Raw genomic sequence first — 72,089 nt, forward strand, 5'->3', positions numbered from 1 at the left:
ATATCTACCTTATATCACTGCAGATATAAACCTATCAGTCACCCCTATGGCAGGCCTTATCAATCCTGAAGGCAGGGTGCTGGGTTTTGTGTGAGAAGTTGCCCATGCATGAGCAGGGCCCCTCTGAAGCCTTCGGAATCTATTATCCGGGGTTGTGTTGTGATGCAGCCAGACATATACTCTTAAGTGGATCATAACCTTGCGGTAAATGCTAACTTCAGAATGGAAGCAAACACCTTGGGATCATACCTCCCCACCAGTCCTGGTGGGAGAGGTATGATTCCACCCTCCTAGAGAGAGAAACATGACTACACCGGTACCCCCGGTACCAGCTTCACAAAACCCTGGCATCACAAAATGGATGCGGCAGCCACAGACATGAGTCTGACCTCCTGCTGTTGGACGAAACTCCGGCAGGGGAGGTCTGGAAAATAGGTTTCCTGTCACAAGGAGGTGTAACCACCTCCCAGACAGGCTTTAGTGTATTGGGGCTGGGTAGGTGCACTCCAAGAGTGCTTTGCTGTCTACACTGGGGGCATCTTTTGTGTCCCTGTGCATAGCCCAGCTCAAACCAGTTGCAGGGGCTACCAGCACCTGCTCTGGCGCAAAACTGGACAAAGGAAATGGATGTAGCCACCCCTCTTTCCTGACCCTCCCATAGGTGGGTCCCCAGAGTTTGTCCCACCCCTCCCTTGGGTATAAAGTAGGAACCCCCGACTACAGGACTTTAGATTTACCTGGACGAAACTCTGATACATAATCCTGGAACTTTGACGATCTAAAAGGCGCTAGATAACTGAAGAATCTCTTTTGGGGTAAAGGAGTTACTCCCTGCTTGGCAGCCACCTAAGACAAATCTGACCGGTTTGCATCTCCGAAGCTCCCACCAGACTCTGAAGAATTTGTAACACAGGAGGTGGGTTCCCAGAGGCCGACCCATGCTCCGAGCAAAGCTGAGACCCGTTGCCCTCGTGAGGACCGTGGAACCGGAACCCCTGGACACCGTGCACATTTGCAAGTGCATATGCTTCTTGGCGATCCTTGAGGCTGTGCTTTAGGCCATTTGTAGTCCAAGCCCGGAGCAGCGTGTTCACTGATGATTACCGGCCTACACTCACCGAGTGTCCCGTGGGTTGGTATTGTGTGATTCCTCTTGTGGTCCCTTTGCAATCCCTGGTCCCCCAACAGGTAGGTCCATGTGAAGGCAACTTTAAGTTTAATTGGGCTTTTCTGGTTGTTCAAGATGTGCCCTGACTCTCCACCACTTGGGGAGTCCCCCAGACCTTGCTGGTCCGCACTGAAGCATCTTTTCTTTTCCTGTGTGGGTTGCTGTTGCCAATGACTGTTGTGTTCAATTCGAGCACCGACATGGCAGCACTGGACATCCTTTATGGGGCAGCTCGAATCCAGCTCCTGACCTGACCTGACCCAAACTCTGTCCACTCTGCTTTCAAGTTCTTCACATCTTCACATCTTCAATCCAGGCTTGGATCCCTCTGGACACTTTCCTTCTTCACAGCAGCAGCACTTTGCAGCAGGTCGCCATTGCAAACGATGACTCCATTTGACACCTATGCAGCTGGCTTCCCTGGGTGAGGTAACTCGAGTGCTCCAGTGCTTCCATGGGTGTTGGCCCTAGAACCCCCTAACTCTAAAGGGGTTTGCTCAAAATCCTCTCCTAAGTGTCCTTTAACTTTAAAACTCCAACCGCGAATCTAAAGGAACTCGTGGCTGTGTTCTCACACTGCACACGTCCCCTGTGTCACTACCTTGGGTGGTTCCTTGAGTCCCAGCGATTCTACAGGCTCTAGGCACTGTGTCTAGTAAAGTTGTGGTTCTTATACCACTTTCTTAATATATGGTTTGGTCTCCCCCTGAGGCCCATTGCATATTGTGCTATTTACTAAAGTTCTATTGTGTTGATATTGTGTATCTTGTTCTCTAATCTCATAAAGAGGTTAGAAGAGAGTATTTAGAAAAAAATACATATGTTTTATATAAACCTTGTGTGGTTCTCTTTTCATTTGGTCATTCAAGAGGTTATAGACTGGTAAACCGAGCTGCTTTACACTTCTTCAAGACTTAGCCTGAAGGCTGCTCCCCATAGCTACCACTAGGATAGCTTTCAATAAAGGTTGTCTTAAACCTATCATCAATAAGGGTTGTTTGGACTTGTGCAAGGTACCCACTAGAACTAGTGGACAGCATATGCCAGGTCAACTTCTCACAAAAAGTACATTATATTGCGCTGTGGATCGTTCGTTTGTACTGGGTTAATAACTCCCTTTAGCACTCTTTTTCTTTTGGGTCATAATTAAGTCTCCAGTTGTTATGACTGGTTTGCATTTACAAATGATGTGAGGGCAGGGTGGAGCTTTCAAATAATATGTCTATGAAATTCTCCCAAGATGTTGTGTCCCTTTGAACGCCAACACTACACAGCCTGTAGGAGGAGGGTTCTTGTCTAGAGGTTTAGGGAAATAAACTAAAACCCATACCAGAAGATTTGGGGCGTACGGTAAGGACTTGCTTCTTGGGGTTTGGGAGGTGATTAGGGGGCTCCAGTAAATTTCCACACTTGTAAAGGACAGAGTCACGTTTCCAGAGAGGGAGCCTAAAGCTAATCATTCTCTCCACAGAGATATACCCATCATTAGCAAAGGCCAAAAATCACCGGAAGTGTGGGAGGTTTTCCCAGAGGTAGTAACACCCCAAGGGGTTCCCGCCAAGAGGGTGGGGTGGCAACCAGAGAAAGTTTCTCATGGTGGGTAGGGGGATGGAGGGTGCTTCAATAAAGTTGTGGTTCCCATGGTCCCCATACATTATCTGATGGGGAGCCTGTGTTATGCAGGGTTGGCCCTTTGGGGTGGTGTAACGTCTATAGAGACTATTATAGCTGATTTCCACCCCAGTGATAATATGGACTGCCGAAGAGTATTCCCACCTTGCCCCACTGAATCTCAAACTCCAATAATGATGTTAGAGTGCAGAGACCCCCTGGGGAAATGGTACGAGATAAAGAAGACAGCAGACAGTAATGCTACATTACTTACCGGTAATCCTCATTACTCCTGGTCCCGTTGTCCTCGGCCCATTCATTACTAATGGAGATTACTATCTCCTGACAGAAAATAAAAACAAGAGGAATGCTGGGATATACCTACTGCCCCTCCCCCCGGGAGTATAAAGGTAGTACCTACCCAGCAGCCCTCCTGTACTAACAAGCCCAGACAGGAAGGCCGGCCGCCCGGGAGGGAGGGAGGGGCATATGAATGGGCCGAGGACAACGGGACCAGGAGTAATGAGGATTACCGGTAAGTAATGTAGCATTACCCCCAGGTCCCTTATGTCCTCGGCCCATTCATTACTAATGGAGAAATACCAAAGCAGTAAAAAGCCGGCCTTCCCAACCCAACAGAAGCCAACCCAGGAAACCACACCAAGGCAGCAACCGCATAAGGAAAAAGGAAGAACCGGGAAAACCCCAGGCAGAGCCCCCGACAAGAGGGACCCCTACCAGACCAGCAGACACCCAACAAGAGCAAGGGCGCACAGCCAGACGACCAGACCGGCCACCACAGAGGCCAACCAGCCCACCGCAGGAACACCCGACAGCCAACCAGCGACAGGGTGAACACAGACACCCAAGACACCACAGGCAAGGGGACAACAGCAGAAGAGAGGCCAAACGAAGAGAAAGGCCAAGAACCACCAGGCCAAAAAGCCAGAAACGGGCAGGAGAAGACAACCCACGCCAGAACCGGCAGGAGACAAGCGGACCAGAGGAACCAAAGGCCCAACCAAGAATAACAGCGGAAGCCCACCAGAACCCGACCAAAAAGGCAAGACCGAGCCCAAGGCCAGGGAAAGAGAGAAACCCCAGACACCAGGGAACGAAGAGCAAACCCGAGGAAGCCAAGCCACCAGGTCCCGCAAGACGAGGACACAAGGCAAAGGGAACCCGCACCTCCAGGAAACCCGAGCAGGAACAACCAACAAGGGCAACCAACCGGGACAAGAAACCCGGAAAAAGAGGAAAGGGAACCGAAGGAACCCCAGGAACCCCAAAACAGAACTCCAGCCAAAGCGGAGGAAATGGGAGCAGGAAACAACAGCCCGAAGAAGGCAAACCTGAACACCAAAGCAGGAGAGCAACCGGACGGGCCAAGGACCCGGAGGACCCAAGACAACAGCAAGGGAACCACGAAGGACACAACAACCACAGCCAAGCCAAGCCAAACCAAAAAAAAGGCCAGGCACAAAGACCCCAAACAGCCCAAGCAAAGGGCCGGGGCAGAAACCCAGAGGCCAGAGAGACAGAGGCAAAACCACCCCAGAGGACCTCACAGAAGCAACCGCAGCCAGGGAGGAAAGCACAAGCAAACCACAACCCACAGCCCGGCAAGACCCAAGGCAGGGCCAGCACAGGGGACCAACCCCGCACGGCGAAAGCCGCAACCAGGGATACAGGCAGGAAGCCCAAGCCGAAGCCAAAGCAACCCGCAGAACCAACCCAAAACAAGGGAAGGACAAAGAGGGCAAGACCCCAACAGAGCACAGGCCCGAGAGCCAACAGCCCCGCCGAAGCCCCAACGAACCCCAGAAGAGGCAAGAAGGGTAAACAAGAAGGCAACAGCGTGACGGCCAGAAACAAGAACCAGACCGGAACACACCACAACCATAAGCAACCGGAACCCCACGACGCAGGGACCAGACACCCCACAGGCATACAGGGCACCCGCAAAGAAGCGCCAAGCCACCCATGAAACTCCCAGAAGACACTCCACCAGGCAGTCCAGGACCGCAGAAAGAGCACAACCAGGCAACCCAGAGCAGGACGCACAAACAGAAGGCAGCCCAGCCCAGAACAGGAGCCAACAGGGAGGAAGCCCAAGGCAACAGGCCACCACAGAAAGCCACAGCCGAAAGCCAAGCAGAAGCAAACGCTGGCCACAGCAACCAGCGCAGCGCGCCTCCCACACGGCCAAGCAACGGAGAGACGCGCAGAGCGACCCCGAAGAAACGGGGAGTCGGTGCCCCCGCCCCAAAGGGCCGAGAACCCGGAACACCAGCCAGGAGGAAGCCATGCCACCCAGCAAGCCCGGCAGGCCGGGAGGCAGACCCAGCAGACATCCAGTGAGATAAGAATCCATAGGCCCAGGAGAGGCAACAACAACGGCCACCCCGCACCACCACCAAAACCAGAAGAGGCAGTGGAGAAACCCACAGGAAGAAGCCAATCGCACCCCACCGCTCCAGGCGGCCAGGCAGAAAACCACCAGGCCAGGCCAAGCGACCGAGCAGACAGCGGAGCGTGGGGACCACACACCAACCCCGAGACAAGGAGGTATGACAGGACCCCGCAGCCGCCAGGAGACCCCAGGCAGCCAACACAGCCGATACAGGAGGGGATGCCAGGAAACAGCCAGCAAAGGGAAGGGCACAGCACCAGAAGGACCAAGCAGGCCCCCACAACGCACCACGCCCGACAACAGGAGCAGGCCGGGAGGAGCAGAACCGCCGCACCCAAGGCTGCCAAAAAGCCACCCAAGCAGAGGCAGAGGGGAGAGAGCACCCCAAAGAACCAACGGCACCCACGAGAGGAACCAGGCGCAGCCAAGGCAAAGGAGGGACAGGACCAGGAACCCGGAAGGGAAGAACCAGGATCCCCAAGCAGGGCAGAGGCCACAACAGCCAGCCTGCAGAGGAGGCAAGACCACCGAGGAAGAACAGGACGGCAGGCCAACCTGAACGAGGGGAGCCCACAGGACCCACCGTGCAGCGGCCCAAGAAGCAGGAACAACGACCCAGCACCAGACGGGGCAGAGAGCCGGATCAGAAGGCAACCCAAACAGGCCGCCGAAAAAAAGAGACACCGGCACCAGAGCACCAGAGGGCAAGGCGCAAACCAGCAGGCAGGGAAACCCCAACCACACAGGGAACCCACGAGCAAGCAAAGGCAGGAGCAGCAAAAAGAACCAGCCACCACAGAGGCGACCGGAACCCAAGCCAGAAACAGAAAGGGCAAACACCCCCAGAGCGCCAAGAGCAGGGGAACCCTCGAAGAAGAGAACCAAGGGAACAGACCCACGGAACGTCCACCACTGGAGAACCGGGGTCAGCCGAAGGGAGCGCGGACCCCCGAAACAGCAGAAGCAGGAAATCCCAAAAGGGAAGGTAGCACAGAGCCCACAATCAAGCCCCGATACCAAACAGAGGCGCAAACCGCCAGAGCGGAGGCCAACCAAACGCCGCACAGGGGACCGGAGGACCTACAGAGGGCAAAGCGCCAACCAACACAGCGAAAGGAAGCGCCAGCCAAGGCAACCCAGGAGGCGGACGAGCAGCAACACGGCAGTGAGGAGCCCACGACAAGGAGAAAGGCACCCACACCCAGCCGCAGCGGAACAGGCAGCAGGGATAACAAGGAAAGCACCCCGCACAGCCACTCACACAGACCCCCGCACAACAAGTGCACAGGAAGGTCAAGGAAACCCCACACCCAGAAGGGAAGAGGATCACAGAGCCACCAGACCCATAACAAAACAGGGGCCAAAGAACAGGCCACGGCAGGCAGCAGCGCACACACCCCAGAAACCGAGACCCAAAGCCCAGCGCCCCACCAAGAAGCGCGGCGAGTCGAAGGTCAGAGCGGCAGGGACAGAGCAGCCCCACCACAGAGGTAGCCCCCCCCCCCCCAAGATGAGAGTAAGGGACAGCATCGGCCCAGCAGCCACGCAACTGACGCAGCAAACGCGCTCCCAACAGTGCATAACCACAAAAGGGAGGCAGCACAAAGCAAACAACTGTACAGTGTGCACCCTGGACAGAGAGCCACAGGCCAACATCACACCGACGTCGGGAGCAGAGAGTGGCAACACACAGGAAACCCCGCCAACACGACAAACTCAAGAGGATGGGCAAATCCAGCACAAGGACAACAGCAAAGTACATGATGTGGGTCCAGGGTTCGATTCCCCGCCTCGGCAGGTCTTGGGCTCGAATTCCCACGGACCTGACAACCTCCTATGGCAGGGCACTGCAGCCGGAGACCGAGCACCACGCACCCCGGCAGGCCACAGCGGCAGCCTCGCTCCTTCACACCAAATACACAATGGTCCTGGAAGCAAACGTGGAAAAGCCGGCAGCATGTGCAGGAACGTTACAGGCACAGGCACCACAAGCAAACAGCCGAGAAAAACGCCGCATCACCAGGCAGGAGACAGCATTGGCAGGCAGGAGACATCCGAGGCAAGTTGCACAGGCACCCCAAGAAAAACGCCCGAGAAACGCCGTCTCCCCAGGCAGGACTCCGCAGTGGTAGCCACGAAACATCCGAGGCAGGAGAGCAAAACCTGCACGGAGACAGAAAGCCAGCAGCGCAGCACAGCAGAGACAGAGCAACCGGCAAGACACGCTGCAGCCGTCCGACAAAACTCGGCTGCAGCGGCCAACAGCAAAACCGGCACAATGTATGGACAGGGGGAGCAAAATAAAACACCGCAAAGCGGGACTCACCCGGAGCGGGGGCCCGAGCAGCTCCAGAAAGGCCCCCACACCCACAGCCGAATCCGGGAACGAGACATCAGCGCAGCGCGTCTCCCACCCGGCCAGGCTCGGGGAGACGCGCTCAGCGACCCGGAAGGAACCGGGAGGCGGCGCACCAGCCGCAAAGGGCCGGAAACCCGGGAAAAGGCTGCAAAGAAGTCAATCCCCCCCCAGCAAGCCCGGCAGGCCGGGGGGAGACACAACAGGAACCACACCCCTGCCCGAGAAGCCAGGCAGCCGGACAGGAGGAGCCATAGGAGGACCGAACACCACTCAAGCCCAGCAGGAGCAGGTGCAGTCACCCACACCAACAGCATCCATCAGCCATTCTGTCGAAGACAGAAAAAAAGAACAGGAGGGCTGCTGGGTAGGTACTACCTTTATACTCCCGGGGGGAGGGGCAGTAGGTATATCCCAGCATTCCTCTTGTTTTTATTTTCTGTCAGGAGATAGTAATCTCCATTAGTAATGAATGGGCCGAGGACATAAGGGACCTGGGGGTAATGGATCCAATGGTCAATACCTAAAGAAGAAGATAAACACTCATTACTACTTCTGTCTTACTTTAGTGGTCCATCATCATGAAAATCTTTATTCGGTTGTTAAAACAGAGCAACCATAAAAGTACAATAAAATCACATTTTACAAAATCTCATCATAAAATACAGATACTTCATCACCTATCAGGACTTAATAGACTTTCTTGATCTAAAAACACTTTTAAAAAATGTCGAAATAGATACAATTGTTAAAATATTGTCCAGACTTTCAACAGCCAAAAAGGCAGGACGACATCGATTAAGTTCCATAGTCTTTATCAAAGGGATAATCCATCTTCGTCTCTGGATCGTATAAAATTTGCAGAAGAAAAGGATATGAATATCTGATTGGTCAGAAATTTCATCACATGGGCATTTCGGTAAAATGTTTGTCCAATCATTCATATTGGGGAAGCTAAGTGACCTGAATATTAAATTTAATCTAAAACGCGATAGAAAGAATCTCTCTTGATCGCTCATATGCAGTTGTAAATATGGTTGTATTTTTATTGTAATTATTGTCAACTGATGAGCGACCACCGTTTGTTTCACCACTTTAGTGGTCATATACACCTATAATACCCACCCCTATTAGCTAACACACTATTTTTTGACTGTCTGCCTCTCTGTAAAGATTTGCACATGCAGGTTCATATCTAGAAGACATAATGTATTAGGAATCATGAACTTAGAATATTAGAATGACAATAATATATCCATCCAAAGCATGTGTGCAAGAATTCTTAAGTATGGTTACCTGTTGACTAGAATATAATGATGTATGTTCAGGATATTTCGTTTATGTCCACCATAATTGAAGAACTGTTACTTCACACTCTGCTATAGGTTTTTTCACTCAAATGAAATAGGACCAAATGCTGGTCTTCTAGTTAACCAAATTAATTCTTAGAACAGTTATACTTTTGGTCACTAGATGGCAATGTCCTTTCTGCGCACAAATAGAATCAACTTAAGTCGATAACACTTTCTAAATTCTAGTCTCTTTAAGTCATGAAAAACAAACAAAAAGAATATGGCTTCAGCAAATTGCATCAAATTCTATAAGTACTTAGCAACATTTCCTGAGTTCCAGTCTCTTTAAATCACACAAGATAAACACAAAGGGGCAGATTTATGAAGGACTTGCGCCGCCGGTGCGGCACTTTTTCCCATGTTAAAAATGCCCCAAAGGGTATGAGAGAGGTGGAGCAATCCTCACATAATTAGCAGAAAAATAAAACCTGTTTTCTTCCAAACAAGCAGTCAAGAATCCTTGTATCCTTGTAGCAGAATACCAGGAAAGGCAGAGTACACGGCATCCTTCAGCAGCTGGCACAGCAACAGCAGTTGGGAAGCCCAGAACTCTGTTCTAACTCTGTTTAAATAGTTACTGCTGACTGAACCACTAGACCACAGAGTTCAAGGCACACACACAAATGGGTCACGTATGTGTAGAAGTTCAATTATACTGAATCCTTTCTTGTTTCCTGAATGTATACAGCAGTAATTGGAGAAATCGAATGCTGAGAAACATATGTTATTCAGACGTCTCAGATTGTAAGTAAGGGTGTGTTTCACGTAAAGCCATTTATATTACTTCTGACTCCTGACATGTGGGCGGTCCAAGAGGAGGATGATTCGTGAGATAGGAGGTGTAGTGTTAGTCTCGACGTTCCCTAGGCGGGATAAGTGACTGACCTTGAGGAGATCTGAGTGGGGGTGGTGGACTCCCTAGATTCCAGGAAGGTGTTAGTAGTGGCCCCAGAGGTGTCAGGGTATGGTGGGTGACTCCCAAGTAAGAGAAAGGATGTCATCCTTGAGTGTTGTTGTTTTTGATCCTGCGGCGATGGCTGGGGCGTTGACTAACAAAGTGACCAATCATGTAGGTTCTTTGGGGTCAGACTCCAGGCAAAAGGGCGTAGGAAGTCAAATCTGTCAGGGCTAGCTCTCTGAGCTGTCAAAGAGGGACAGGTTGCAGAGGCTCTGCTTTAGCGGACTCCTACTTGGTGCACCGTAGAGTGCATCCCTGGGGCCACTTGAAGTGGTTGAGCTTGTGGGTGTGTCCTTCAGCATGGTGCAGAAGTCAAGTCCGCATACAGTGGCACAACCAAAAAGCCAGGTGGGGCCTATATTAAGTGAAGGGACCCTATGCTTGAGTCTGGGTGGCGTAGTTACTTTTGTCCAGGACAGCCACTCCGAGATGCCAGTAGGGCAAGCCGTGGAGTACTTTGCCTGGCAGACTTCTGAAGTGTACACGGTAGATGTGCCAAGTATAAGGCAGATGTTCTAAGAGGTAAGATGATAGCGTGTGCCTACAGGGTCACATGATAAGTTCCAAGGAAGGGATGTTTAGGGTCCCAAGGGGGTTTCCAGCTGAGCTATTGGGAGGCTGAGGAGTTGCCTCGAGACAGTGGGCATATGTGACATGACCCAAGGCCCATTTTGCTTTCTTAAGTATTCCTAAGGGATGGAGCTAATTCCTGGGGAAGGTAGGGCTTGAGACACCCAGACGAGTGGTGTTATAAGTTCCTGAAGTAGGGTAAAGAGGCCCTGTTCTCGGAGTGAAGAACAAAGTCAGAGTTCTAGGTTCCCAAGGTGGTTTCCGAGTAAAACTACTGACACTGTGTTCTGCAGGGTTGCCTGATGAGGTGGCCTCAGCCCTCCAGACACTGATGGTGTGGTGGTAAGTCATAGGCTGGATTTTGGTGTCCTAGCCGGGTCCCAGTCCAAGGGCCCACGGGTGCTTCTCCATTAAGGGTTGTGATTGGCCTGTTCTTTCTTTAGGGAAGACAGTGATTTAGAAAGGGAGGTGGCAGCTATAGGCCACGGCATTAGTGATGCGGGTCATTTCCAGGATATAGATCCCGAGGAGAGAGGGTCCTGAGTCGAGTAATCTTCAGAGTGAGACCAGACAGTGGCCTACAAGGCAGGGCTTAGACATGCCTAGTTTGTAGGCAATCGTGCCTCAGCACGGGCCCCTTGCCAAAAAGAGTGTAACGGGCATAGGGTTGCATGTCTCAGGGCAAGGATAGGCCTAGTTGTGGTCAATCTGTGTAGGCTTAGTATCCCCGATGCATCCGACCTAGGACCAGGTTGTTTTATAGTGCAGTATGGGTTCCCTATAGGGCAACCAGTGACTTATCGAAATGGGGTGGAGTCTGTATGCCAAACCCAAACATAACAGTTCCAAGATGATGTCTGTACAGTTTATGGATAATCCAGGATTGTTATAATTCTCTTGCTCAGCTCAAGATCACAGCCCAGACCTCTTCTCACCCTGCTGTGCCAAGTTAATTACATTTCTCTCCAGCAGTAGGAAGAAAGGCCTCCCCAAACAAAGGGACAAATTAACAGTGCTTCACTAACTTTTTTGCTAGACAGTGGGACTGGAGGCGGCAGGACAGCTGGAAGGAGGAACCCCTTGAAATCCATTTGGACTAAGAACTCTAACTACAGTTGCCCCCAGGACGAGTGGGGCTCTCCCCAGGACTAGGGAAGATGTCCCCTTACACCCCCTGAGGATTAGTTGGGGGAGAGAACTGGACTTCTAAACCAAGGAAGAGAGAAGACCAGAGAAATTAAAAGGAGAAAGGCTGGTGCAAGGACCCAGTGAAAGCAGATCCCTGCAAAGTTGCCACATTGGAGGCCAGGAGGCCTGAGAAAAGTGTTCCAGGTGACAAGGGCTTGCCACCCATCCCACTCGCCGTGCCCATGTCCGGGGGTGAGGGCGTCCACCACAGGAGGCTTCACCAGAAGAGACTGTCAGCTTATGAGGCCGGACACAGGTATGTGGCCTGCCAATGAGCCAGCTGGGGCACCACGGTGTAGGCTCCCAGGGCTTCCCACAACACAGTGCAGCATTTGAGGAGACCCGTGGCCCAAATACAAAGAGAAGGCTGTGCTGCAATAAAAGGAGAGGCAGTGCCTCTTACCAGTGCAGTGGGAGAGCCGCTCATTAGTTATTCACGCTCCCGGAGGAGCGCCCCATAAGGCCCAACAAGACCTGCAAACAGCAAACACCTTTCTGTGGCTTGTGATGGCCCCAGATGGCAAGGCCACCACCAATAAGGAAAAGAGAGTGTTGGGGAGCTGAAGGATTGGCACAACTTCCCCCAAAGAGACCCCAATGTATTTAAAAAAGGTACTGACCGTAAGTCTTCAGGGTCCAGAAAAAGAGGACCATGGACCAAGGCAAGGCTGCCTCCTTGATCCTTTTGGACTTGTTGGCAGCATTTAATATTGTATCCCATGAACTTCTATTAAACATTCTACATGAAAAGGGGCTTCATTCGAACACCCTCCAGTGGCTTAGCTACTTTTTACTTAATAGAACACAGAGAGTCCAAATGGGCCCATTTCCGCTAATTCAGAAAGCACTAGGGCATCCCGCAGCTTCTCTGAGCCCCCCCTCTCTTTAATGCCTACGTCTCTTCTCTGACGTAGATAGGTAGGAAATTGGGCTTTAACATTTGCTCCTATGCTGATGATACTCAGCTTTTAATCGCTTTCAAAGGAAGGAACGAGAACACTAGGAACAATCTAATTAACTCTCCGTCAGAAACAGAAGCTTGGATGACAGACCACCGCCTGAAACTGAATGCTGAGATATCTGAAATCCTGCTCTTTAGAGGAGCTCACTTAATCTGGGACAATACCTGTTGGCCTCGGACACTTGGAGATGCCCTGGAACCAGAACAGGTCACAAAAAAACCTGGGCATCCTAATAGACAACGGACTTACCATGCAGGACAACGTTAAATCACTGTGCGGTAAAAGCACTGTCATGTTAAAGCTTTCACGAAGACTTTTTCTATGGATCCCTTTGAACTGTTGTTAGACCATCTATAATGTAGTAGGTAAAACCAATAAAACGAGTAGATAGGTAGTCGAGTTGAACAGAGTGGGTTTATTACAACCTCAGCCAAGCACAGCCACAAGTAACTGCCTAATACAGAATCCTACAGGCAAGTACATTCTCAGAACTAAGAACGATGGGGAGAATGACATAGTTTAAAGGGGAAGGAAGAGACAACAGGAGAGAACATCACACATCTCCCTTCCTTTACAAAAAATGAAAAAGAACATCACACATCTCCCTTCTATTATAAAACAAGTAAAGAGAAATAAACAAAAGAAAAACAAGCTAAACATAATCTTTCAAGTAGTAGGGAGCACTACGAATCCTTTGACTTCTAGTAGAAGGAGATGACAACCTGTCATATGAAGAGTTGGATGGAAAGAACAAATTATTGTACAAACCAATAACATCATGAGTTGTGTCAACATACAAATTAGGATTAACAACCACAACACGACTCTTGTTCCAGATTCTCTCATCTTCAGTCTTAACAGCATTTTTGAACACCTTAATAACAGATCTAACATCGGTATATTTGGACCATGGTTTGCGTCCAACCGGAGTCTTTATTTTCACCAAATCACCGACTTTGACATCTTGAAAATTTACGCTTTTTCTTTTGTCAAAGTAAGTTTTGCGTGCGTTCTGCTTGTATAACTCTCTTTCCCTCCAATCACCTATGTCATTATTCACCAGACCTTTGTTTAAGCACATCCACCCAGGACACAACAAAGTATTAGGAATCCTCCCTTTGAACAGCTCAAATGGAGACCTCCCAGTAGTGGAATGAGGGGCAAAACGATATGTATTTATCCTGTCCTGGAGAGTGGTTTTCCAATTTAAACCTGAAGCACGAGCAAGTTGGATTGACTCCTTCAGCGTTTTATTGACCCTCTCTACTGCACCATTAGTCTCTGGGTGATAGAGTGAACACTTCTTATGAGTAACACCACACCTTTTTAGAAAATCAACAAAAATAGAGGAACAGAACTGAGGACCATTGTCAGACAGAATACTATTCGGGAAACCTTCATTATATAACAGAGGTTCCAAGAACTTAATGATGGAATCAGAAGTGATTTCCCTGACAGCAGAAACCTCAATCCACCTAGAGTAGAGACCAATAAGTACGATGAGGTAAGGAGTATCGGAAACGCCAGATAAAGGACCCAGGATGTCAATGGCAACCTCATCCCAAGGATGACCAGGCAAGGCCCTCTTTACCATGGGCATTTGTTTGGTTTTAAGAATCTTATCGCTAGAACAACACTCAGAACATTCTCTAACCATTCTTTCAATTTCAAGATCCATACCTGGCCACCAAAATTGCATACGTAGAAACTCTTTGGTTTTCACAATCCCCAAGTGACCACAATGAGCAAGAGACAACAACTTTCCTCTAAGAGAAGATGGAGGAACAAGTTTAGTGCCTCGAGTCAACAGACCATTGTTTACGGAAAGCTCATCTGAAACCAAAGACCAAGGTTTAGATAGACGAGATTTACTCATCAAAGAAAGAATTACATGAGAAATCTCATCATCTTTTCCCAACTCCAACCTCCATTCAGTTTCATCAATTGCACCATCAGTAATTTCACAGACATTGGTACACTCATCCGGTTCAAAAAAATCATCCTGGTCAGCATTCTCACAGTCAACCAATCTAGACAAACAATCAGCCGACCTGTTGGCAATACCAGGAATATATTCAACTTCAAACTCAAATTCCTGTAGAGAAACAATCCATTTCCTGATTCTTGAGGAAATGGCATCAAGACCTTTCTTTGAAAAAACTTCTTTTAAAGGCTTGTGATCAGATAGTACACACACTTTTGTTCCCCAAACAAGATTCTTGAACTTTCTCAAGGCCCAGAAAATAGCAAGAGATTCCTTCTCTATTACGGAGTAATTAGACTCTGACCCTCTAAGGCAACGGGAAGAACAACAAATGAGATAATCCTTACCATCTCTCTTCTGGACCAGAACAGCACCTAGGCCTTTATCACTAGCATCAGTGAACATCACAGTGGGTAGTCCCGGAACAAACGCATGAAGAGAAGGAGCCTTGCTCAACTCTTTCTTGATACACTCAAATTCAGTCTTACATTCAGGAGACCAGTCAAATACAACATTCCTTGCAGTTAACTTCCTCAAATTATGTGTTTTGTCAGCAAAATTGGGAATGAACTTTCCATAAAATTCCACCATGCCTAAGAATGAGAGAAGTTCTTCCTTACAAGTTGGATCTTTAACTTTGTCTATAGATTCAACAAGTTCTTTCTTTGGAAAGACACCAACACCAGTGATACAATGACCTAAGTAGTTAACTTCTTGAACCCTAAATTTGCATTTAGTTCTTTTTAAAGTCATACCAGCACCATCCAATCGTTTCAAAACATCAGACACACGACCATCATGTTCAAGAACACTACTTCCATAGATTAACAAATCATCTTGATAGCACTTAACACTTGACAACCCTCTTAAGATCTTGGCCATGATTCGTTGGAAGACAGAGGCAGCTGAGACGAGGCCAAAGGGCATTCCCTTAAATTTAAACGTGCCCATTGGTGTAATAAAGGCAGTCAGGTCTTGTGAACAAGTATCTAGCTCAACCTGATGGTATGCGGAAGCTAAATCGAGAGTGGTGAAATACTTTGCACCTTCTAAAGTGCTGACTATCTCATCTATGTTAGGAAGGGGAAACCTATCAACGACTACTTCCCTATTTAGAGCCCTTAGATCAATGCAAAGACGAATTTCACCAGTAGGTTTCTTTGCAATAACTACAGGAGCAAGCCACTCAGTTGCCTCCACGGGTTCAATAATATCATTTTTCACAAGTTTGTCAAGTTCCTCTTGTACTTTTGCTTGTTCTACCAGGGGAATCCTCCTTACTTTAGCCACCATAGGAAGAGCATTGGCTTTTAATTTAATATGGTGTTTGTAACCACGCAGACACCCTAACTCTTCTTTAAAAACGCCTGGAAATTGTTTTGCCAAAGACAAAGACAACTCTTCATCACTCTTGTTGTCTCGTACAGGGTTAGATATTTCTTGAATTCTGACTTGGGGAGAGGCATTTGGATGATCAAGCGTCACACCTAAATAGCGTTGATGCAACCAACCTAAAAGTGAATCACCTTTCTTTGACACGTAGACTTTACCAACAGTGATTCTTGAACCAAGTTCTATCTCTGCCATGAAATAACCCACCATCCCAATGGGTTTCTCGCTATACCCCAACGGTAAAATATCACATTTAAACAGTTTTACTTTGTCTTTAAATAGCTCATTATACAACTTTTCATCAATTATAGTTATTTTTGAGCAGGAATCAAATTTTAAATTTATCATTGAGCCTTCTACACTAACTAAATGAGAGGGATGATCAGATTTGTCATCCTTAACTTCAAAACAAATTGACCTTACTTGAGGTTGAGGCCACCTTCTTCTTGAGTTGTCACCATTATACGTTTTGCTCCTGCACAATTTTGCAAAATGACCCTTCTTATTACATACATTACATGTTGCTTTCAATACAGGACACATAGGTGAATCAGCCAAATGATTAATTTGACCACATCTAAAACATGAAAATTTGTTTCCGGAGGAAGAGGAAGAAGGATTAGTTGGCCTAATATGTTTTCCATCATTAATGACATTTTCTACTTTCTTTAATTGATAAACAGTCTCATCAACTTTTACTTCATCCTTAGATTCAACAGTGGATGGCTTTTCTTTCTCTTTCTTTAGTTCACCGACACATCTCGTCATGTGTTCTACTTGTTTTGCAATAGTTAAAACTTCATCTAAAGGAGGTTCATCCTTCAGCCAGAGTTCCTTTCTTATATCATCATGCGCGCATCTTAAAACGAACTGATCACGTATACGTTCATCCAGTGTCTGTCCAAAGTTGCATGACGAAGCAAGTTTTCTCAAAGAAGATACGTATTCTTCTACTGTTTCATCCTTTTTTTGTTCACGCAAGCCAAAATGGTACCTTTCCATGATGGTGCTAAGTCTAGGTAAATAATGTCTGTCAAGTTGAAGAATGGCTATTTCGTATTCGTTAAGATTTCTTTGCTCAGCAGCTGACAGATCTGGCAAATGTTCGAGAACATCTTGTCCTTCACCACCAAGACAATGCAGTAGAAGTGAGTGTTTTCTTTCAGCACTTAAGTTGGTTCCACAAACTCTGGCATAATTTGCGAATATTTTTTTCCATTTCTTCCATTTTACATTAGGCTCACCTGGACTCGTCAGAAAAAATGCAGGTTGTGTTACATTTTGCATTTTGAATTAAGGTAGGTAAAATATATATTTTTTTTAATATATATATGTAAATATATTTATTTCAAATAAATATGTGTCCTTCTCTCCTTTTTTTTATATATATATCCTTAAGATTTATTCCTTCATATCTGTGGACTGTTTATTCTTGTTCATTATCTTCCATTAATTATACTTTGCAGTGTTTGAGTAGTACAAATGAATGAAGAAAAAAAAAAAAACAATGAAAAGGTTCTATTACTTCTTCTTCTTTTTTTTACAGTCTCTGTACAGAACAATTGAACAAGGGCGATTATATCAGGTAAATAAGGAAAGATCCATTCAGAGAACGATGTAAGAAAGAATCGTTCTATTAGCTTATTGTGCAGGTTTAATTGACGTTCTGTTGACACAGAATGCTGAACTCCTGAAGCGCAGAGTTACTGGACGTTCTGTTGACACGCAGCGCAGAACTCCTGAAACGCAGCGTTGTTAAAACAATGCGTCAATGCTCGTTTCCGCTAGCGCGTTCCTTCCGTTGTGTGAAACGCACACGTATGAAGCGCAGATTGACGTCACTAATCCTAAATGCGGAGCGCGAGCACAAACAGAGCGCGAGCTTAAAACGGATTTTCCTTTTCCTGCGCAAAGCCTTATTTTATATTTATCCCTTGTCAAACACCTCCCGCTCTCCTCACCAACATGTTAGTTTGCAAGCCGCCGCTGGGAAGTCTTCGCTTCACTTCGATTAAATTTGAACAGCCGCTGGAGGAGAAGGTAGGACGGGAAATCTTCTGTGTTGTCCTGTTGAGGTCGTTTCGTTTCTTTTCCAATCGTCGCCAGTATAATGTAGTAGGTAAAACCAATAAAACGAGTAGATAGGTAGTCGAGTTGAACAGAGTGGGTTTATTACAACCTCAGCCAAGCACAGCCACAAGTAACTGCCTAATACAGAATCCTACAGGCAAGTACATTCTCAGAACTAAGAACGATGGGGAGAATGACATAGTTTAAAGGGGAAGGAAGAGACAACAGGAGAGAACATCACACCATCACTAAGGCACTAGTCTCCAGTAGGTTGGATTACGGGAACGCGCTCTATGTGGACATGTCATACTACCTGTTCTCCCGACTACAGGTGATTCAGACGCCGACGCCAAACTTGTCTGTAATAAAAGCAAGTATGGTTCGGCATCTGAGTGCCCGAAGGAGCTTAATTGGCTGCCTGTGTGCCAGAGAGCCGAGTTTAAATTCATTTGCTATGCACATAGAGCATTACACAAGCTTGGCCCTCGAATTTTACAGGACGAAATTGAATTTGAAACTCCCACACGACAACTGAGGTCTTGGAACTCCGCTTTGACCAAAACTAATCGCATTAAGAAAACCAGAGTTGGAGGTCAATCCTTCTGTAAAATTTGGTGGCCATTCACTGGAACGAACTCCCCCTAGACCTTAGCCACATGGATGATTATATGTCATTCAGAAAGAAGCTGAAAACAATACTGTTCTCGAGGTTTTGAACAATGATACCAGCAGCTTGCTCATTGGGTTCCTATTCTCGTCTGCCGGGCCATTTGTTCACTATTATATCAGGACAATGCTTTCCAGTGCCGTGATCTCCCTCGGGATGATTGATGCGCTTAATAAAACAAATACAAGATCCCAGGCTTGATTGTGGATTGTAAGCACTCCTTAGGTGGGGCATGTGCTCTACAGCTGGGAGTGCAGTGTCCTCAAGGGACAAGTTTATGGTTTCAGTTATTGGGCCTGAAGGTGTCTAAAAGAAAGTACATGCGGTACAGCACGCTCTAGGGGCTCGGTGTATGATTACATATTGTGTGATAAAAATGGGATGCCCTCTACAGTCTCGTTTAATATTTGCATTTTTAATGGTTGAAACTACATTAAAATCACACAGACAAGTGAAATTTATTTGTAAGTGCTTTACAACGATTACTGATCAATGTGCATATGTTTTAGTAACATTATTGTGTGCATTCACACATTATTAGTTTTGATTATCACAAGGTACATGTGGTACAACACCCATCGGCTAAGTCTATGGTTACATATTGTGTGAACAACATGTGATGCCCTCTAGGGGCTTTTTTATAGTTGTGTTTTTAATGATTGAAAGTATATAAAAACACCCAGACACATGTGAAGTTCTTTTGTAAGTGCTTTACAATGATTACTGATCAAGGTGCATAGGCTTTAGTAACATTAATAAGTGCATTCACAGATGGTTTTTATTGATTATTGCATTTACTCAATCAATTCAATTCAAAATCTTTATTTGAATTTCAGAAATTCATAAAAGCAATCTCATTTACAAAAAATATCATAAAAACTCCTTTTTAAAACTTTACAGATTGGCATTTCCAAATCAAGCAGCAGTTGATAATAACAGTTAATATAGAACAGTTAATATAAAGCGGTAGGTCAAGGATTATCCATAATTTTACGAACCCGAATTAAAAGTCTCAAGAAAGTGCTGGTGTGAAAAACTATTTCTTCAATATCCAGGGAGAGCAGCATCTGATAGAAGTCCCCCAAGGAAAGGGGTCTATGCTTTCTAAAAAATGGAGCTAAAAATCATTTCACATATTTTAAATAATAATTACAAAGAAAGAAGAAGTGCAAATAATTTTGTACACTCACTCCGTCACAAGGGCATGGTTTGTAGCCTGAGTTTGAACAATGGCCGAGAGGAAAACTTAGTAGAGATCTTACAGTTCCTGCCCTAAGACAAAACAAAAGGGTTCTTTCCCAATTGGTCATTGGCAGAATGAGGTATAATGGTAAAGGATATCTATGCAACGTTTTACCCATGTATGCCGCAACTGACGGTTTATTGAATTCCTTTTTTGTCCTGTCTAGGTTATAAAGTGCGTATAGAGCGTTTTTTAATTCATTCTTGTCTCGTGGCTCAACTCTAGTTGGTTCTAAAAAGAGGTGGCCTTTGTCCACACTACATAAGCTCTTATAAACCCTGGAGAGCCAGGGAATATCCATTCCTTTTTCACATTTGAGGCAATCACTTATGATTTCTTGCGTCAAGATGGCTGAATTGTTCCTCCAAACGGAGAGCCAAAATAACGCTGGTCTTGTACCAATGTAATCACAGATGAAGTGCAAATTTAATTCCCTGTTACAAATATACTAAGTAGAAATTGGTACACCCAAAAGTTTCCTACAGAAGCGGTTTTCCTCTTGTTGGATGCAGCGATTTCTTGTCAAATCCCATACCTCAGCCCCATATGTGGCTACTGGGACACATTGCAATTTAATTTTTTTTTTAAATGGCTTTAATAGCACCTATCTTCCTCGGGCGTGGGAGACCTAAAAATTGAGTTGAAGGCCTTTGAGAACTTGCTCCTGGAGTGGGCCAAATGCCCAGTCCACGAGCCGTTCGCAGCAAAGACCATCCCTAAATGTGGAAAGGAACAAGTAGAGTGTAATCTATCAGTCCCCACTTGGATAGAATTGAGCTGGCGTTTCCCTGGCCCGCATGACATGATAAATGATTTTTTAAAGTTCAGGCGTAGATCCAGGCCATCCATATACTGTACAAAGGTTTTGATCAAAATACGCAAAGAGTTCGGATTGCGGCCCATAAGGACCGCATCGTCTGCGTAAAGAAGTGCTGGTAGTAATTTCCCATTGATTTTCAGGACATCTGAGGTCGACTGCTTTAGGGAATTGCTCAGCCCATTAACATAGATAATTAAAAGCAGGGGCGCTAAAACGCACCCCTGTCTAACCCCTCTTCTCACCCTAATGGCACCAGAAATCTCCCCACCCATATCAATCCTAACTCGTGCTTTAAGATCGGTATGTAAAAATGCCAGAAAGTGTACCAGAGGCTTGTCTAATCCATAATCCAGCAGAATGGACCGGAGATTGGACCTGTTGACTGAATCAAACGTGGACGATAAGTCCATGAATGCTAAGTAAACAGGGGATGATCGAGCAATGTTATATTTACCAATAACCAAATTAAGGTTCAGACATTGTTCAACAGTGCCAAAATTGCTTCTAAAGCCCAGCTGGCAGGGGTCCAACATTCCACTTTCCTCCGTCCATTGCAAAACCCTGTTATAAAGTACTCGGCCCAGAATCTTTAATGTATTATCGAGCAATGAGATTGGTCTGTAATTGATTGGGTCTGATCTATCCCCCTTCTTGTATATTGGGACAATAATACTCGTTGTCCAAATATCTGGCATGGGGGCTTGAGGCAAACTGTTGAAGACATTCAACAGAATTGGAGCGCTGAATTCCGGTTTCCACTTTATGATGTCTATGGGGAACCCATCAGGGCCCGGTGCCTTGTTGCCAAGGCTCTGTTTAATTGCCACTTCCACCTCCTGCAGCATAATCTGTAAACAACAAAGATATCCCTGCACGTAACAAACTTTGCCTTGTATTGGTGCTGCATATATTTTAGAGAAATGGGTCACCCATAAATCGCTCGAGATAGTGCAGCTAACTGGTGTCAATTGTTGGCCCATATTGCGCAGGTTCCTAACTGCAGGCCAGAATGAATTTCCATTCTTTCCAGCTGCTGAGTCAACTAATGCCTCCCAGTGCTCCCCCAATAAAGTGGCCTTTTGTTCTCTGATTGTGATTTTATACATCCTCCTTGCTGTCCTTACAACCATATGGCACCTGGGCTTGGAGGTCAGAGCCTTGCGTAGATTCTTGTTTGCTTCTGAACATTTGTGGTCAAACCATCTAGGTTCTTTATCTACCTTGTGCAGTGGTACTGACAGGAGGGATCTTATTACAGAGCATAATTTGATAAAGTTTTCAATTATCCACAAATGATTTCCTTCTGTTGACATACATGAGGTGATTAAATGCTGATGCTCTTCTATGACAATCGCAACTATTTGACCGCTATCTACTCCCCTCCATTTCAGTCTTAAATTATCTGTGGAGGGGGTGATGTCTCTCGCCCCATGGGAGGGAGTGTACACAGGGCGGGAACCTAGTCTTAATACTGCTGTCAGCGGGTAATGATCTCCAAAGGTCGTTGCATAAAACTTGGCCGTTAGAAGGCGGTCTGCTAGGCATGGAGACATAAAAATGAAGTCAATAGTTGAGGAACAATCCCTACCTCTAAAGTTTGGTGCCTGTTGATTTCTAGGGGTATTAACCAAGTCCATCACATTTCTAAGGATGTGTTTGCTAACAAGAATATCTAATTCTAAACCCCTTCGCACTGCTGGATCTGCTTTGGATTTGTCCGTATCCTGATGTGCCTTTGGGATTTTAGCATTGAAACCCCCCTAAGAGGATCCCAATGCCATCATCTGCGCCTTGTTGTTGATCTACATCTGATATAACTTTAAAAAGCTCTATAAAATTCCTATTTGGAACCGAATAAAAATCATTATTATAAAAATTAATCAAATAGAAGCGGACCCGTCTTTTGTACTCCAATATCTGTATATTTAGACTATTAGTTGGTATCACCCTAGTACTTCCTCCAGCAGCTATCCTAATCCCAATGAATAAACCACCAGATGCACGTCCAGGTTTGGGGGCTGTCAGGCTAAAACAATGGTACCCCTCTATATGTAATTCATGTGTGGCCCAAATTTCCTGAAACATTATGATGTCATTCCCAGACAGTATATGCATCCAGTCTGTATCCGCTAATCTTGATTCGAGGCCTGCAACATTCCAGCTCAAAATGTGGAGATCAAAATTATTTATTATCCTTTTTGGATTGCAGGGGCTCATCGATTTTCTATCATTGGTAAATAGTGCTGGGCATAAATCAGCCGCTGCCTGAGGGTGATTGGTTGGTGGGTTTGCCGGGAGTATGGGTGTGGGTTCCTGTGCTTTTTTTCCCCTTTGTTTGATTTATTGGGCAATGGGCTAAGCTTTCTCCAGTCAAACTTCCCTCTTTGCCGTTAGCACTAACTAACTCAACTGAATGTCAATCTTGTTCGTTTAAATTGGAAAAAGCCTGTTCAAAACGATTGTAGGTCGGGACGTTATATTCATACCTCTCCTGGTTTTGGGGGAAGGTTGGGTGGTTGCATCTATGTGTGGGTAACATATGGGGGTTGCGATAGAAATAGCCCAGGGGTAAAATGTGAATCCCCTCCCTGCCTATTTGTGTTGTCCCCGCTCTCTCTAGGATTGTTCTAACTAACTCAGGGGATCCAAAATTCAAAACTATGCACTCGCCCCTTTCGCTTTTGTTTGAGCTCCCTATCCAGGGGACCCTGCATGCCATTTTAAATTCATCAAACAGATGCCTGTCCAACCCAGTCCTGATATTTAATAGATGTAATGCCTTATGTTTAAGGGTGGTTCAATGTTCCTCAGGATTAGGTTGGATTGTTGGTACATTCGAAAGCACAACTGTATAGGGTGTGGACTCAGGGGGTAAACTAAAATATCCCTTGCTATATGCAGTATCCAGACCTCCTCTGTGTTGGTCCTTCAAACCCTTGCTTCCCCCGGGTTATATTCCTGCCCGAACAAAGCTAGTTTCAGCTAGTTGGGTATTGGTACTATTTAGTGTAGGAGCCTGTGCGCCCTCTTTGGTTTAGCTCTTGGGCGCTAAAATCTTCTTTAGATCAATGGTCGAGTGTGTTGCTTGTACAAAAGGAAAGGGAGGTAGAGGGAGGAAAGGGCATAGGCTCACCCTCCAAATACTGTAGTCAACAGAAGATTTCTGAAAACAGAAATCAAAAAGCCTAGCCGATCACTATAATTCCATTCACAACACTCTTTGGGGTTGGACTGGTAGGTATAGTAGATGGAAAAAGAGAATTGCTCTTTTTCTTGATGTCCCCTCACTCACCAGGGTTGCCCCATGGTGACATACTTCATCATAGGGGCCATCCCAGTCCTCTACGGACTGGGGCGTGCTGCGACTGTCGAAATACGTAGGAGCACTTATAATTTGACTATGTGTGGTGCGGGTGTGATAGTGGAGTGGTCTAAGTGATTGGTTTAAAAATACCTGCCTAGTAAGCTTTCAATAAACTTTATTCCTGCTTCCAGGTGGTAACATTAAAATATGGGGTGGAAATACTAGGATACCTAAACGCAATGTGTCAAGGTGCACCTATCAACTCCTGTCAACATGTTTCGTGCATACCCCAAGCACTTCTTCCGGATTACACAGGGACCAGCCCTGTGTTCGCCACTCCTTAAATGCTGCAATGAGCTTTTTAATAAAATGCTGCAATCGACATTAGTGCTTGCATATAGTACCTACATATTCAATTGAATCACGAGGTTCATGTAGTGGGACCTAACTGCGCCCCATGGACTCGAAGGGGTTCAGTATCCCAGCAATTTGCTAACAGGATTCCTCCCTCTTATTAGCACCTACTCGCGGCTCTTCGGTCCAAACGAAGAAGTGCTTGGGGTATGCACAAAACATGTTGACAGGAGTTGATAGGTACACCTTGACACATTGCGTTTAGGTATCCTAGTATTTCCACCCCATATTTTAATGTTACCACCTGGAAGCAGGAATAAAGTTTATTGAAAGCTTACTAGGCAGGTATTTTTAAACCAATCACTTAGACCTCTCCACTATCACACCCGCACCACACATAGTCAAATTATAAGTGCTCCTACGTAATTCGCCAGTCGCAGCATGCCCCAGTCCGTAGAGGACTGGGATGGCCCTTATGATGAAGCATGTCACCATGGGGCAACCCTGGTGAGTGAGGGGACACCAAGAAAAATAGCAATTCTCTTTTTCCATCTACTATACCTACCAGTCCAACTTCAATGAGTGTTGTGAATGGAATTATAGTGATCGACCGAGTGTGTTGCTTGCTCACCCTGAGTTGCTATAACCCCATTTAGTGTCTGACTGCTGTGTGGGGAAAGTTTTTGTTCTATAGCATTCAGGCGAATGTCAATGTCCACAAGTTTATCTAGTAACGGTTTTATCAACACTGTTAGTTTCCCCTCAATTTTTGCCAGTATGCTATCTTCCAACTCTGCCAGGCAATATTCAGTATGGTTTTTATTGTTTAGTATATTTGGGCAAATAGGGCTGTCAGAAGATATTTCTTCTCCGGAGCCTTTCCTACCGCGGGTGGTGCCCTTTGTTTTTGCCACTTTGCTGGTTTGCTGTGTCGTGGCTGGTGCACCACCTGCCTTTCTTTTCCTTGTGATAGCTTGGGCCATACCTCACTTCGCCTTACACTGCGATTGTCGTGTGAACCTAGCCACAGTTGGGGGAGGAGATGATACTAGTGGTAGTACTATAACAGTTGTGCCAATTGACGTAACAGATGGCCTAAGTGGGGCTTCTGAAATTACCACCAAGGGCTCTAATGGCACTTGTGGTACGGTAGCCAAGTTGCATCTATCTAGTGTGACTTCATTAACAGTGACAGCCCCCCTGTGCTGACTTCCATGGACGCTCTGCGCGTTTCCAGGGAGAGTCTTCGTTGTGTAAGTTCAATTTCGTGTATCAAAACCGACTCTGCTCTAATGAGAAAGGCATCAAGGGTACCCACTACCCCCTGACTCCCAATCCCTTTACGAGTGCCCATATTCAAATATAAAAACAAACAATTTTAGCCAATATAGCATACACAGCAACAATAGTTGAGGGAATCAAAAGTCACTGACCCTGTCCAGAATCATAGGCGGCAAGACCCGATATTCAAATGTTAGATAGATGGCCCTGCCCTGCCCCGTTCTGCCCCGGACGGCCACAGACGGCCCACCCTTTACCCGGGCTTAGCCCGCGCGCATCCCGCCACGCGGAAACTCCGGTGTCCTTTTGGGCGCCACCTGGCGCGAAATCAGTGCGTGGGCGGCGTCAGCCGCAAGGAGCCCTGGGAGATGTGGTCTCCCCCCTCGGCGGCCGCACACAGGTTGCAAAAGGCAGTGGCAGCGGGGGAGACCAAGGAGAGCAGCGTAGCACGTCCTCGCGCCCCACCAAAGCCCCAAAGCGCCTCCAAACGTCCACGGGCAGGAAACCGGCACAAGAACAGGCAAATCCCAGGTAGGACTTATCTTTTAACAAAGAGCACCCCATTTACTCCAAAAATGATGGTGTTTTTGACATGTGGTTTATTGTTCTTTACTCGTTTAGGGAATAAAAGGTTCCTACATAATGTCATCAAAGGTTTTTCTACCAGCTGTATGTATATTTGTAAATTACTGCATAGTATTGAGTAGTGTGTGTGTAGTGAATGTACATTTCCTTTTTTTAAATCGAAAGCAGAGGCTGGACTATTTTTTATTGAGAGTCATTACTGTGTGTCACAGAATGGTGATTACTAGCCCACACCACCTCCCTTGAGTAAACCTTCAACTGCCCTGCTCCGCTACCCAAAGTCAAGCGCTAAAATTGGGTGTTTGGTTCCCATTGGAGGACATATGTAGGCCCATTAATTGTTCAGGCCACACTACTAATGGCCTGTTTTCTCACAACCTTCACTGGACACACAAAATAAATCCATACTATATATTTTAAAGGCTATATGGAAATTACTACACTAATCCAGTGCACATAATATGTATATATTGTACGAGAGTAGGGTCTGCTTCCTATGGTTACCCCCACTTTTTGGTGTAATTCTCTGGTTTTTCGACTTTAGTATGGCTGTAGTCCTGCTAATCAGGCCCACAGCCTAGCTGTTCTCTCTCTAAATTGATACCATGTACTTTAGGTACATCCCAGATTGGTTACTGGGTCACCCTTGTGAGCCCCTGTATAGTGTACCATAGGTACCCAGGGCATAGGTGCCCTCTAGGCCTATCAGGGGCTGCATCATGTATTGTGCCACCCCTGGTTAACCTTCCAAACTGGCACCACAGGTCTGTACTTATAGCCTGGGTAAGGTGGTATAATCACCCCTTACTTAGATATAACATATATATATCTACCTTATATATAGACACATAGTAACCTATAAGTCACTCCTATGGCAGGCCTTGACAATCCTGAGGCAGAGTGCTTGGTTTTGTGTGAGAGGGTGCCCTATTATGAGCTAAGCCCCTCTGCAGCTTTTGGAACCATCTCCTTATAGCAGATCTATGATATAGCCATACCATATACTCTTAAGGGCATTATAATCCTCGCGGTTAATGCTAATTTAGGTCTGGCTTTATCAAAACATGTTGTGTAAGGTGTCAAACACTTTGAAATACTCCCCCCCCCCACCAGTTCTGGCGGCGGGGGGTAGCATTCCACCCTTCTAAAGGGAGAAGACATGTAGTTACTGTTAAACCCAGTTAAAGTTAAACAGAGCCCCAGCATCACAAAATGGATGCTGCGGCCACAGACATGAGTCTGCCCTCCTGCTGCTGGACGAAACTCTGGCAGGGGAGGTCTGGACAATAGGTTTCCTGTTCAGGGAGGTGCCAGCACCTCCCCAGACAGGCTTTAGCGTATTGGGGCAGGGAGGGCTGCATTCAGTGAATGCTTTTCAGACACTGCCTGGGGCACACAAGGTGCTCTATGCATTTTCCAGTTCATACCGGTAGCTGGGGCACTCAACCCCAGCTCTGGCGAGAAACTGGACAAAGGGAAGCGGGTGTACCCACCCCATCCCCAGGTCCACCCATAGGAGAGACCTAAGAGTTAGTCGAACCCCTAAACTTACTATAAGTATAGAACCCCAGTCCCTAGGACGTTAGATTACCCTAGACGAAACTCTGAAACATATATCCTGGACCTTTGACATTCCATTTCGACTGGAAGACGGAAGACATCTCCCTTGTGGTCAAGGAGTGATCTCCCTGTTCAAACAGGCACCAACAGCAACTATGCCAGTCTGCATTTTTGAGGCTCACGCCCGATCCCGAAGACTCTGCGACACAAGACGCAGACTTCCAGACATCTCTGACCCCGACCTTCACTCACAGCAAAGCTGAGACCCGTGGCAGACACGAGAGACGTGAGACCAGAACTCCTGGACATCCTGCATTTTGCAAGCTGCACCTACTTCCCGAGGTATCCCAAAGTTGTGCATTGGGGTGCTTGAAGCCCCAGCCCCAAGCACCATTTGCACTGAAGCTCAGAGGCCCACACTCCACGAGTGTCCCGTGGGCCTGCTTTGTGCATTTCTGCTTGACGCCTCTTTGTGGTTTCTGGCCTGTTGGCTAGTGAGCCCCCAAGAAGACCAATCTTGAATCAAACTTGCTTTTCTGGTTGCTCCAGGCTTGCTCCAGCTTCCCTACAAAGGAAAAGCGCCCCAGACCTTGTTGGTCTGCAACAAAGCAAATCTCAACATCCTGCGTGGGTTGCGTTTGCCATGCTTGTTGGGTCCAATCCGGATACCAACACCGAAGTCAACTAGATCCTTTGTGGGACAGCTCGAATCCAGCTCCTAGTTGTCGTTGATGCCTCCTGGACCTCGTGGCTGAAGAGACAAACTTTTTCACCTGAAGTCACCCAACATTGGCTGGCAGCTTTCCATCGCCATCCTGGTCACTGGCTAGTGACCCAGACTCTGTCCCTTCTGCTTTCAGGGTCTTCAGATCTCCAATCCACCCTTGGAGCAACCCGGACACTTTTCCTCTGGTCGCCTTCAGCACTTCTTCGCAGCTCTCCATTGGAATCGACGACGAAACCCGACACCAAAAGACACCTATGCACCCGGCTTCCATGGGTGAGGTAACACAAGTACTCTGGTAGTCTTGAGGGTATTGGCCCTCCAAGTGTCTAAGTCTAAAAGGGTTCCATCGTAGTTATCCTAGAAGTATCCTTAAATTGTAAATTTGTAACTTGTTTGTTTCCCATAGAAAGTCAATGGTAACCCGTGGCTGTGTTTGGACACTGCACACGTCTCCCGTGGGCGTCCTACTTCCTAACCTTTGGATGTTCCTAGAAGCCCCACCGATTCCCCAGGCCCTAGGCCTGCTTTCTATCCCAGATGTGGTTCTTATACCACTATTTTAGTATATGGTTTCTGAGGCCCTAGGGCATAACATATACTGTGCAACTTATCGTATCCTAATTAAGTTCCTTGTATTGTACTTTTATCTCTGACCTCATAAAGAGTCCCGAGGGGTTGTGTTTAGAGTAAATACATATATATTTGATATATACCTTGTGTGGTGTGCTTTCATTTGATACTCAAGGGATTATAATTGGTAAAACAACTAGCTTAATTAGCTTTCTGAAGTCTAAGCCTGAAGACTGCTCGCCATTGCTACCCCTAGGATAGCTTTCTAGAAGGTTGACTTTACAACCACCATCAATAAGGGTCGATTGGACTGGTGCAAGTTGCCCACTAAATAGTGGACATCATCTACCAGGCCAACTTCTCACATTGGTGTGCAGCAGATGGGATAAGAGCTTGCATTGTTTTACCAAATAATCTTGAGAATATCATTTGAAAAATCACATCAAGGTACCTGTAGGTACATATAAATCAAGTCTTATAATACATAAGTTCTACTGAACTTAGCAGTTGTAGGTGGTAAGGGCTTAGCACACCCTGACTACAACTTCTAGAGTGGTTCTAGTAGGAAACAAGTAGTGTAGGTGGGTGCACACACCACACCTCACTAGTCATGGATTTAAAAGCAGGGCCTAGTGTGCCCTCTGCAAGAAGACAACCCAGTGTTGCCTTCTAAATATGACACCTTCACTTTACAAGAATTAAGAAGCCTGTGTGCCATAAGAAAATTAAAGCAAGGACAGAGTCCAACCTTTCAACACCTGGTAGATATCTTAGTGATAGATGATGTAGCAAAAGCATCAAATCCAGATACTCAAGGTAGTAGGGAGGGGGGGCGTCCTTCATCAGAGGAAGATCTTAGTGGGGCAGCCCCACTGGTGTCTGAGGATGAGGAGGATGTAGGCCAGGATGAGGTTAATGAACCTGACCTGGGAAACACAGGATTACCTGAGGGTGGAGAGGGTCTAGGAAGGCCTCCCTCTATCCCTCCACGTAGGTCTAATGGTGTGATCAGAAGACACAGATCTCTTTCAGATGAATATGGACATTCTGACTCATCAGCAGGGTCCTCTGCCTCAGCTCAAAGGAGGAGAACTTCTCCCCAGAGAAGAGAGCATGAAACTAGGATGAGAGAAGCCAAGCTTAGGATCAAGAGGAAAGAAATTGCCCTTGCCAAAGAGACCCTGGCTCTTGAAAGAGAGAGAAAATTGTGTGGGCTAGAGCCCATTGGTGGCAGCAATATCCCTAGTTGTAGAGATAGGTCTCATGACCATAGAAACCTGAACAAAATTGTCCCTCCGTATCAGATTGGGGTTGACATCTAACAGTGGATAAGTGCTTTGGAGAGGGACTGCAAGGTACAGCAGGTACCCCAGAGTCAGTGGGCAGCAATCTTGTGGCTCTCTGCAGACAAAGGTAGAGACAAGCTCCTCATTGTCGGAGAAGAGGATGCTGACAACTACAATGTCCTGAAGAGTGCTCTAATAGATGGGTTTGGCTTAACCACTGTGCAATATATGTTGCTGTTCAGAGATACCCAGAAGACAGAGACTCAGGACTGGACAGACTGTGTAGATTGTGCTACTAAGGCTCTAGAAGGCTGGTTACTGGGAAGTAAAGTAAGTGACTATACAGGATTGTATAACCTTATAATGAGAGAACAGATTCTTAATAATTGTCAGAACCAGTTATTGCATCAGCACCTGGTTGACTGATTTGGCCTCTCCACAAGAATTGGGTAAGAAGGCAGACAAATGGGTCAGAACCAGGATGTAGCAGAAGGTACAGAACCAAGGTGGTGACAAGAAGAAGGAAAACCAAAAGGGTGGGGAGAAAGCAAAAGACCAGAAGTCTTCTCAAGGTCCCCAAAAAGCTTCTAATGGTGAAGGTTCCCAACAGTCCAAAAAGAAAGAAGGTCCAAAGAAACCTTGGTGCAAGATTTGTAAAGTAAATGGTCACTGGACCAGTGATTGTGCCAAGAAGGAGACAACTCCAACCACCATTGCCCCTAAGGCAACTGTTCCCCCTAGTTCAGCTCCAAGTGGTGGTTCTCAACAGAAGGGTGTAGTAGGGTTAACCCTGAGAACTGAGATGGACTCTGGCCTAGTCAGATTACCAACTCAAGCTGTTTTGATCTGTGATGGAGGCATGGATATGTCCTTCCATGTGAGTCCCAATAACTTGGGCAAGTACAGACAAACTCCTTTAGTCAATGAAAAAGAGGCTCAGGCCTACATGGACACAGGGGCTAGTGTCACCATGGTGATACCTGACTTTGTGGATCATGGACAGATCATACTAGGTGAAACTTACCTAGTGACCAATGCTAGCAATGTCACTACCACACACAGTATGGCATTTGTTAATTTCTCCTGGGGAGGGGTAACTGGCCTTAAGAAGGTTGTTGTTAGTTCAGACCTCCCTGTAGAATGTTTGCTTGGCAATGACCTAGAGACTTCAGCCTGGTCTGAAGTGGAGTTCAGGACACATGCATCTCATCTCATGTTCGGCATCTCAGCACATGTGCTTGCTGTGACTAGGTCACAGGTCAAAATTTGCTACACTGAACAGGCACTGGATTCTGGAATAATGGACCAGTTGCCTACCAGGAAAATGAGCAGTAGGGTTCAGGCTGTGCCTTCCCCCCCTGCCTCAGGATGAGGATCAGCCTTCTGAGGAAGCTGATTGTGGTCCTGAAGAAGGAACTGTCCTAGAAGAGCTTGAGCCTGATCAGGTTGAGTTTCTTGGGACAAGGGGACCTTCCAGGGCAGATCTGAGGCAGGCGCAGTTGCACTGCCCTTCTCTTCTAGGCGGCCATCTTAGGTGGGTTGACGCGCTAGTCTCCCACTCCGCCTAATCTATTTAGCCCCACACCTTCCCGCGCAGCGGTGACGCGCAGCGGTAGCGCCGTAGACGCGCCGAAGAGGCGCCTAAGAGAAGCCAGTCTGCGCCAGTCCGCGTCCAGATGCTTCCTGCTTGCTGGCGGCCAGGCTCTTTCACAATGGTAGGGCCCCTACTTTCCTATGACTCCTCATCGCTTATCGCCCTACGTCCTTGCCCTAATCTGTTATGTCGCCACACGTTCCTCCCATCCCTTACTGAGTACCGCTGTAAAAGCTGTAATTGGAGTCCATCTCACACCTGCCCTTCACCCCCTGGTCAAGAATGGAGAATGTTCCTCCTTAACTGTAGGTCCTTATGCAAACATTATACCGAACTGCACTTACTGATTGAAGAGCTCAAACCTGAGGCTCTCTTCCTAACTGAAACGTGGCTTCACACAGACAACGATCCGACTACTGTATGGGCCACCCCACAAGGATACACGCTTAAAAGACAGGATCTCCAGACCGGGAGAGGTGGTGGATTGGCTATCATTTATCGAGACAGCTATAAAAGCCGTATTACCCCCACCACCTCACCAACTTGTGAGAGCTTCCATTTTTCACTAGAATTCTCCCCCACTACCACCTTTTCTGGCATCCTAGCCTATCGCCCACCTGACGCGCTTAACAATTTCATTACTAAAATAACAGACCTTACTGCAAGTCTCGTGTTGTCCTCGTCCAATTTCACTCTGTTGGGGGATCTTAACCTACATCTAGATGATCCTCACGACACTACAGCTAATAATCTTCGCTCCAACTTACAAGCCTTGGATCTACACCAAAAGGGCTTTCACGCAACCCATAATAGGGGTCATCTTCTTGACCACATCTATAGCAATATAGACGCCCTTGTGGTGGATCCCCCTACACCACTACCCTGGACCGACCACTTTTTGATACCTTTCACGTGGCGCACAAACCCCCCTCCCTCGACTCTCCATCCTGCTAGACATCGAGGTAGGAAGTGGTCCTCAATCCCCCTCCCTGCATGGGAAGACGCCTTTGCTAGAGACCCACCTAGGAAGGTAACGAATCCCAACACAGCCACCAACAATTTTGATGGCTGGATCTCTAGCACACTCGATCTGGTCCTCCCCATACAATCTAGTAACTCCAGAAAAAGACCCAAAGCAGCCCCATGGTACACACCTGCCCTTAAGACCATGAAATTAGCTTGCCGGAAAATCGAGAGAGCCTGGAGACAGGACTACTCCCAACTCAGGAAAACCGAATATAGAGCTTCCATTAAGCTCTATAAACAGGAGATAAAGGTGGCACAAGCTTCTTTTTACGGTGGCAAAATTAACGCAGCCGCTAATGCCCCAAGGGAAATTTTCAAAATTGTCAAATCCCTTTTTTCACCCCCTGTTGAGAGTCCCTCTGCTGAGGGCGCCCAAAATCGTTGTAACGATTTGGCCGTTTTCTTTTCCCAAAAAATCGAGGCCATATACTCCTCCTTCAGGGACGCTAATAATGATACGGAACCCCTCGTATCTACAACTTCCGATTCCTCTGTCCTTTGTACGCTTGATACAATCCCACTTCTGGACATTCCTGCCTTGGATAAACTCATCCCCAAAATTACCTCTGGTTCCCCCAATGATCCAGCACCCCCTCAGACCCTCACTAAGGTCACGGACATTATTCGCCCGGTCATATTGGACGTTCTCAACACATCCATCACCTCTAAATCCGTACCACCTCCATGGAAGTGCGCGATGGTGAGGGCTCTGTTGAAGAAGCCCAACCTTGACCAGAACAACTTGGCGAACTACCGTCCTATCTCCTTACTCCCCTGGCTGAGCAAACTGCTAGAGAGGCACGTAAATAACACCTTGATGAACTATTTGGAGTCTAATAGTCTTCTGCAGGCCTCTCAGACAGGGTGACTGAAACCGCTCTCTTAGCGGTGACGGAAGAGGCAAGAGCTGTGTTGGACCGGGGTGGAAAAGTCGGCATCATTCTTCTAGATCTCAGCGCCGCGTTCGACACGGTGAACCATGTCACGCTATTACAACGACTGGCGGACATGGGCGTGTCGGGCGCGGCCCTGGAATGGCTGACATCCTTCCTGGCTGACCGTTTCTTCCAGGTCTTTGAGGGCGAGGCGGTGTCTCCCAAGCACCCACTCAGGTGTGGGGTCCCTCAGGGCTCCTCCCTGAGCCCTACCCTGTTTAATGCCTACATGGAACCCCTAGACAGGATAGTCCATCCCTTTGGTGTGCGTATCGTCACCTACGCGGACGATACCCAACTGGTGGTCTCTCTAGACCACTCTGAGGGATCGTCCCACACCTTAGGCCCCTGTCTGGAGGCTGTTGCCAGATGGATGCAATCTTCCTGCATAAAACTTAACGGGGAGAAGACAGACGTCATCCTATTGGGCAATCCTTCTCCCTCTGTTCTTGCATCCATCTGGCCACCATGTCTGGGCCTGCCCCCCGTTCCCAAGTCCCAAATAAAAAGCCTCGGGATCTGGTTCGATAAAGCTTTGGACTTTTCAGTCCAAGCCACAAAGACCGCAGCCACCTGCTTTGGGCTTATGAGGATGTTGCGGAAGGTGCTCCCTCTGCTCCCATTCCAGGCAAGGAGGATCCTGGTCCAGGCCCTTATACTCTCCCGCCTGGATTACGGGAATGCCCTCTACATGGGAGCTCCGACCTTTGCCACCCAGAAGCTCCAAGTCACACAAAATAGTGCGGCCCGCCTACTCTATAACCTCCCTCGCTGGCAGTCAGCGAGGAATGCCCTAAGGGAGCTTCACTGGCTCCCTATAGTGGCAAGAGTACAATTTAAGGCTATGTGTATCCTACACAAAGCCTTTCATCGCACAGGTCCCGCCATTCTGCATCCCTTGGCTACTCCCTACGTCCCGTCCCGTTCCCTCCGCTCCTGCACCCTCCGGCTGGCCATTTCCGCCAGAGTCAGGAAAGCTCGATGGGGAGGCCGCTCTTTTTCCCATACTGCGGCCAAACTCTGGAACACCCTCCCTCTATCCCTTCGAGGCAACAGTAACCACCTGTCTTTCAGGAAAGCCTTGAAAACACACTTGTATGCCAAATTCTGCTGACCTGCCCTGAGCCCGCGCTAAGCAAATTCAGTCACAAGCGCTACGAGGCCTCCGGGTAGTTTAGCGCTATACAAGTGCAATTTTCATTCATTCATTCTTGAACCCCTCAGACAGCAAGCTGCTGCTGAGGCTGCAGGGAATGCTAGTGGAACCCATACAGTTTATTGGGATGAAGGTCTCCTGTATTCAGAGGCTAGAGACCCCAAGCATGGTGATTCCAGGAGGTTGGTCATACCTTTGGCAATCAGGGGCTTCCTTTTGACACTAGCCCCTGATATCCCTTAGCAGGACATCTTGGCCAGAACAAAACTTGGGACAGGCTTGTCCCTCACTTTCACTGGCCTCACATGTCAGAAGACACAAAGGAGTTTTGTTGCTCCGGTGTAACCTGCCAAGCCAGTGGAAAAGCAGGTGGCACTAAAAAGGCCCCCCTGATACCAATACCTGTGGTGGGGGTTCCCTTTGAAAGAGTTGGGATTGACATTGTTGGACCAATAGATCCCCAAACAGCCTCTGGACACAGGTTTTTTCTTGTGGTAGTGGATCAGGCCACCAGATACCCAGAAGCTATACCACTTAGGACCACTACAGCACCTGTTGTGGCTAGAGCCCTCCTGGGAGTTTTCTCAAGAGTGGGTTTCCCTAAGGAGGTTGTATCAGACAGAGGGGCAAACTTCATGTCTAGTTACCTGATTGCAATGTGGAAGGAGTGTGGAGTGAACTATAAGTTCACCACACCCTATCACCCACAATGCAATGGTCTAGTTGAAAGGTTCAACAAGACCTTAAAGGGCATGATTAAGGGTCTCCCTGAAAAGCTCAGGCGGAGATGGGACATTCCTACTGCCCTACCTTTTGTTTGCTTATAGAGAGGTCCCACAGAAGGGGGTTGGCTGCAGCCCTTTTGAACTTTTGTTTGGGCATCCTGTAAGAGGACCCCTTTGTCTTGTGAAAGAAGAATGGGAGTTACCTCTCAAACCTCCCAAACAAGACATTGTGGATTTTGTACTTGGTTTCCGCTCTCGGATGGCAGAGTACATGAAAAAGGCATCCAAAAACCTTGAGGCTTGTCAGGAATTGCAAAAGGCCTGGCATGACCAAAAGGCTGTACTGACTGTTTACCAGCCAGGACAGAAAGATGGGTGTTGGAGCCTGTGGCCCCAGCAGCTCTCCAAGAAAAATGGAGTGGACCCCACACTATTGTTGAACAGAAGGGAGAAGTCACCTATCTGGTTGATCTTGTAACTCCCAGGAGCCCCCACAGGGTACTTCATGTCAACAGACTGTAACCATATGTTGACTGGGCAGACATGGGCTTGCTCATGGCTACTGATGAAGGACAGGAAGAAGAGAGTGACCCTCTCCCAGACCTGCTCTCTCAGAACGCTGATGATGGTTCAGTTGATGGTGTAGTCTTGGCAGACAGTCTCACTGACCAGCAGCAGAGTGACTGCAGACAAGTTCTGCAGAAATACAGACATATGTTTTCACTGACTCCAAGTCAGACTACCTGGTGCACTCATGAAGTGTACACTGGGGACAGTCTGCCTGTTAAAAGTAAGATTTACAGACAACCTGATCATGTCAGGGACTGTATCAGGACAGAAGTCCAGAAGATGTTGGACTTGGGAGTTATTGAACACTCAGATAGCCCTTGGGCTAGTCCAGCAGTCCTGGTGCCAAAACCTCACACCCAAGATGGTAAGAAAGAGATGAGGTTTTGTGTAGACCTCAGGGGTCTCAATGCCGTCACTAAGACAGATGCCCACCCAATGCCCAGAGCAATTGAGCTCATAGATAAGATGGCCACTGCCAAATATCTGAGCACATTTGATCTGACAGCTGGCTACTGGCAAATCAGGTTAGCTAAGGAGGCCAAGCCAAAAACAGCATTTTCAACCCCTGGTGGACCTTATCAGTTTGTGGTAATGCCCTTTGGTCTGAAAATGCACCTGCCACATTTCAAAAGTTGGTGAACAAAGTCCTATCAGGCCTGGATGACTACTGGGCAGCTTATCTTGATGATATTGCTGTCTTTAGCTCCTCCTGGGAAGATCACCTGATCCACCTGAAAAAATGTTTTGTAGGCCCTGCAAAAGGCAGGCCTAACTATCAAGGCTACCAAGTACCAGATAGGGCAGAGTCAGGTTGTGTACCTGGGCCACCTTGTAGGTGGAGGCCAGGTTCAATCATTACAGAGCAAAATGCAGACCATAATGGACTGGGTTGCTCCAACCACCCAGACTCAGGTCAGAGCTTTCTTGGGCCTGACTGGGTACTATAGGAGATTTGTCAAGGGGTATGGTTCCATTGTGACACCCCTGAATGACTTAACTTCTAAGAAAATGCCAAAGAAAGTTCAGTGGACAGTCAGCTGTCAAAGGGCATTAGATGACCTGAAGCAGGCCATGTGCACTGCACCCATTCTGCAAAGTCCTAACTACTGCAAATAATTCATTGTTTAAACAGATGCTTCTGAGTTGGGGGTAGGGGCTGTGCTCTCACAATTGAATAATGAAGGTCAGGACCAGCCAGTAGCTTTTATTAGCAGAAGGCTGACCCCTAGAGAGAAACGTTGTTCAGCTATTGAGAGGTAGGCCTTTACTGTGGTTTGGGCCCTAAAGACGCTGAGGCCATAATTGTTTGGTACTCACTTCACAGTTCAGACAGACCATAAGCCCATCTTGTGGCTAAAACAGATGAAGGGTGAAAATCCCAAAATGCTCAGGTGGTCCATTTCCCTTCAGGGGATGGACTATACAGTGGAACATAGAGCTGGGAGTAACCATGCCAATGCAGATGGACTCTCCAGATATTTCCACTGAGAACACAAAGGCTCAACTGGTCGGGGTTAGTTTAATGTCCCTGCTTTTGGGTGTGTGTGTAGGAGAGTAGGGTCTGCTTCCTATGGCTACCCCCACTTTTTGCTGTGATGCTCTGTTTTTTCGACCTTAGTTTGGCTGTGGTCCTGCTAATCAGGCCCACACCTAGCTGTTCTCTCTCTAAATTGATACCATGTACTTTAGGTACATCCCAGATTGGTTACTGGGTCACCCTTGTGAGCCCCTGTATAGTGTACCCTAGGTACCCAGGGCATAGGTGCACACTAGGCCTACCAGAGGCTGCAGCATGTGTTTTGCCACCCCTGGTTAGCTTTCCAAACTGACACCACAGGTCTGTACCTACAGCCTGGGTAAGGTGGTGTAATCACCCCTTATTAGATATAGCATATCTCTATCTACCTTATATATAGACACATATACATTTTGTATATAATCAATTCCGTGATGTTAATTGACTTCTGACCTTCGTCTTTTTTAAACTTAATTTATTGCATAGGGTTTATATTTTGCTTTTAAGAATAACCATTATTTAATTGCATGGAATAAGTTGAAGTCCGAGTATACGTGTGAGTATCCCTTTTATAGAGTCTCCCAAAGATATTGAATATATCGAGGGAGAAAGATGAGCTGGTAGCTCAACAGCATCCCCTAAAAGAGGGACAGCAAAATGTTGAATCATGGCTGCCCAGTAATAGAATGTTAGGTTTGGGACTGTCCAGCCCCCGCGCTCCTGTGGGAGACACGTCCATTTAGCGGCCCGTCTTGGTTTACGGTATGACCATAAAAATCGTTGGCATATTCTTTCCGCTTTTTTCAAGGTTGATAGTGGTATTAACAATGGGATAGATCTAAAAAAATATAAGAATTTAGGGAGAACAATCATTTTAAGGATATTAGATCGACCAAAGAGCGAGAGGTGTAGATGATCAAGACGTTCCAATTTATTATGAAGTGAGTCAATTGCAGCAGAGTAATTCAGGTCTAGGATCTGATCTACATCAGGCGCTATTTGGACCCCAAGGTAAGTTGCAACGGTGGTGATAGGGGCTTGTGAAATAGGCATAGCCATGGATTGTACAATTTGAGTTTTTGCGATGTTTAATTTGTACCCCGAGATTGTACCGAATTGAGCTGCCAAAATCTCGAGTGCGGGAAAGGATTGAGAGACATTGTCAGTTAACACTACAATATCATCAGCATATGCCAGTGACTTATATTTAATTCCATGCACTATAACAGGGGTAATAAGACGGGAATTTTCTATGAGGGATAAAAATGGGTCAATAAATAAAGCAAAAAGGAGTGGAGTGCAGGGGCAACCTTGCCTGGTACCCCTACTGATGGAGAAAGAATGTGATTCATTAGCTGAGATACGGATTTTGGCCATTGGGGATATGTATAGAGCTTGTAGAGCTTGGATGAATTCGGATGCATAGCCCTTCCAGGACATAACGGACCACAGATACCCCCAGGAGACCCTGTCAAATGCCTTCTCGGCATCCAACAGGATCACCCCGAGGGCAGAGTTTGTGGTCTTTGCCCAATCCAGAAGTGCCACTACTCGCTTGATGTGGTCTGTCGTATCCCGCCCGGAAATAAAGCCGTGTTGGCGAATAGAAACCAGAGGGAGAATTGTTTGGGTTAAACGATGGGCAAGTATCCTTGAGTAGATTTTGCTGTCCGTATTAATTAACGCAATCGGACGATATGAGGATGGATTTAATTCATCCTTGCCTTTTTTCTTAAAAAGTACGATAGTAGAGTATCGCCATGAGTCGGGAATTGAGCCAGATTGGGCAAGACGAAAGACTTCTAGCATTTGCTGCCTAAATAAATGTGAAAAGGTCTTATAAAATTCAAGATGAATAAGATCTGGTCCCGCGGCTTTGCCATTAGAAAGTGATTTCATGGCAATCAGAACTTCTTCCCAACTAAAAGGTTCGATAAGGATTTGGTTCTGGTCGTCTGTGACTCTGAGAGTATCCAGGGATTGAAAAAATTGTTCTAACCCAGTTTGTTGCTGTAGAATTATATTAGTTTCTTCCGAATATAGAGTTGTGTAGAAGTCAACAAAAGCATCTAAGACACCAACACTTGTATCCTGAATATTGCCGGAACTATCTTTAACCTTAATTATCTGATTAGCTATGGCCTTTTGTCGTAAGCGTTTTGCTAAAACCTTACCCGAATTTTCACCAAGTTCATACATGGTAGTACGAAATTGGAAATATTTAGTAGCTACATCTTTATATAAGGGTTCTAATAAGTTAGATTTGGCTATGGCGACTGATTTCATACTAGCTGCTATGTCTTCACCCCATGGATATTGGAACTTAAATCGAGTTCAGCTTGTTGAAGAGCTGTGAGTCTAGTTTTTACGGCTCGCTGCTCAGTCTTCCAGCGATAGGAGGCAAATCTTTTGGTCTCACCGCGTAGCGCGGCCTTGAATGTATCCCAAACGGTACCGACTGAGGCAGTACCAGTATTAATTGAAAAAAACTCTATAATCCAAGAATTAAGTTGTTCTTGATATAATTTATCAACTAAGAGTTTCCTGTCAAATGTCCATGATCTGATCTGATTGATTGGACGATCCCAGGGAAAGCTAAAACAGATAGGGTTATGATCGGATATAGTCCTTGGATTAATTTCGATCTTACCAGACCCAACAATTGACAGAGAGGTGAAAACATAATCAATGCGGACCATTTTACTATGAGGTATCGAGTAATAAGTAAAACCCGGTTGATTTGAATGATGATAATGCCATACATCCGACAGGCCGTGTTCAATCAGGAGGGTCCGTAGTGCCTTATAGACTTGGGGCTTCCGTCCTGTATATATATTATGTTTTGTTATATCAAGATGACTGGGAATATTTATGTTAAAGTCTCCACAAAAAAACAGGGGATGAGGCCACATAGCTAGTTCTAAATTTAGATCCCTTATGACCTGAGGGTCGTCCAAATTAGATGCATAGATTGAGCAGATAGAGAAAAGACGACCCTTAATCGATAGTTCTGCTATTAACCATCTGCCACAATTATCTTGTTTTACTCTTTTAACAAGTACTAGCCCAGTCTTTGAGATGATAGCGACTCCCCTGATTGTAGAGGTCTGTCGGGTACAAGTCAGCAACTCATAACCCGGAAATCTAAGACATGCACGGTTACCCCATGGTATATGGGTTTCCTGCAGGCAAATAATATCGGCCTGCATTGTCTTTAACAGCTCAAGGAAAACTCTACGTTTTTAAAAAAAACGAAATTCAAGGTACTATGGACCTTATTCTCAATATGGCAAAAAGTCCGACGTCACTTTAATATCTCTAAAATAATGTATTACACCCCTTTAACAGCCTCGAGAGTACTTCCATCGATATTTCAAGAGGGGGTAGCAAATATCTGGACAACTCTTGGTGTAAGGGAGATAGGTGATTTATCCGATTCAGGCCAAATAGCCTCTTTTTCGTTCTTAAAGGAGAAATTTCATCTCCATGTTAATCATTTTTTTAAATATCTTCAAATGAGAAGTTTTCTAGATAACAAGCTTCCTCAACACCCAACAATGTTTCAAAAACCTGTTATAGTAGAATCCATCAGAAGGAAATTGAAAATCGGCAATTTATATCAAAACTTCCTATCCCAACTTCCTGATGACCTTAATCATCAGAATGACAAATGGGCAACAAAATTTGGAGTTTCCATTGTCAATTTAAAATATCCACTTGTATTAGCCAGATCGGTCCTGGTATCAGGCACCCTCCGAGCCCAAAGTTATATGTCTATGTTCAATCTTTATTATACACCGCTAAAACTTGTTAAATGGGGGGTGGTCTCTGGGAGTAAAGGCTCATTCTGTGCCAGATGTAAATTTCCTTCTGCAGATTCCGTTCACATGTTTTTCAGTTGTCCAGAGTTAGCTATTTTTTTCAATCAAATTGAATCTTTTCTCACGCAGATTACTCAAACTTCTGTTAAAATAACTGCTGAAATGGTAATCACCGGTTATGAATATTCTACGGCTCCGGAAAAAACAAGACATTTGCAAGCTTTTCTCTTTATTTCTATGGCAATGATCAGACTGTGTGTCACTTCACTTTGGATCAATCCTGAACCTCCTACTTTCTGTCATTGGAAAGCCAGGATGCTGGCTTGGTATAAACTTGAGACTTCAGTGCAGCCTTTTAGAGGAAAAAGAAGACGCCTAATTGCCTCTAAGAACTGGGCACCTTTTGAAAAATGGGTTACAAATTAATTAATTAATTTTATTGATATGTCTTTATGTTGCTTATATAACATCTTTGCTATATGTTCATGTATGATTTATGTTTCGCTGTTCTACCTCTTCCCACCACCACGGGATGAAAAGGGGGAAAAAAAATAATAAATAAAAAAAAAAAAAAAAAAAGGAATAAGTTGAAGTCTTATTCCCTTGGTAGCAATGCCTTGCCACTGATGTATTGTTTATGACCATTTTAATAACCATAGTTTTTAATGTATAGTCTTTTATGATATGTTTATCGAAATAAAGACTCTTGAACTTGTACTGGACACATAGTAACCTATAAGTCACTCCTATGGCAGGCCTTGACTGGAGGCAGAGTGTTTGGTTTTGTGTGAGAGGGTGACCTACCATGAGCTGAGCCCCTCTGCAGCTTTCGGAACCATCTCCTTATAGCTGTTCTATGATGTAGCCATACCATCTACTCTTAAGTGCATTATAATCCTCGCTGTTAATGCTAACTTTGCTTTGGTTTTATCAAAACATGTCTTGTAAGGTGTCAAACACTTTGGAATACTACAGGAATGTCGCAAGGAGTGCGCACTGAGAAGTGACGCATCGCTGCTTTCACGCAGCGATGCGTCATTTATCATAAATGAGGCCTCTTGTGTAGTGTGCTTTCATTTGGCACTAAAGGGATTATAATTGGTAAAACAACTATCTTAATTCGCTCTCTGAAGTCTTAGCCTGAAGACTGCTTGCCATTGCTACCCCTAGGATAGCTTTCTATAAGGTTGACTTTACAACCACCATCAATAAGGGTCGATTGGACTGGTGAAAGGTGCCTACTAGAATAGTGGACAACATATACCAAGTCAACTTCTAACATATATGTTACTATAAAGCACACTCAATAGTGATAATGAAAGCAATAAATAAGTGAACTATTAAAAATAAATGCAACATTGTAATGGTGTTTGAGTAACTTATTGCATTAAATGATGGAACCAGTGGGTTATCCATCCCCTCCCCTCTAGCCCCTAGCTAAGCTGTCTTTTCACCAAAAGTGCCTGTCTGAGTTTCTTGAAGTGGGCCCTAGCCAGCACAACACATCTTATATTTTGTACTTAAAGATGATTGCTCTCTGTCTTTGTTTTGGCCTTATCAAGCAAGTTGTTAAGGCTATGCTCACTCCATAATCTGATGGCCTTCGCTGGGAGAATTTGCAGTCCAGCTTGTTTGAGCAAATGCCCCAGGAAAAAAACTGCAGATTTTTATTTGCCTAATACATGTCTATATTAGTGTTAAATACAATTTTCTGAAGATTTTGAAAAGGGCATGTTTCATGATGAATAATGTAAACTGCAAGAAATTGCATATTAATTCTCTTGCACCTTCCCTAAATTCTGTCAGACAATACAAGTCACACTAGTCCATAAATATGAATAACTGATGCTCTATGCAAGTGGTTACAAATGCAATCAATACACTCAGGTACATGAACATGCAAACATATGAAATACAATGGGGGTTCATAAGCAGAAAACGCAAATATCATGTCAAAGAGGGCTACTGGGAAACATCCCAGGCAGCTGCAGCAGCTGTCATAGCAGAGGAAACCAGGGTCTCTGAGGCTGACAGGGGCACCAAATGTATCACCACATGATTGTCCCGTGTCTTCTGGAGCAACCTGGAATGAGAGGGAATGTTGGGTATGCACACACAAGGCTCTGAGGCCATGGGAGGGGCAGTGCATTGATTCCGTCAGCCCTCTTGTATGAGTCAAGGGAGCAAAACAGCGGGAGAAGTCTATCCTGTTCCAAAACAAACAATGACACCAAGTCAAAGAAAATTCCCTTTGCGGCTATTCAATATCATACACAAATTCTCAAATTTCAATCACACCGTACTCATATATTAACCATATAAAATGCCAAAGAGTAGTATATAGAGATTTTATTCACTAAGTGAATGCATAAAATATATATTTTTTTATATCCAGCAAGTTATCTAAATCTAATATACAAACAAAAAAACAATATAATACACGATATTTAAAAGAATCACTTTGTGAAACACATCAACTGTCCCAACAGCTTGCTGTTGGGACAGGCACGTTGTATCGGAGATCGTTATATCCCATTATCACGATTCACATTTAACTGAAAGTTGAAGATAACTGGTGCCTGGTGGCCCGCTGGAAATACAAAAGGAGAATATAAGTATGTGAGGCCGCATAATAATATTATCAAGGAAGAAACCATGGAGGTGTCTCATGCCTATGTTTTAAATTGAATGTTCGTTCTGGAAGGAGACTTGAATAGGATTATTTTTGTAACCACCAAGTTTTCCAATTGTCCAGTTTTATTGTGAGAGATTCCCGCATTGGCAATCTACCTGTTACCATAAAGTCTGGTTGGCACTTGAAGGAGGAGAATGAAAGTATAATCCCTCGGCCATCGAAATGAAAAGTTTTACACAACGATGTTTTGACTCTTGGACGCATTTGTATAAGAAAGCCTGAAGAAGGTGCTTTGGACCAGTTACTGCCACCGAAACGCGTTGCCCTTGGCCATTTTCGTATTTATTTTGGTGTTCTTTATGATGCTCACATATAAATAGTTCACATACATATGATATGTTTTTAATTATGTATTAAATACTGATTGTTTATATTATAGAATTATGAAAGATTCATCCTGCTGATGTGTTTCACAAAGTTATTCTTTTAAATATCGTGTATTATATTGTTTGTTTGTTTGTATATTAGATTTAGATATCTTGCTGGTTATAAAAATATATATTTTTTATGCATTCACTTAGTCTACCAGCACACGACTAACTAATTCATCCTGTCACGAGGGAGAGTCACGTGCAGATTGCGGTGAGCGGCGTTTGGAGCAACGTTAGATCTCAGGGGGTCGGAGCTCGGTGCTCGAGCCCGGAGCCCGGAGCCCTGAGCCCGGTGCCGGTGCCGATGTTTAGTGTTCGGGCGAGAGCTGCGTAGAGGGGACAGCGGGGTACAGCTCTTGGAGCACGAGGGCTTGCACCCGGAGACCGGAGTGTGGAGTGTGGTAAGAGCGGCAGCGGCAGCGGCTTTGGTTGCGGAGCGGGGCGGGCGGGTCTGGAACAGAGCAGCAGAGACTCGAAGGGCTGCCTGTCTGTTCACCCGTGACCTGATTCCAGCTTCAGAGCCTGTATCAGCCGCTGCAGCACTCCGCGGCTGCATTTCGCTGTGCTCTGGTGTCTTTGGTGTCTTGCGGAGGCTCCCCTGACGAGGTCAGCAGTGAAAGAGAAATGCGGTGAGCCTCCCTCTCCTTGCCTCCTGCACCGCAACCCCTTCCGTAGCCGCCCTCTATCTGCCTCTAACTGCCATTACCTGCCAAGCCTGCAGAAAAGAGTGAAAGAGGTGCAGACGGGAGAGTGTGAGACAATACCCGCTGCAGCCTAGCCTCCATTTTTCTGATCAAAATTGTAATACCTGAGGCAGGTTTCTGCGAAGAACATCATTGAGTTGCAACTGAGCCACTGAGCTGCCACAGAGCCGCCACAGTATTGCTACAACATAGCAAATTTCTTTAATGAGTGAGGAGTAAGGCAGGATGGCGGTGTGAGCGCTGTCAGTTTCCACAGGCGCTGTGATAACAACACCATCACTGCCAAAAAAAGCAGGGGGGGGGCGTCCGTCATCTTAGCTATCTTGGTCTCCCACTGCCTCCCCCGCTGAGGCGTAGTTGACAGGAATGAGCGCTGTATCGTGAGCGCTGCGATAACAACGCCGCCCAACGCTGCCTCAACGCTGCCTCAAAGCAGCCTCAGCCTCCGCCACTCGAAGACCGCCCGCAGATTTTGAGATCAGGGATCAGGGAGAAGTCCAGGCGGCGCAAGGCGCAAGGTGTGAGCGCTGAGCTCTGGTGAGCCGAGCGCTGTGAGAAGAACACCAGCGCTGGAGGAACAGCACCTGGCAAAACCCACATCCCATAATTCATCATCAGGCAGTTCCAATCGGAGGAATGGAGCAAGAAAGTGCTAGACCACGTCCAGGCTTGAGCATCTAGCCCAGCTAAGTCAAGCGCTAGGAGAACGCAGCAGACGGGAGGAGCCATTAAGACCTTCTCACTAAAGGTACCTCGCTAGCTTTGCTATCATCTGGGTTGGGAAGAGGAGTGCCTGGGCAGCAAAGCAGATAAGTGGGTTGTAGGAGAGGAACAGCCAAGGATTTGAACTGTACGCCGCATACACAGCGAGCGGTTAGACTATATAATCCTAGCTAGCCCAACTAGCCCAGCCAGCCCACAAACAACACAAAATACCTGCCACTAAGACCGTCACAAACTACCAATTCCATATTAGTGGTTACTGGAGCCAGGTGTAGCGTGGTGCTGGGTGAGGGGGCCCACGGACAAACTGTTCCCATTTTCGGCATCCCTGTGAGGGTATAACAAAGGACAACTAAGGGACTACAAATAGGCAGAGCAATGAGATCAGGAACAATCAGACTTGAACCAAAGCCTAAAGCACCTGCCAAATCCAAAACGAGGAAAAGGAAACAGGGCAACCTAGAGCTGAGCGCTTCACCGAATTCAGGACACGTCCAGGCCATCAACCTTAAAGCGTGCAACAACACTGGAGAGGATCGTACACTAGCAGTCGTGGATATACCGTCACCCAACCAACCTCTAACCCTAATTGAATCATTGGACATGTTGTCACCTAACCAGCCTCTAACCCAAATTGACTTCACAAAAAGAAACCACCAGGCATCCTTGGCCCCCTTGCCGCTTTGGCCAACTAATGCCCCCCACAACTTACAAAGGCCCGGTCAAAAGCCATCACAAGCAGCCCTGGAAAACTATTGACGGAATGCCGCCGAAGAAAAAGATATGTTCATACCACCCTAAGATCTACACAAAGTTCTCCTTTCTCAAAGACCCAGGGACAGCCATATTTTCAAAGACAGTGGACATCAGTGGCCTCCAAACTCCACTACTAAAAGGTGCAGCAGTCGATACCCACACAACAAAGAGCCTAGCAGGCTCATTCAACTGCTCAAATGACTTTTCTTCACCTAGCAGCGGGGTAGCCATACTCGCGTCAATACCACCACAATCAACATCAACAGACCCAGGGGACTTGGCTATACTCAATTCTACAACTAGTCATGCTTATACTACCATATTTAACTCTCCGGGAAATGGGTCAGTCAGAAAAAACCATATGGTTGAGCAGAGTACTGCAAACGAGGCGGAAATGATTGAGTCAATGTGTGTGCAGACCTTATCCACCTCCAACTTGACTCAACCGAGTAAGCACTGTCTACCTTCCTTGAGTAGCCAAGAGAGGTCTCAGGAAATTATGGCCATGGTTCATAGGGAAGTGGAAAGAGAAGACTCGCCTAGCCTCCATCGAGTTAGCAGTTCCCCAACTCGTGCAATCACTGGTATGGAAACTCTAAGCGTATGCACAGAGCCACCAGTGGAGCCACCAATGGCTCTAATAAGAGAAGAAAGCGGCCATCTCTTGCCCCAATCGCCATGACTTCCTTTGACTCCCGTAAAAAACTCCCAAAGCAACCTGAGCAGAATCATCGAACAGCTAACTCCAATCACTGGATCAACGGTGTTAACAGCATCTCAACGACGTACATTGCTGCAGTTTAATGACTCCCAATCTACAAATAATTCCATAAACAATGATATGTCTTCTATTTCTGTACAAGAGTGGGAGGAATTAGTTGCGGCCTACAATGCCAAACCCCCCGAAGAGAAACTGATGATCAATGCCTCCCCAAGATCGGAAGGGGGCACTAACTTAGGCAATTCAGTCCCGGATACCCAATGGTCTACAATCCTAAGCACTTTGCAGCAGTCGGCCAACCCTCTGGACTTTCAGTCACAAAAAATGGACTTACAGCTGACCGTCTTACAGTCAATGGCCGAGTCAATTTCAGGGATTGACTGGGAAATCTCAGAACTAAACAGACTCATAAGGAGGGGCCAAGACGCAGTCCTTGCAGATCATTCAGTTACCATCCAACCCTCCCCTTATGACCCCCTCTTAGATAAATTATCATCTTTACCATCTATGCTAGGGGACCTGATAAGCGACTTAAAAGCATCAGCCCTCCAACGATTAATGCAACATACCGCCGACCCTTCTGCAGTTCCTCCGGTAACTACTTCAAGGCAAGAGACCAAGTTGCGAAGTGACCAGAGCCTAGCCATTACCTTGCCACCCCAAGCTTCATCCACTGAGCTACCGGAAATAGAGGAAGCAACCACTATCACGAGCTAAGCTGAACCTCCGACCCAAACCAACGCAAAGTCTCGCAGAAAGAACAAAAGGAAAGGTAGGAACCGTACCCTAATATGGGCAAGGTTTAATATAGAAGAACTATCACCATCCACTGCGGTTTCAGACACCGATGCCCGGAGCCCGTCACCCAGTGTCCACCGGTCCCCCTCGCCCGAAGCCTGAGACAGCGCGCCAACAGAGTCCTCATCACAGTGCTCAAAATCAACATATAATCCCATAAAAAAGATGACATCAAAAAAATGCACCAAACAGAAACTTCTACAATTCAAAATAATCCAGCCAGGTCAGACTCCGGACAACAGTATATTTAAATCGGGTGAAGAAGCCGGAAAAAATAGGCGGAACGCCACCCCTCCGGTTACGATCTCGGAGATATGTTCGGAGTCCAAGCCGAAAACAACTAGTACCACGATTATGACCTCAGAAACTTGTCCTGAGCGCAAGCCGAAAACAAACAGTGCCCTCTGGTCTACGAAACTAGACAATGACCAAGGCGGAGGCTCACTCGCCTTAGGTGCATCATCTTCTAGCCATGCCCTTGATCAAGCTTCTCAGGCCATCAAGGGCCTACCGATGGTTCCAATAAAAGTGCAATGTCAGAGCATTCCAACCTTAATCCTGTTTATCCCAAAATATATATCCAGAGGGAATGAAGACAAATTGAATAGGGGGAACATACTAAGACTCCCTCACTCTTCAACAAATCTAGCAAACATCAGCTCGAACGACCTCGTACAGGTAGGGTTCCAATACAACACCTTGACCCATCCGCCTGATTTTACCAAAACTACCTGGATCTCGCCGGAGATAGCTAACAAAATCTTGGAAGAGGAGGCAATGTTCCAGCAATGGGGAATTGCCTTGAAGCTGGAGAGGCAACCCCGCTATCCAACTCCGCTTTTACCCTTCATCCAACCTCAGCTTCAAAAAAACTCCACTTCAATATTAAAGGGAGCTAGGAGCTGCTCACTGGGGCAAAGTTACCGACACATTAAAAGTCCCCAACGGGATCAATATCGCAATCAAGATACGAACCAGATTTGCAGTACTATTCTTGTGCGTTTCAGCTTTCCCATTCAAGAATGCTTTTGAAGTCACCAGATCTTACTTCAAACGGGAAGCTATTTAAAGCTATGCTGGTAGGGGCAAACCTCCCATTAGATGGGTTTTTATTCAAGTTTGGAGATCGAAAGTTTTTCAAGAAGGTGAGGCTGAAGACCCTACTAACACAATTAAAGTCATGGGTATAAATTAGACGCAGAGTGGGGTTGGCGTACTACTCTAATTATGCTCAAATTTGGGACTCCCCCGGGCTTCCACTGTGCCTACAGGATTCTCTGGCAACCCCCCTAATCACAGCTGGGCTTTCTAGATGGGGTGAACTGCTATGTGGAAGCATCTTGATACCGTGGGAAGTTCTTAGGGAGAAAGTAGGGCCGACACTGTCAAGATTTAAATACACACAAATTAGCAGCTGGGCCAGAGAATTAATCAGGAAAGACCCTAATACCGGGAACATTAGTCCTTTAGAACAACAGCTAGTCGAAAAACAGATAGGAGGTAAGGAGGTGGCTCTTTGGTATTGGTCCATACTGGAAGAGATAGACGGGGATTTTCAACTCCCAAGGGAGCTATGGGGCAGAGAAATTGCGGCATTGGACGAGGACAGTTGGATAGAATCCTTTACCCTTCTGTATAAATTGGTAAAACCCGCTTGGCTTAGACGAAACCACCTGTTTACTTTACACCGGGCATATCTCACCCCTTTACGTCTATCCAAATATCAAGAGGGGAAATGTTGCAATAAATGCCAACTGCTAGCAGCTTCTGACATACACATGTTTTGGGACTGCCCCCATATAGCTACCTATTGGATGGAGATCAAAGTAACTTTGAACTCAATTATTAAAACCAACATTTCCTTATCCCTACCATTTGTCATTCTTGGCTTCGACCGGAACATCACTAGGGCAGCACGGTCATTTTTGTTCTATGCCATCCTGTTGGCAAGACGGCAGATATGCATGCATTGGGTGGATACCACCCCTCCCACTCACTCAGCATGGCTAACCTCATTATACGAAACCTCAAAGGTAGACTTGAAAAGATCATGTAGAGTCCAGAACCTCACATTCTGGAAACTTTTGACAGAGTGGAAGTGAAGCTCTTTTGGGCTTTTTTCTTTTTGTTGTTGTTTTTTTTTCCCCCCAAATATCCAATGATTAAGCCCATCTACTCAACAGTTCAGTATTATGGTCTGCCTAGATTTCGACATGTATATACTGACTTCACTGGCACGAAGTTGCCTTGAGACATTGTCACAAGATGTATGGACGTTCAACCAACCCATAAAAATCTCTGCCTAGTTGTGTAGCGGCTACATTTCCAGGGCATTGCTCCCAATGGCAGTGAGCTGGCTGGGTGGTTTTCTCCGCATCTAAGGGACGTGTGTCGGGCAGATGAGGATAAAAAAAAAATTTTAAAAAAGAAAAAAGAAAAAGAGAATAAAAAAAAAAGAAAAAAAAGAAAAAAAAAAAAGATACGAACCTGTTGTTATCGACAGACCCTAATTGGAGAAGTATTCAGCGTACTATCGCGATAACGACTGCTGATGTTTGACAGAATGGGAAAGTGCCCTTTAACCCCTTGGTGGTACGTAGGGCCATAAGAATCTGTTCATGGAACATCAATGGCTTAGTTAATAAAAAGAACGATCCGAAGCTCATACAATATTTAACCTCATTTGATCTCCTGTTAATACAAGAAACTTGGGAAGATAAGGTATTTGATCTTCATGGGTTTACGTCACTCTGTACGCCAGCAACCAAAACTTCAACCTTCGGCCGCGGTTCAGGAGGACTGATGGTATTCGCCTCTATAACGACAATAGGCGAAATTAGGGCTCTGGACTTTCATATAACCCCCCCAAGTGTAATACAGGTGGCAAAGCTTTAACTCCCTCTAACAAAGCAGCACCAGGAAGTCATTATTATAAATACATATATTCACCCCAAATGGAAACAAAAATCGGTGGAAGAGCTGGGGCACGTTTTACAAAAAATAATGGACTCTGGGGAGTCAGACACCTTCATCCTGGCTGGTGATTTTAATATGCTTCTCATCAACAATGAGCAAGGCACTGACCTCTCTTATGAATTAGACACAGCATGGGGCGTGCCTCCGCAAGGTCGAACAAAAAATAACAACTTAACGAAACATTCAAAAAACCTTCTTTGGCAATTGAATATCCATAACTTAAGGGCCCTAAATGGACGTTATGCTGAAGACGATCTACCGGCAGCCACTTTCCACTCTAGCACTCAATCCTCACATTTGGATTACATGTTCATGTCCTTAGACATGTTCAGCTGGATAACTTCATTCAAAATAGACGTGAATGATTTCAGTGACCACCTGCCCTTGGTGGCTGAGATAAAATCCAATTCGGCAGAGGAAAAAGAACGCTACATTGGCCCAGAAACAGAAGTCAGTGCAAACTTAAAACGGATACAGTGCAATCTTGACAACATCAACCTTATTGGTTCAATTGCAAAAAACCCTCTTCCACCAAATTCATTGCTCATCTAAGTTGGTGAATGTCTGGCATGACTTCATCACCACCATCGGGGAACAACTGGGGAGTACCAGGCCTACCAATTCTCGCCTTGTGAGAGGACCCTCAAGCACGAGACAGATGCAGTTGGAAATGAAAACACAAAAACGTTTGATTAACCAAACTCTGAGGCGGATACGAAAGGATCAGGGAAACCCTAGTTTGCAAGTAGTGCTGAGAGAAGCAAAAAAGCAACTCAAACGGCTGAAATGGGTAAGCCAAAAACAAAGGAACGAAGATATTTGGGGGAAACTTGTCCACGAAGGAAAGCAGAAAAACAGTTCTAGGTTCTGGCAAATGGTGAAAAGAATCCAGAACCCTGACCATCTGGGGCAAAATTCGCACATAGCAGAGGAAGTATGGACCAAATATTTATTGTCACACTTCAATAATGACAATATAGGAGACACCACAACAAAGTCTCCCTGCATGGAAATCTCAAAGCTTGGTCGTGATGGTAACCCCAGCAATCAAAGGGGGACAAGCATGCATGGATTGGGATACACCCCAGCAGACATCGGGCGGCGAATCACCAAGGGACGACCAAATGGGGCCCCGGGACCGAATGGAATCCCCCCCATGTTTTACAAATCTGACATAGCCTTTTTGAGTGCATCCTTTGGTCAGGTCTTTAACGAGGCCAGACTTACTTTATCCCTTCCGGACTCCTGGCATGGGTCCGTCATTAGTCCGATATATAAACATGGGAGCAAGAGCAATCCGAACAGCTACCGTCTCATTGCTTTGCTTGACATAGAAGCAAAATATGTCAGCTGGCTCATTCTGGAAGAACTATCGGCGTGGGCGTCCGAAAAAGCCATTATCCCTCCCAACCAAACAGGTTTCCGTAAAGGCCAAGGGACAACAACCAACATCATGGCCCTGTCCTTTCTGATGGACGAAGCAAAAACCATCAAGCTACCGCTATTCCTCTCATTTATTGATTATACTGTGGCCTTCGACCATGTGGACCGAAACAAACTTTGGGAAAAACTATTCAATTGGGGCATTCCGAAACATCTCCTTGATGTCCTAATACTGCTTCACTCTAACACCTGGGTTAAAATTAAACTTGGAACTGGCCAGCACCTTTCGAAGCAGATTAGGACAACTAAAGGTCTAAAGCAGGGGTGCTTATTAGCGCCAATTCTATTCAATCTGTTTATTTCGGACTTACCGGAAGAACTTGACAAATGCCGCAATCATGCACCCAAGCTGATATTCCCCTGAGGCAGAAAGCCGGGGGCTTAGGGTTGGAGTTTGAGTGATAGAATTTTATTTTGTGATTTGCACGATTTAATGTGTCCTTCATGCTGTTTTTAAATGTACTAATAATTTGCACTGTTGACCCGGATTTTTAAACAGCACATACCACTTTAGTCCTGCTTACAAACGCAGGCTGGTGGCTCCGGTTCCTCTGATTGTCCTGGTCTTATCTCCCGACCCACCGCACAGCCGATTGGACGCTGACCCGGAAGGGGGCACAGGAACCGCCATCTTGGAGGGAGGGGAAGGTCTGCGGACTAGTTTTCGCAGCCTCCCGCTCTCCCGGAGGTATAAATGTGTAGTTCCAGCGCAGCGCTCACTCTGATATTCCCCTGAGGCGGAAAGCCGGGGGCTTAGGGTTGGAGTTTGAGCTATAGAATTTTATTTTGTGATTTGCACGATTTAATGTGTCCTTCATGCTGTTTTTAAATGTATTAATAATTTGCACTGTTGACCCGGATTTTTAAACAGCACATACCACTTTAGCCCTGCTTACAAACTCAGGCTGGTGGCTCCGGTTCCTCTGATTGTCCTGGTCTTATCTCCCGACCCACCGCACAGCCGATTGGACGCTGACGCGGAAGGGGGCACAGGAACCGCCATCTTGGAGGGAGGGGAAGGTCTGCGGACTAGTTTTCGCAGCCTCACGGCCTCCTCCAGCCCCTTAAAATGACCACAAGATCTCGCCCGCGCAGCGGGCGGGCGCAGCGGGCGCGCCAAAGGCGCGCCAAAGGCGGGCCCATCTGCGCCCGTCCGCGCCGGGCCCGCGCCTTGCGCCATAACCCCTATGAAATTTCTGCTAGAGCCCAGCAAGAGACGGTGTTATGATAGAAAGCAGCTCTGGGATCTGGGGGGGAACAGTCTGAGGAGTAGCTGTCCGAAGATGGCCCCGGATAAAGATCTACAGGTAGGGTTACACTGCTGTCCCTCTTGTAAAATGATGTTTCCTCCTATTACTGGGGATAGAATTAAGGCCCTCACTCGGACTCCTAGTCTGACGAACGGACGAGGAAAGCTAATCTTTAACTGTATTTTAATCAACGCTAGGTCTCTGGTAAAGCATAGTGTGGAGTGTGCGGAGCTGATTCTCGATTCAAATGCACAAATTGCTTTTGTTACCGAGACTTGGACGGATGCTGCCTCAGGTCCTGACCTGGTAAAAGCAACACCACCTAACTTTCTTAACTTCGTCCTGGATAGACCAAGAAAGAGGGGTGGAGGGGTGGCTATCATCTATCACACATCCATTCAAGGGCACTTCTTTCCAGCTTCCTCCGGGGCGTGCGAGGCCCTGGGGTTTAAGCTGGATCTCTCCAACCATTATTCTTTTAAGGGCTGCCTACTTTACAGACCCCCTGGGGCGAAGTCCCGTTTCCTCGAAACAGTTGGTAGTATTTTAGAGGAGGCTGTTGGGGCTGACTCCTTTACTGTTCTGGGGGATTTTAATTTCCATTTGGAAGATTCCGCTGATACAGATACCTTGGCCTTATTAGATGTAATGTCTGTAGTGGGTTTGACCCAGTCGGTAGTAGGGCCAACCCATCAGGCTGGCCACACTTTAGATGGAATATTCTCTAACAACTCTGATCTAATATTCCATAAAGCCGAACCACTGCCCTGGACAGATCACGGGGTGTTGTTGTTCTCCATCCTCAGTCCACAGGCAAAAACAGTGCCAGGTGAGGGGCAAACAAGCAGGATGTGTAGGCCTTGGAAAAACATCAATGGAACAGCCCTGGAGGAGTTGCTTCTGGCCTCTGGCCCGGCCTTACCTGCAGACGTAAACATAGCTACTTCCGAGTACACAGAGTGGATTGATCATGCCTGTCTTAAGCTGGCTCCTCCCAAAAGATGTCGGCCCACTAGGTCGGCGCCATCAGCCCCCTGGTACTCTGACACCCTCAGAGAAGCCAAAATAGCATGTAAAAAATTAGAACGGATTTGGAGAGCCAGTTACTCTGAGCCTGACAAGGAGAGACTTAAGGCCGGCCAAAGGGCCTATAAAGACGATATTAGGCAAGCTAAGAGTGTCTATTTTACGGACCGTATTGAGAAGGCTAAGAATTCAGCAAAAGAACTTTTCGATACAGTGGCCAGTTTGGCCTCTCCCAAGGCGGTGATGGTCCCACCTAATCCAGAACTCTGTTAGTCCTTTTTCACCTCTCTTGAACCCCCCACAGGAACACTCATGCGGGACCCCCGGGGGCTACTCTCTCAACCTTCAACCCAGTTGAGGCAGAGGATGTATTAAAACTTTTGCTGGCCACTAAATCAGGTTCACCCCATGATCCTTGCCCTACCTCTATTGCAAAACTGGCGGCTGCTCCTATCGCGAACCAGCTGGCCTGCATCTTTAATCTAATGTTCGAGAAAGGGAATTTCCCTAAAATTTGGAAACGGGCCTCAATTTGCCCGCTTCTTAAAAAACCTTCCCTTGACATTGCGGACCCTAACAGCTATAGACCAATATCTAGGTTGCCATTGCCGGCGAAACTGGTTGAGAAAATTATGAATTCCCAACTCTGTTCCTTCTTGCGTAATTCAAAAGGCCTTGACTCAGCCCAACATGGATTTAGAGAGGGTCATAGCACCGAGACAGCTCTTATTAAATCCATAGAGGAGATCCGGAAGGTGCTTGATGAAGGGGGCCAGGCAGTGCTGATCCTTTTGGACCTGTCAGCGGCATTCGATACTGTCCACCATGCACTGCTGGTGGATTGGCTGGAGGGCTGCGGGGTCCGCGGTCAAGCACTTAATATCTTGAAGGCCTTTTTAACTGATCGGGTACAAGTGGTGGCCATGGGGGAGTTCGAATCAAGACCTTTCGAGCTCCCAGGGGGGGTCCCGCAGGGGTCCTCCCTAGGCCCCACTTTATTTAACATCTACGTAGCCGCTCTCGCCCCAGTAATCAGATCCTTTGGGTTCGAGCTAACATCATACGCCGGTGACACCCAGATTGTGGTCTCGGTGCTCCCGGGGACTGAGGGGGAGGTGGCAGGCAGGTTTCAGGACTGCATGTCTGCAGTCAGCTCCTGGATGGCAAAAAGCTGTTTAAAATTGAACTCATCAAAGACTGAGGTGATTATCTGTGGGTCAAATACTAATCTTTGGAGCCCTAACTGGTGGCCCACTGATATGGGGTCTCCTCCTCTCCCTGTTTCAAAGGTGAAGAATCTTGGTGTCATTATTGACAACCTACTCACCTTTAAACCCCAAGTCAATGCGTTGAGTTCCTCTGTACATTGCACCCTGAGAATTATCAGAAAGGTTATGCCCTTCCTTCCTGAGGGCTGTAGAAAGACGGTGGTGACAGCCCTTGTTCTCTCACGCATCGACTACTGCAATAGCCTTTTTCTTGAGGCACAACAGGGGGTGCTCAATAAGCTTCAAGTTTTACAAAATGCGGCCGCCCGCCTGATTGGGGGATTGCCCAAGTTCTCCTCAGTTTCCAAGGAGTTGGATAAACTGCACTGGCTTCCGGTGCGGAAGCGGATTATGTTCAAGGCCCTCTGTATTGTCTTTAAGGCACTACATGGTCTTGGTCCAGCGTTCCTTCAGGATCTTTTTCAATGGTACAGACCAGGCAGACAACTGAGGTCGGCCAGTCTAGGGCTGGTTAAAACCGCTCGGATCAAGAAGGCACGCTGGGGTGGAAGGAGTTTTGTTAGGGGAGCTGCGATGGCGTGGAATTCCCTCCCTCTCTCCCTCAAACATAATAAGAATCTTATGACATTCAGGAAAGATCTAAAAACATGGCTCTTCTCCCATTAAGTACCCATATTTTCCACTACTCGGGAATTATCACTTCAGCGCCAGGACGCCGACTGGTAACAGTGCGCTCTATAAGTGTTAAAAATAAATAAATAAATAAATAAGCTAGGAAAAGTCACCCTCCCTAGTCTGTTATATGCGGACGATTTAGTGCTGATAAGCCGGTCGCCAATAGGCCTTAAGCATCTTTTGAATTGTACCCATGCCTTCTCGGTAAAGAATGCCCTAGAAGTAAACCTCAACAAATCTAAGGTCATGATGGTGAACTACAGGAAGAAAAGGATCCCTTGTTGGTACCTGAACGGAGTAAAGCTCGAACGGGTAGCCACATACAAGTACCTTGGTGTCGTGCTGGATTCTAAGAACACGTCTAGGCCTCAGCTCCAGTCCATCCGAGGGAAGGCAACAATGACCCACCTCGCACTGAAATCACTAAAGACTAAACTCCCTGACCTCACCCTTCAACCCTTTCTTGAAATCCTCTGAGCGAAACTTCAACCAACACTCACCTATGGGAGTGAATCGCTGCATGGGAAGGACGCTGCATTGTTAGACATCGTCATAGCCAATTGTTACAGGGCTATTTTCAATCTTCCCAAATACGCGTCTCCGGCCCAAATTCGTTTAGAATTTGGGGTGGTCAAACAAACACTAGAAAGACGGAGCGCATATGTAACTAACTGGCGCAAGATCCGCGATGCAGACCCTGACTCGTTAAATGTCAGCGTTTGGGAAGAGCTACTTAGATGTCGCTCTTCACTGCCTAGGGACTACCTATTTGGATCTCTTGATGTGCTAGGCTTATCCGACATTTGGGAAACCGCCATAGACCACCAGGCCTTCAAAAAGTTGGCAAAAAAATCTGCCCGAATAATTTCGGCAATAGAAGATAAGAAAGACCTAGCCAACAGGGCGCAATGATGGATAACGGTGGGAGATTACGGCAAAATACGGCCACAAGCATATCTTAATATCGGGATGAAAATAAAAATCAAAGAAAAGTTCCTGAAACTGCACCTTGGAGCTATCCCGATTTTACCGCACCTGCCACCATGGGAGAGAACTCACGCCTCGGCCCTATGTCGCCTGTGTGAGTCTGGCAAGGAGGACATCATTCATGTGCTATGCATTTGCCCGAGACTAATGGACCTGAGGCATAAGCTGTTGCTACATTTTTTTAGATCACATGCCATTCGGACCTGTAGGCAGGCAGTTAAACTCCAGCAATATTAAACTGAACTGTCAGGTTGTGAAGTTCTTTGATTTAATGAAGGAAAGATTCAAGCAAACTTGAAAGACTTATCGGGACTTAATAACAACCTTGAATTGACAATAGTAACTGCTGTATTTTCAGTCATTTGTACTGTCATATGGCGTTTCATATTTTTGTAAAGATTTTAATTAATCATATACAAATAAAAATATTACCTTACCTTACCACTTAGTGAATAAAATATCTATATACTACTCTTTGGCATTTTTTATGGTTAATATATGAGTACGGTGTGATTGAAATTTGAGTATTTGTGTATGCTATTGAATAGCCCCAAAGGGAATTTTCTTTGACTTGGTGTCATTATTGTGTCCTGTCCCTTTGGTGTGTAGGACCATTCTCCCAATTTTTTGTATATGCCAAAACAAACAATGCCAACCAAGGAACGCCAAACCATTCCAGAATGGATTAACAACAAAATCAAATGTAAGCAAAATTTACACTGATGAAGTAAATACCCAGCTCAAGTCCCACATCTTCAATCTCCAAACATGGAGTATAAATCATTATCAAAGGTCAGGAGACTGAGCTCTGCCCAGATCCCCATGTCCTGAGGAAGGGTCACCCACATTGGAATCAGAGTCTCACTTGATGGTTAATATATGCAGGAAATACCTGTGTGTCAATTTGGACACAAACCACCGGATGCCAGAAGAGAGGTGAAAACAAACCCAGGGCTCAATGAATGGAAGCCATTTCACTCCAGTTGGAAGAATTCCCCGATTCCTCTAGTCATCAGGGCCCTTGAACTGAATTCACCCACACGATCATCTCAAACGCCTTTGTTGGCATCACTTATCGGGATCACAGGAAAGTGAGGAGCTGAGAGACACCTGTGCCTAGATGCTCTTAAACCAACCACTTACTCTTGAGCGACAGGAATCTTGACCATGTAGTCTTTCGAATAGGAGCTTCAGTGTTTCAGAAGATGAAGAACAAGTGGCTTGAGGCTGAGGTATGCCCAGGGAACGACCAGTAGGTAGGCTGTGATCTGGCCCCATGATCTTTGAACCAGACCAGAGTCAACATCCCAGACTGACTCGTCAGGGTGCACAGGAAACACACCCACATTTATTTCTTTAGAGGACGTAGGAACACCTGACCAAAGTCTGTCTGGAAAACTGCCTCTTTAAATTGAAGGCTTTGAGAGGGCACCAGCTAATACTTCACGACACTGAGAAGGAAACCAAGCACAGAGCTCATTTCAGATTGGCCGAAAAACCTTAACTCACTTTGAGGCACAGATTAGACAGTAATCCGAATAGGTTAAGCTCTTGGTGCCCTGAGACTAGGACATACCCGCTAAAGGAGCCAGGATCTTTGTGAAGAACTTGGAAGCTGGGATTAGACCAAAAGGCAGCAATTTGAACTGATGTCACAAACCCAAGATGCAGAATTGGAGGGATTTCTGCGAGGCCTGGCAGAGTGGAACACGCATGTAAGTGGCTAGGTAATCCCCTGGAGCCACAGCTGGCAGGACAACCTGACGTGTCATCATCTTTAAGGTCAGATTCGGCAGGAAGAAGTTAAATCTTTTAAGGCTCAGGATGGTGCAGACGTGTCTTAAATAGGGTACAGTGAAACCTACTCACCCTGCCCACCAAAAGCACCAACACAAAAGAAGCTTTATCCAGCCAGTCAGGTACGCTCTTCAAAAGAGCCCACCAATGATGCAGACACCACAGAACTGAAAGTGATTAGAAGAACTGCCATGGAACCCTCGTTAACTGCATCCCATATTCTGACTCCACAACCTCGCCCTCCCAAGCATTCAAAACAGAAGAATCCAAGGAGTTGAAGAACACCTTCTGACAACTACCTCCAAACTGGGGCAAGATTGGTAGAGTAGCATTATAGTCATACTTAGGAGGTGAAAAAGGTGTGGTTGAGGGCTGAAACTGATAATTGTTGACAAATGAGGACCTTAGTCATGACACTATCTTTAAAAGAGCTCTCCAGAACTCTTGGATGATCCACAGAACCTATGGAAACTAAACCCATCATTTGCTAGGACCATCAATGAGTGTAAGGGAGATGAAGCTGTACCAACTTCTGGGAGAAGACATGTCAGGTGACAGCTACGTAGGAACTAGCAGGAGCAGGTGCAGCACAGAGGCAGTAAAATGGAATGCCTAACAAAAACAGACTCTGTTAAAGCATGTAAAAGTGCAAAGTGCATCCATCTCTCCCTTTGCATCTCCTCTAGCAAGGTCTAAAAGTCCTTTAGGAGAGGCTTCAATTCATATGAAGGATAAAGTACCCTCTGCTGTTCATTATACGAATATTGCAAGTCACCAAGAAGTTTCTTAACTGTATAACCTTTATAAGGTAATGAAACTCCGAATTGACTTGCAATATCCTTATTGTGTGCTTTATCCCATATAAGACACAGGGTCCTTCAGCAGGGATCGGGGGAGGGGGTGGAGGGTGCGGGTGTAAAAAAAAAATCACATTCTCGCTGTGTCCCTCCTCTGTAGACCCAGCGCTGGTCTGAACAGCAAGCACACCCAGTTTGATTGATCTAAGCGCCATGGTTCGACGCCCAGATGCTGACTGATAGTCTGGGCATGTTCTCCATGTAGGCTGTAATGCAGTCTGCGTGGAGAATGTGCAAAGTCTGCATGAATTTTTGGGCTGCCCAAGACTGCCAGCTAAACATTCATGTTCAGTTACACAGTGTGCTCACCACTCTCCTTGCTCCTGTAGTCAGAGCAGCCCTGCCCTGCCCTGAAAAGCTGCAGCAGCAGGAAAAAAAAAGGTTATTATCATTCAATTTGTCTTTTATTTCACTGCTAAAAAGTATTGGGGCGACGCTCCTCTTCCTTAGCCGAGGAGCTGCCACTGGCAGGTTGGACATGTGTCAGGCTAAGGCCCGGGTAAAGGAGCGGACAACTGAGTAAGCCATTGGTATGGATGCATCTGAGCAAGCATACGCTCATGATAGGGAGGCCTCTTCAGGTAGATGCTCATTAATGAATACTAGGAGTAGACAGGAGCAGTGGTGGCTGGCATGACTGGCAGGTGGCGGGGTGTGCGCGGGAGCCGCTAGATTGAACAGTGTCAAACAAAACAAAAAAAAGTGTATAAACGTACCTTGCAGACGGTGCAAAGTACTGTGTCTCTGCTCCTTGCTCCTGCTCTCCTCGTGGGACAGAAAGCCAGGAAGGAAGCTCCCCTGACCAATCAAACTGCTGCAGTGAAGCATTGTGATTGGTAAGCACCCAGGCTCCCCTGGCCAATCACAACACTGCATTGCAGTGTTGCGATTGGCTTTGAGCGTCCTGGTTCTACGCTCAACCAGGGAATGAAGGGCTGGGCTTTTCCTCCATGCAGGCCTGCATGGAGAACGGGGAAAGTGCGCATGACTGGTTTGGGCAGACCAAGAGGGCCGACCTACAGTCATTGCGCACTTAGGAGTGGGCAAACAACTCCTGGCCTGCTCCGTCAGCAGAGCAGACCCACCTATCACCCCGTCCGCAATGGAAACATAAAAATGATAATAACTCAAATTAATATCATTTGATATTTCCTTTCCTTTACACTGCTCAAAAGCAGTGGGGCGACGCTCCTCTGCCATAGCGGAGGAGCCACCCCTGGACAGTAGTGGGTTCGGAGGAAGGCATGATTCTGGGCTGCATGCTATAATTCATCAGTGCGCAATGAGTGAGCGCGTTGACTATTCAGCACGTTCAAGGTGGGCGGTCAGCAGTTTTAGCTTCAGCAGCTATCAAATACATCTCCCAGTCCTCGCCACCCATGCGGCTTTCATTGTTGATGTGCAGTACAGAAATATATCGAGTGTTGTCTTCACTGGCCTCTACTTAGGTTGTTATTCTTCTTCTCTTGAAGTCCATGTTGAAATGTGCCTGCATGTTCACTACTCAAACATATATGTGAGCAACTTGCGGAATGATAAATTGTATGTAAACGAGTGGCAGTTCATAAATTACTACTCTATGAATAGTGAAAGACTCCCCTAAAAAGCATGAAAAACTAAGTGTTATCATATTTTTTTTTTTTAGCAAGAAGACGATGCCTGGTTCCAAGAAGTTTCAAACTTATCTGAATGGGCATGGTGAACAGTACACCAGATTTGTAAGTGGTCTTTTTTAAAACACATTTGAAAGTGGTTTTTACATTGCTGTGCAAGAGTAGAAACAAGCAGGAGTGTAGCTGTTGAAATGTATATCACTTGCTCTTACTTACATTCTTACAATTATACTACAGACAGTTATGTAAAGCAATTTTATAAATATGTGTTTTCCTAGAAGAAAAGTCAAAATTAATATATATTGTATCATGGACTGGTTTAACTTACATTGCGGTATATCTATAATGCCCTGCAGAGTATCCCTTAAACCAAACAAATCCCTTATATTCCACTAGAAAACCTTGAATGTCTTGCAAGTTCCTAATTGATGAAAGGACCTATTTCTCAAAAAATGTACATGCCTATGTCCAATTATTTATCAATCATTAAGTGTTTTCACAAACCACAGAAAAAAACAATGGATAAGAGGCATTGTCAAAGTGAATGTGTTTCATCTGTGCACTTTTAGCTTTGCCAAGGTTTTGCGGATGCAGAACAACATTTGCAAAAGAACCCCAAAAAACGGCACACAGCATGATGAAGTATAGGCACACATAGTTCTTGTCTAGCTAGCCATTCTGGGCCTCATTTATGAGGTTTAGCCATAGGGCAGCGGCGCAGGCCTTACTGCAGCGCTGCCCTACCATAAAAGAAAAGGGAAGGAATGAGCTGTATCTATCAAATACCTGTCCTTTTCCCCTGCACCAGTGCACAATGTGCTGCAGTGTGCCACCACAGGCACCTTTGCACCAAGGGAAATCTTCCTGTACAAAAAAAATCACAAGATAAAGGAAAAATGAGGAGAGATAAATATATTTCACCTCGTTTTGCCTCCTTTACACCTCCATTGAGGAGGCATACGTTTTTGGCGCTGCCTCAGAGTTACGATTTCTTGTAAATATGGAGCAGGCGCCTGTGCCACAGAATGTCACAAAAAGTGACGTTCTGGTAGAGCAAGGGGCTTCATAATTGAGTCCTTCTGTCTTTTGGAGTCAGTATGATGGTGTATGCATGCACACGCACCTCCCCACATGTGCACACATTATGATATGGCAACCACTTTGATGTTTGTTGTTGTTTCTAAGTTATGATTTCTCTATGGCGGAAGACGTACATGTAAGCTAATTGGGAGAAAGGATGAGAAGGATGAGCCTGGTAGCAAATTAAAGGTGCTTGTCCCTCCTGAAAGGGTATAAAAAAAGAGGATTTTGTTCTCAAAAGAAACATGGATCAGTGGGGAAGATGTGGAGGAGCAGGGCATTTGGATGAAGAAATCAAAGAGAACTTCATTCTGCACTCTATCCGGCACCTTCTTGTTGCATTTTTCATTATTGGAGCAGCCATTTGTCTAGAGATAAAAAACACTACGATTACAATTATTGATTGCTCACCTTCCTTTGTGTGTTTGCTACATCAGCTATGCCTGAATACACATTTTTTGAATGACTCATCGGGCTATGCTGGGATTAGGTTGAAGCCTACCTGACAGCACAGTTGTCTGGTTTGCAACATCTTGGGGACTTTCAGAAAGCTTCCCTGAGAATGCATTCCACCCATTGCTTACCATTGGCTTTCTGGTTTGCAACTCACATTTTCTGGCTTTCTATTTGCTGACTTTATTTGTTTTATGTTGTCCGGGTTCAGTTAGTCCCTCCCATGGAGCTAAGCTTTTTCACACTACCTCTCCTTGCATTCTTCCATGAGTGCTCCTTTCATTAAACAGGTCTGTACATTTTGTTCTTATCCTATCATATTTGCTGTGCATTCAAAGATTGAGGACAAATATCAGGCAGGTCTTCCTATAGAGCTGGGTAGAGGAAATGAACTAAGCAAGTATTTCAGAATATATGAGAATTAGCAAGCACAAATGAAGCACATGATTTGTTAACTCTGAAGTATGTTCGAAACAAATACTTTAACCTCTTCCATGCTGATGACAAGCTCGGCTCGTCATGCAGCACGGTGGCGCTGTGCTGATGACGACTTGAGCTCGTCATGACCTCTGCGGAACCCCCACACAGGGATAATTCCCCCGCTGTGCTGGGCGTTCCATTGAGCGGGCGAAGCCATGACGAGCTCAGCTCGTCATCAGCACTGCGACACCGTGCTGCATTACGAGCCGAGCTCGTCATCAGCACTGCGGCGCCGCGCGTGGCCCCCTCCCCCGCGCTGCGGGGTAATTAGCCCGTGGCGATGGGGTTAATATGATGAAAGCAAATCAATACACTAGGGGCCCGATGTAGGTAATCCCAGATTACCGATTCTTAAATACCGAATCATACCGATTCAGTATTTAAGAACTGGCAATCAGGCTGTAGGTAATTTTACCGAATTAATTACCTAATCGGTATGATTCGGTAATTAATGAATCGGTATTTACCGATTCTGTAATTTCCATTGATTCCTGTGGGCCTTGAGGCCCATAGGAATCAATGTCAATTACAGAATCGGTAAATACCGATTCAGTAAAATTACCGAATTTGCAAGGGGGACAGGGTGTCACTTTGAAACCCTGTTGCACTCCTGATTCTGGCTTGTGTGCCATGTGGCACACATATATGCCATAAGGGCATGTATGTGTGGCACATGGCACAGGTGTACATGCACAGATGTGCATGTACACACGAATTTGTTATTTACCATGACATAGTATATCATGGTAAATAACAAATTCTGAAGGGCCGGTGGCACTGTTTTCAGTGCCACCTACATCACAAATTTGAGATTCGGTAAATTTACTGATTCGGTAATTTACAGAATAGGCCGAAATCGTCCGTTACCGACCGGTATTTGGTGACCTACATCTGGCACTAGGTGATGCCATTTCCACACATTATCGTTTGTGTGTCATATAGCTTTACGAGTAAAAGTGTTTGTCTGTGCAAATGTAATGGTCATTTCAATTGAAAATGTGTGCTCTCTGTAATTGCAGTGTGCTACCACACCATGCATACTTCACTCTACCCCAGTCCATTCTACTCTGTCCCACTCCACACCACTACATTCTACTATGCACCACTCTACTTTGCACAACACTACTGCACTCTGTGCCACTGCAATCTACTCCACTCTGTATCACTTCACTCTATGCCATTGCACTCTACTCTGCACCATTCCACTCTATGCCAATGCACTCTACCCCACTTTACCCCTTACAGGTTAGGCCACTCCACTTTACTCTGTGCAACTTCACTCTAAGCCACTCCACTCTGCAACACTGCACTCTACGCCACAGCACGCCAGTACACTCTATGCCAATCCACTATCTGCAGCTGTAATTTACTTTGCACCACTGCACTCTATGCCACTCTACTATACACCACTGCACTCTACATTGCACCACTTTACTGTACACCACTCACTCTAACCTCGACCACTCCACTCTACACCACTTAACTCTACTCTGAAACAATCTACGCTACGCCACTGCACTATATTTCACTCTATGTCACTCCACTCTATACCAATGCACTCTACGCCACTCTACTCTAAACCAGTGCACTCTATGCCACTGCACTCTGAGCCACTGCACTCTACGTAACTGCACTCTACTCTGCGCAACTCCACTCAATGCCACTTCACACCCCTCCACTGCACTCTTCGCCACTCTCCTCTAGTCTGCATCACTCAACACAGCTGCACTCTATGCCACTCTATTCTGCATCGCTCCACTCTACTATGCACCACTCCAATCTACACCACTAAATTATACAATGCTGCATTGTACGTCACTATACTCTGCAACACTCTACAGCAATGTACTCTACACCAGTCCACTCTACTCTACACCACTGCACTCAACTCTGCACACCTCTATTCTATGCCACTACACTCTGCGCCACTGCACTCTACACCACTCTGCTCTACCCCACTCTAAACTACTGCACTCTAGAACACCATAGTATTCAACACTACACACTTCTATGGCAATGCACTCTATGGCACTTCACGCTATGCCACTCTACTATGCATCACTCCTGTACACCACAGCATTCTGCAGGATTCCACTCTATGCCACTACACTCTATGCCACTGTACTATACACTGCTCTGCACCACTCTATGCTACTGCAATGTATGCCACTTTACTCTGCACCACTGCCCAATACACCACTGCATTCTATGCCACTGCATTCAACAATGCTGCATTGTATGCTGCATTGTACACTGCAAAATTCTACACTGCTGCACTGTACGCCACTCACTCTCCACCAGTCCACTCTATGCCACCTCGCTGTACTCCACTTTACCTGACTCCCCTCTCAGTCACTCACCCCATGACACTCTATTCTACTCTCCACCATTCCACTTTACGCCACTCCACACCACTCTCCTCTATGCCACTAACTTTTAGCCATGCTGAACAGCAGTCACGCTGTTTGTAGAACATGGCTAAAACACATGTGCAAAGCTAATAGCTCTTGCATAGGGAAGACTGATTGGCTTTCCCAATGCTTGCTTTTTATAGGGACCGTGCAGTGTTCAGTTAGTTGGGTAGTAGTTCGATCTACTGGGTATGGTGCTGAATATGTTTATTACTGTACGTGGCATGACTATTATTGGCAAAGCTTGATTTCAACATAATCTATGTATTTATTCCATTAGTAGTGTTCACTATACAGCCCTATAAAATGTGCTTCTAGATAACACAAATACTGGCATTCAGGCATACTAAACTACAGGTCGTATATCCAGTACCTTCATAATTACAAATTGTGAGCGGATTGAAAAGTATTATGAGGTTTTTTCATTCCAATGGCAGGTGACTCCAGTGGTTAAGTTGTACACCATGGTTTTCCAACTCTGGATTTAATACTTGACCAAAGAGTTATGCAATTCTGGGGGAAACTACCGTATTTAGAAATGTGTGCAATGCATATATTTTGTAATACAGTTTATAAACAAATCCCAACTACCCAAACATTATTGGGTGTCCTTCTATATTGTAATACTTGTTCTATAATGATGACGGGCACAGGCTGCATACTTTCTTCAGCTGAATTGTTTACTTAGGATGCTATACCCAAAATGATGTCTAAGCATTAGCAGTATGCTGCAGTGAGAAACATTTATCATTTCTGATACATGCTTCCACGGATTCTAACACGATCCTTTGCATCCACCGGCGCCAGGTGGCACTGCTTGCCTTCAGGAATGAAGTTATGCAGTTAGTTTCTCGATAAAGCAATGAAACATCTCAATAAAAGTGCCACCAGGGTGCATGGGCGTCCGCAGAAATGTTTCCAGGGGGAGGAAATGTTTTAACTTCATCACCATCCCCCTTGCACCCTTCTCCCCTCTGCCTTGCACCCTTCTCACCCTCCCCCTTGCACCCTTCTCCCCCTTCCACCCTTCTCCCCCTCCCCCTTGCACCCTAATCCACCTCTGCCTTGCACCCTTTTCTACCTTGCACCATTCTCCCCTCTGCCTTGCACCATTCTCCCCTCTGCATTGCACCCTTCTCCCCTCTGCCTTATACCCTTCTCCCCTCTGCCTCACACCCTTCTTCCCCTCCACCTTGCACCCTTCTCCCCTCCCCCTTGTACCCTACTCCACCTTCGCCTTCCACCCTTTTCTACCTTGCACCATTCTCCCCTCTGCCTTGCACCATTCTACCCTCTGCCTTGCACCCTTCTCCCCTCTGCCTTGCACCCTTCTCCCCTCTGCCTTGCACCCTTCTCCTCTCTGCCTTGCACCATTCTCCCATTCTCCCCTTCTGCCTTGCACCCTTCTCCCCCTACGCCTTGCACCCTTCTCCCCCTCCGCCTTGCACCCTTCTCCCCCTCTGCCTTGCACCCTTATCCCCCTCTGTCTTGCACCCTTCTCCCCCTCCGCCTTGCACCCTTCTCCCCTTCTACCTTTCACCCTTCTCCGCTTTGCACCCTTATTCCCCTCCGCCTTGCACCCTTCTCCCCCTCCGCCTTGCACCCCTCTCTACCTTGAACCCATATCCCTATTTGCCTTGCACCCTTCTCTGCCTTGCACCCTTCTACCCCTTGCCCCCTTCTCCCCTCTGCCTTGCACCCTTCTCATCCTCCCCCTTGCGCCCTTCTCCCCCTCCACCCTGCACCCTTCTCCCCCTTGTACCCTACTCCACCTCCGCCTTGCACCCTTTTCTACCTTGCACCATTCTCCCCTATGCCTCGCACCCTTCTCCCCTCTGCCTTGCACCGTTCTCCTCTCTGCCTTGAACCCTTCTCCTCCTCCCCCTTGCACCCTTTGCCCACTCCGACTTGCACCCTTCTCTACCTTGCACCCTTCTCCCCTCTGCCTTGCACACTTCTCACCCTCTGCCTTGCACCCTTCTTGCCCTCCCCCTTGCACCCTTCTCACCCTCCCCCTTGCACCCTTCTCCCCCTCCGCCTCGCATCCTTCTCCCCCTCCCCCTTGTACCCTTCTTCACCTCCGCCTTGCACCATTCTCCCCTCTGCCTTGCACCCTTCTCCCCTCTGCCTTGCACACTTCTCACCCTCTGCCTTGCACCCTTCTTGCCCACCCCCTTGCACCCTTCTCACCCTACCCCTTGCACCCTTCTCCCCCTCCGCCTCGCATCCTTCTCCCCCTCCCCCTTGTACCCTTCTTCACCTCCGCCTTGCACCATTCTCCCCTCTGCCTTGCACCCTTTTCCCCTCTGCCTTGCACCCTTCTCCCCTCTGCCTTGCACCCTTCTCCTCTCTGCACCCTTCTCTCTGCCATGCACCCTTCTCCCACTCCCCGTTGCACCCTTCAACCCCTCCGACTTGCACCCATCTCTCCCTTGCACCCTTCTCCCCTCTGCCTTGCACCCTCTTGCCCTCTGCTTGCACCCTTCTTCCCCTCCCCCTTGCACCCTTCCACCCTCTGCTTTGCACCCTTCTCACCCTCCCCTTGCACTCTTCTCCCTCATACACCCTTCTACCCCTCCCCCTTGTGCCCTTCTCCACCTCCGCCTTGCACCCTTTTCTACCTTGCACAATTCCCCCCTCTGCCTTGCACCCTTCTCCCCTCTGCCTTGCACCCTTCTCCCCTCTGCCTTGCACCCTTCTCCTCTCTGTCTTGCACCCTTCTCTCTGCCGTGCGCCCTTCTCCCCCTCCCCGTTGCACCCTTTTCCCCCTCCGACTTGCACCCATCTCTCCCTTGCACCCTTCTCCCCTCTGCCTTGCACCCTTCTTGCCCTCTGCCTTGCACCCTTCTTGCCCTCCCCCTTGCACCCTTCCACCCTCTGCTTTGCACCCTTCTCACCCTCCCCTTGCACTCGTCTCCCCCTTGCACCCTTCTCCCCCTCCCCCTTGTACCCTTATCCACCTCTGCCTTGCACCCTTTTCTACCTTGCACCATTCTCCCTTCTGCATTGCACCATTCTCCCCTCTGCCTTGCACCTTTCTCTCCTCTGCCTTGCACCCTTCTCTTCTCTGCCTTGCACCCTTCTCCCCTCTGCCTTGAACCCTTCTCCACTCTGCCTTTCACCCTTCTTCCCTCTGCCTTGCACCCTTCTCGCCCTCCCCTTGCAACCTTCTCCCCCTCCCTCTTGTAGCCTTATCCACCTCCACCGTGCACCCTTCTCCCCCTCCGCATTGCACCCTTCTCCCCCTCCCCCTTGTACCCTTCTCCACCTCCGCCTTACACCCTTTTCTACCTTGTACCATTCTTCCCTCTGTCTTGCACCATTCTCCCCTCTGCCTTGCACCCTTTTCTACCTTGCACCATTCTCCCCTCTGCCTTGCACTATTCTCCCCTCTGCCTTGCACCCTTCTTGCCCTCAAGCTTGCACCATTCTCTCCTCTGCCATGCACCCTTCTCGCCCTCCCCCATGCACCCTTCTCCCCCTCCCCCTTGCACCCTTCTCCCCCTTGTACCCTTATCCACCTCCGCCTTCCACCCTTTTCTACCTTGCACCATTCTCCCCTCTGCCTTGCACCATTCTCCCCTCTGCCTTGCACCCTTCTCCCATCTGCCTTGCACCCTTCGCCCCTCTGCCTTGCACCCTTCTCCTCTCTGCCTAGCACCCTTCTCCCCCTCCGCCTTGCACCCTTCTCCCCCTCCCCGTTGCACCCTTTTCTGTAAAAAGGTTTCTGAAGCAACCAATAAACAAAGATCCTTAAGTATTGCCCGGCGGTGTCGCCTCTTTAACCCACAAAATATTAATCAATGAAGAGGCAGGCGCTGGAGACTGGAAGGCAGGAAACAAGGGTTTATTCTCTCCGGAGGAGAACACATCAGTTCGGACAGCAAGTATCGTCACGAGGTGCTCTAGCCGCATCTCTGAGGCTTGGCCTCTTATACACAAGTTTATGATCTTTATTGCATGTAACACATTCTGGCAATGCTTTGAAGTATGAAAGGACATCCTCGGAATCTCCCCTTCAGGCCCGTTCCCGCACACATTTACAGTTGAAGTCCCCACCCCGGTCACAACAGGTGGTGATTATCGCGCAGCTGGACATTCCGCCAATTCACGGAATGTGTGGGGTTGATCGGATCTCATAGGGTGGGGGCTTTGATCAATTCGAGGGTCCTTTAATGGGGGAAGCTTCCTACTGTACGGGGGGGCAATAAACAGTATCCGCAGGGGCAGGTGGCGGCCTGGGAACGAGGAAGACAAACGGGCACACAGGAAAAGGGGGTTTGTATCAAAGGACCTGGGACCATGAAAGGAATGAAGGGAGGTGTCGTGCTGGGAACAGGATGGGATTCCGAGGCAGAGCTGCGCTGAAGAGGGGTTTATGACCCAAGGCATGTGAGAGCGGGGGGTTGTCAGCGTGCGGGGGGATGCCTGTGAGGTTAGGAGAGAGAGAGAGAGAGACGCGCTGGCTATCAGCGAGGGGCAGGGAGGCCATGGTGCTCAAAATGGCTGCCGCTTACGTGCACGAATGGGCTCAAAAAGAGCAAGATGGCGCCGATAATGTTGACGTTTGCAGCCTAACTTTTAACAGTCCTCCCTTTTCAACATATCTAGCCAACTTGCCTACTCAATGTCAATCTTCATCAAATTCCTAACCTCGGCATCATATAATGCTCCCATGCGTTCGTTTCCAAAGTCCACAGTCTTAGGGCAAATACAATTTGTACATAATGAACACAGAGGTGGCAGACATTGAATTCCTAAGCATAGACCGCATATTACAACTACAGGAATCAGGATAATGGTGAACAGTCTCCAGCCCCAGTTCTTAACGGTGTTCCAGAACCAACCACCAAGCGACCATTCTTCCTGTTCCTGGTGGACTTCTGAAGAGAGTCTGTGAAGATGTTCGATGGCTTTGTACACTGAGGGTGAGTTGTCCGGTATGTATGTACAGCAGCTGGACCCAATAATGCGGCATGCTCCACCACGGTCCGCAAGAACCACATCTAGGACAAGGCGGTTCTGGAGGGCCACCAAGCGGACCGCTTGAAGCTCGGCGGTGTTGTTAGCAAGGATACCAGCTGTGATGTTCATTGTTGTCTCAACTGCCTGAGTCAGATGTCGGATGGCACGGCTGTTTGCCATCGGGCCCCAGAGTGGAACAAGTCCCTTCATAGCATCGAGGAACTGCGCTCCTGTTGAGTCGGCTTGTTCAATGTCCTTGGCTCGTTTTTGTCTATGATGATTCGCTGGAGCCACATAAGTCGGAGGAAGGATGAA

Source organism: Lissotriton vulgaris, chromosome 9 (assembly GCF_964263255.1).
Source record: "Lissotriton vulgaris chromosome 9, aLisVul1.2, whole genome shotgun sequence".
NCBI lineage: Eukaryota > Metazoa > Chordata > Amphibia > Caudata > Salamandridae > Lissotriton > Lissotriton vulgaris.